At 44.1% G+C, this 67,277-nt stretch overlaps 2 protein-coding genes across 8 annotated transcripts; one reads left to right on the forward strand and one right to left on the reverse strand.

The window, feature by feature from the left end:
• Positions 1 to 18,197: 18,197 nt before the first annotated feature.
• il20ra (interleukin 20 receptor, alpha) lies at positions 18,198 to 22,832 on the reverse strand. The gene is made up of 7 exons (XM_029676879.2): positions 22,585 to 22,832; positions 21,531 to 21,663; positions 21,160 to 21,365; positions 20,858 to 21,033; positions 20,496 to 20,640; positions 20,001 to 20,140; positions 18,198 to 19,903 (listed from the first exon to the last, which is right to left on the reverse strand). Exons 1-7 carry the CDS (start codon positions 22,622 to 22,624, stop codon positions 18,989 to 18,991), a joined length of 1,755 nt encoding a protein of 584 aa, XP_029532739.1. The 5' UTR covers positions 22,625 to 22,832; the 3' UTR covers positions 18,198 to 18,988.
• A 590-nt stretch (positions 22,833 to 23,422) lies between these two features.
• med23 (mediator complex subunit 23) lies at positions 23,423 to 53,541 on the forward strand. 7 transcript variants are annotated; one of them, XM_029676876.2, is made up of 30 exons: positions 23,423 to 23,693; positions 24,257 to 24,288; positions 24,474 to 24,561; positions 24,677 to 24,801; positions 24,888 to 24,999; positions 28,350 to 28,448; positions 28,542 to 28,643; positions 28,762 to 28,831; positions 28,947 to 29,059; positions 29,174 to 29,269; positions 29,804 to 29,821; positions 32,267 to 32,467; positions 32,680 to 32,823; positions 33,294 to 33,439; positions 34,119 to 34,364; positions 35,270 to 35,412; positions 35,644 to 35,818; positions 36,581 to 36,744; positions 41,174 to 41,298; positions 41,591 to 41,808; positions 43,582 to 43,762; positions 43,985 to 44,155; positions 44,542 to 44,758; positions 44,985 to 45,221; positions 45,461 to 45,626; positions 45,943 to 46,015; positions 46,344 to 46,558; positions 49,558 to 49,678; positions 50,205 to 50,336; positions 52,845 to 53,541. In XM_029676876.2, exons 1-30 carry the CDS (start codon positions 23,643 to 23,645, stop codon positions 53,022 to 53,024), a joined length of 4,161 nt encoding a protein of 1,386 aa, XP_029532736.1. In that variant the 5' UTR covers positions 23,423 to 23,642; the 3' UTR covers positions 53,025 to 53,541. The 7 variants fall into 7 exon arrangements, with proteins under 7 accessions (XP_029532736.1, XP_029532737.1, XP_064882459.1 ...); XM_029676877.2 differs by having other exon boundaries at positions 23,424 to 23,693; positions 41,591 to 41,796; XM_065026387.1 differs by lacking the exon at positions 29,804 to 29,821 and having other exon boundaries at positions 23,424 to 23,693.
• The last annotated feature ends 13,736 nt before the right edge of the window (positions 53,542 to 67,277 follow it).

Raw genomic sequence — 67,277 nt, forward strand, 5'->3', positions numbered from 1 at the left:
CCTCTGGGAGTACCCAACCATGGACACTATGATTGTTGCCATTGTCCTCCCGGACTGGGAGATTATAGGGCGGAACCCAGAACTGAAGCCGGGATCCCCCCAGAGTCTTTGATGCAGACTTGAAAGCCACATTTGGGTCTCTCTGCTCTCTTGGCCGCCTTACCAATATAGCCATGCTGCTGCAGGCCTTCCCCCGATCTCACTATCCTGGTGAAGAGAACAAAAACAAACAGAGAAAAGGAGAGTCATACATTCCCTTTATCCCAGGGATTATCAACTAGATTCAGCCGAGTGCCTTTTGTTCTTGAGCGGAGGGCCAAATAAAACCGCCCATGGGCCAATTTCATCCCGCAAGTTGGGGGAACCCTGTTTTGTCCTCACTGTCACTCAGAAACTAATTCCAATGTCTGCCTGGTGATGGTTCTGTTCAAAACAAAACAATTGTAAAATAATTTCAGTTCCAACACCTGGTTCTAGCTCGTTTGAAGTGTAACAATGCAGCACATTAATTTATGCAAACTCTGTTCCTATATGCTCATCCGTGTTCTAGCTCTTCAAGTAAACAAATACTTCCTCTGCTTTCTCAGATGCGTTGTCCTGAATGATTAGCTAGCTACTGTTTGCTATTTTTCTGGCACGTGCAGAATCTGATTTATTGATCTACAGTAGCTAGCTAACGTTAGCAAGCGATTCGCCATTTTGCAGAAAAATATAAAATATACTGTATATATCGAACTAGCTACTATTTTTCTCTTGCCCATGTGACATGATAAAATGTATTAAGAGAACAGTAATGGGTTAGCTATAGTTAATAAACTAAATTTTATTTTTTGCAAAGTTAGCTTAGCCATATCGCGCAAGTTGACTGCTCCACTGCTCCCGTTCTTTGAATTGCATCTTCCCAGGTCCCGGTAGTGTAAGATAAACTCTGTGAGTTGTGTGTATTGTCAGTCTGCCCCAACAGTCTGTGACCTGTGGGTCAGAGCATGAAATTCACCGTCCAAGTCTGTGTGACAGCTTTCCCCTACCTATCCCTTTTATCATAGGATATTGGTCGTCCTTGTCTTGTGCTGACTTAGCCCACCAGCTAATGTGTGTGTGTGTGTGTGTGTGTTGACCACATACTCCAGTGCTGACCGTGTCAAAATATCAATCAATCAAATGTATTTATCAAGCCCTTTTTACATCAACAGAAACCCAGCCTAAAACTCCAAACAGCAAGCATTGCAGATGTAGAAGCACGTGGCTAGGAAAAACTCCCTAGAAAGGCAGGAACCTAGTGTTGTGTCTTTGGCTATGCCGGATTAAGTGATATGACATGCTATTCTATAAAATAATTTATCCGTAATTAATATCACGTGATTGAGCTAATCATGTAAATGTAATTAACTAGAGAGTCTGGCACCATGAAGGAATATTTATAGAGCTGCCCGCCTGTCCAACATCACTACTCTGGACGGCTCTGACTTAGAATACGTGGACAACTACAAATACCTAGGTGTCTGGTTAGACTGTAAACTCTCCTTCCAGACCCACATCAAACATCTCCAATCCAAAGTTAAATCTAGAATTGGCTTCCTATTTCGCAACAGAGCATCCTTCACTCATGCTGCCAAACATACCCTTGTAAAACTGACCATCCTACCAATCATCGACTTCGGCGATGTCATTTACAAAATAGCCTCCAATACCCTACTCAACAAATTGGATGCAGTCTATCACAGTGCCATCCGTTTTGTCACCAAAGCCCCATATACTACCCACCATTGCGACCTGTACGCTCTCGTTGGCTGGCCCTCGCTTCATACTCGTCACCAAATCCACTGGCTCCATGTCATCTACAAGACCCTGCTAGGTAAAGTCCCCCCTTATCTCAGCTCGCTGGTCACCATAGCATCTCCCACCTGTAGCACGCGCTCCATCAGGTATATCTCTCTGGTCACCCCCAAAACCAATTCTTTCTTTGGCCGCCTCTCCTTCCAGTTCTCTGCTGCCAATGACTGGAATGAACTACAAAAATCTCTGAAACTGGAAACACTTATCTCCCTCACTAGCTTTAAGCACCAGCTGTCAGAGCAGCTCACAGATTACATAGCCCACCTATAATTTAGCCCAAACAACTACCTCTTTCCCTACTGTATTTATTTTATTTATTTATTTATTTATTTTGCTCCTTTGCACCCCATTATTTTTATTTCTACTTTTGCACATTCTTCCTTTGCAAATCTACCATTCCGGTGTTTTACTTGCTATATTGTATTTACTTTGCCACCATGGCCTTTTTTTGCCTTTACCTCCCTTATCTCACCTCATTTCCTCACATCGTATATAGACTTGTTTCTACTGTATTATTGACTGTATGTTTGTTTTACTCCATGTGTAACTCTGTGTCGTTGTATGTGTCGAACTGCTTTGCTTTATCTTGGCCAGGTCGCAATTGTAAATGAGAACTTGTTCTCAACTTGCCTACCTGGTTAAATAAAGGTGAAATAAATAAAATAAAATAAAAATAAATAAAAAAGATCAATACCCAGATCTTTTTCCCATCTAAGTCGGGGTTTATCTAGCTCAGGCAGTGTTATTCCTGACATAAGAGCATCGTAAACACGGGAAATGGTCTTGAACAGTGGTTGGTCTGCGTGGCAGAGTTGTTCAATAGGTGACATCTTAGGTAGGTTCCATTGTCCCTTGAGAGTCACCCTAATAAAGTTTCGTAGTTGTAGGTAGCTAAAGAAGTCCCTGTTAGGGAAGTGGTATTTCTGTTTCAGCTGATCAAAAGACATAAGAACTCCCTCCTCGTAACAATGTTCCAGAAGAGTGATCCCCTTTATCAGACCGTGGTCTAAAGTTACTATTCTGGAAAAACATAGGGATTGTTCCATAAAGGGGTTTTAGGGGAAAGGAATCCCCCTCGTCTGAACAGCTCAGTCAGTTTACCATGCCAGGTCAGAATGTAAGATTAAAGGGTTGTCTGTGATGGTTTTTATAGATTTTCTGTCCCATTTGTGAAACAATTCTGCCCCAGTGTCATCATTTACCTCAAACTTTTCAATGTTCAACCATGAGGGAGAGGGACCATTGTCAAACCTCTGAGCCAGAAACCTAGACCGTGCAGCCCAGTAGTACATTCTAAAATTGGGGAGGTTTAAGCCCCCTTGACTGTAATCAAGGGTCAGTTTATCCAGGCCAACCCTAGGGGTTTTGCCGTGCCAGATAAACCGTCTGGTCAGCTTGTCGAGAGAGGAAAAAAATGCTGCGGGAACAGGGATAGGGAGAGATTGAAACAGATATAGACATTTGGGCAGGACATTCATTTTAATTACATTGATTCTACCCAGTAGAGTGAGAGGTAAGTCCATCCATTTACAAAGGTCACCCTCCACCTTTTGCAACAAACTGGCCAGATTGAGTTTATAGAGGTTGTTCAGATTACCATCCACCATTATGCCCAAATATGTGAAGCCCATAGGCGACCATCTAAAAGGAAAGAAGGTCACCTTTATTGGCATGGCTCTGAACACACACACACTATGAGAGCATGTATAACACCTCAGCGCGTGGACAGCCTTCTTCTTCTCCAAAAATTCCAGTTGAATGCGTTGAAGGTACAAATGTTACAACAACTGATGGACATGCTCGCGGCGGCCTCTGCGCTGACACCGTTAAGCCTGCTCTCTTTAAGGCCACTACAAGTGTGGTTTAACGACCTCTGCTTGGACCCCAAGCGGGACAGAAATGCCAAAATACGGGTGACAAGAGCATGCTACTCTAGTCTGTGGCCGTGGAGGAAATGCCTACCTGACTACAGGTGTCCCTCTCGGATCAATTCTGGCAAGGCGGGAAGTAGCGACGACCTAAGCTTCACTAACAGGCTGGGGAGCAGTGTGGCGACACAGATCTGTAAGGGGAGAGTGGTGCCCTCGCTGGAGGAAAGAGCACATCAACGTGCTAGAACTTCAGACAGTTTACCTAGCCCTGATATGATCAGACAATACATCGACAGTGTTCCACATCAACATCAAGTGGTAACAAGTTCTATACGGTCCCTAGAAGTGGTCCAACAACTGCTGACATGGGCCCTACCACATCTGGCCTCCCTATAAGCAATTCATCTCCCAGGCAAGGTGAACGAGGTGGTGTTCTTCTTATCATGCCAGAAGCCGCTCCTGGGGGGATAGACACTTCATCCGCAAGTAGTGAAGATGATATAGCAGCAGTTTGGACCAGCACACCTCAGAGCAAACATCACACTGCTCCCTCTGGTTCTCTCTGTCAGAGTCCAAAAGCCCCCTGGGCATGGATGCCTTAGCCCACAGAGGGCCTACTGTATGCTTTCCATCTGACCCCCCTGATCTTAGCAATGCTGCACAGGGTCTCTCAAGCTCAGCACAGGCTGCTGCTTGTAGCCCCCAGATTTCCAGCGAGACCCTGGTTTCCAACCCTCAGTCTTCCAGAGGAAGAACTTTGGCAGCTCCCTCACAGACAGGACCTGCTCTCACAGTTGGATATCAGGATATGGCATCCCAGACCAACTACAGCTATGGGTGTGGCCTCTGAAGAGCCCAACCCTCTACAGATTGGCGTGTGAGTGAGTTCCACATGCTCTCTGTGAGTCCTGTCTGCCTACGATGGAAGGCAGACGACCTAGGCGTGACCTTATGACCCAATACAGCCTTTTTACCTACGGTTTTATCATCCCTTCACATCAATCAAGCCATCGAACTGGCGGCCTACTGCCCCCTCCTTTCTAGAATGCGGAGGAGGAGCAAGCAAATGTCCTGTGTCGAGTCCGTTCCCTCAAACACTATATGCAAACCTCGGAGCACTACAGGAAGTCAGACCAGCTGTTTCTGTGGTTCGGTGGGAAGTCAAAAGGCCTTCCATTGTCCAAGCAGAGGCTTTCACACTGGGTTGTGAATATCATCGCTCAGGCCTACAAGGGTGTAGAGCTCCCTGTCCCAGAACGTGTGATATGTCGCCACATCCTGGGCTGCGCTGAGAGGCGTCCCCCTGAATGAGATATGCGCAGCTGCTGCCTGATCGTCGCCATGCATGTTTTCAAAATTAAACAAGGTTAACGTCACATCCTGCCGCACCATGGGCTCTGCGATTCTTCGAGTGGCACTGGCACATTAATCAGAGGTTAGTAGTGCTACTTCTCGCAACCTTGATGGTATGAGTCGTCCATACTTTCAACCGTACTGGCGGTCTGAAAGGTATGAAGTAGAACGGAAGTTACAAATGTAACTATGGTTCTATGAATACCTGGAAGACCGTCAGTACATTCCTGTCACTCTGGATCTTTTGGCGAAAAGATTCTCTGTACTCCATACGTTTTCCCTAAGACCCAAAAGTACTCGTTACATTTTGAATGCTTAGCAGGACAGGAAAATTGTCAAATTCACACCCTTATCAAGAGACCGTTCCTGTTTATCTCTAATGCCTCTGATCTGGCGGACTCACTAAACACAAATGTTTTGTTTGTAAAGATGTCTGAGTGTTGGAGTATACCTCTGGCTATCCGTAAAAAAAAATAAACGGTGCCGTCTGGTTTGCTTAATATAAGGAATTTGAAATTATTTATACTTTTGATACTTAAAACCAAATACTTTTAGACTTTTACTCAAGTAGTATTTTACTGGGTGACTTTCACTTTTACTTTAGTAATTTTCTATTAGGGTATTTTTTACTTTCACTTAAGTATGACAATTGGGTACTTTTTACACCACTGTATATAGCCTGCCTAAATAGCTGCATGCAGGCAAACTCCCCTCCTGAAAAAGGTACATGAAATCGCTAGACTACCTGTTCTCGTGCTTATGTTTTCTTTGATTACTGTTACAACTGAAAAAGTACTAAGTTTGTTTGAACAAGCGGTAGCAGAATCATGGAGTGAGTAGCAGCTGGAAGGCTGTAAAGTGTAAAGTACTTAATGGAAATTCTTTAAAGTACTCCTTAAGTAGTTTTTGGGGGTATCTTTACTTATTTATATTTTTGAAAACAAAGAGTCTCACACTATGTATATACTCACAGTAATTTACTGGGTAAACCACCAACGTTTCTGCATCACTGTGCCTTCTATTTGTTTTCATAGCTTACGGTTTATTCACCATTAGTCAGCACATCTACACTAAATCATTTTCTCCAGCTCATGCTTTTTGTTAGACTTTTATATTTTTTACAACTTTTACTTTTACTCCGCTACGTTCCTAAAGAAAATATGTACTTTTTAATCCCATACGTTTTCCCAGACAACCAAAAGTACTCGTTACATTTTGAATGCTCAGGCAGGACAACAATGTGGTCCAATTCACGCACCCATCAATATAACACATTTTTATCTCTACTGCTTCTGATCTGGTCGGACTCACTGAACACATAGTGGGTTTGTAAATTATGTCTGAGTGTTGGACTGCCCGTCTGTCATAAGAAAAACAAAACAAAAATTGTGCAGTCTGGTTTGCTTAATTTGACTTTTACTTGAGTCCTTTTTCATCTTTACTTTTACTCAAGTATGACAAGTGGGTACTTTTTACACCACTGCTTAGGGTCATGTAAAAAAATGCTGGGTAGGCCGTTATTTTGTGCTATTATTTTGGCTACCATGGCTATGCCCTCATAGCAGTGGCGACCCGTCATTCAGGGTTTTGAGCCCCACACTTGCCTGTGTTGTTTGATATTTTGGCATTAATACGTGTCACATATCAGTTTGCAAACAATGTAAAAAAACAACAACAACATGTAACTGAGTTAATAAAGCCACATACCAACATGGTCTCTTTTTTGCTTTCTTATGTAAGGCAGCTCCAAAATGCAGGTGTTTCAGCCTAGCTCAGTTCTTTCTGTGGTGGTGGGGCTAGCTAGCAGAAAATACAGAGCGTTGCGCCTGTTTGGCTGTTTTCTGTCATGATTGGCTCAGTTTTCTGTCACTCATGGGACAGTACGTCATCCCCAATTCTAAGGTTAGAGCTCAAAAATGTTAGCCCCTTGGGTTCTGTCAAAGAGTTATATTGGAAGTGCCCATCCAAGAAGGCTCAATGTCATTGGCCACAGATAGAATGATATCAAATCACGTTATATGTACGGTAACTTTGATTGGACTGATCATGTCAACATCATACTTTCAAAATCTAGCAAGCTAGCAGTTGTCACACATTATATAGGATGCCAGCGAGATATGTATGCTGTAGCTAAAGTAATACTAAGTGTATGTTGTGTAGTAAGCTGTTAGTAGCCCATGTACCTCACCCCAATAATTTGGGACTATTTTCACCAACGTGGTATTGTGAACACATGGTTCGTGGCCGGTGTGTGCTTGTTTGCCTATAACCGGTTTTGAAGAAATGTAATCACTGAATATTGTAAGAGCTTTCATTGTCTGTTTATATGTAAGAACGGCCCATGTTCTGAATTCTGTCGCTGTACATTTTAAAAGTGCTGAACAAAAAGTTATATTGACTACGTCCGTCGCCTCTCGCTCGTTAATGTCTTAATCAAAATTACTGATGGCCTCTTATCCGCTTGTACAAACTATGGCATAAGGGGACGACATCTCAATTGTCAGTAGAAACCACATTTGTTTAAGCAAGTCAGCCATATCAGCTATGTTTTTTTTGTAACACAGTAAATGAGGCTGAATGAACTGTAGCAGAGGTAAGGTGTTGGGACTCTGCTTTTGGGACAGCTTTATGTAGGCCCAAACAGTTTGTGGTGTCACACCTGCTCCTGCTCTCCCTCCCTGGCGCTCGAGGGCGTCAGGCTTCCCAGCATTACGCACTCCTGCCACCATCATTACGCACACCTGCTTCACTCATCACGCGCATCAATGATTCATTGGACTCACCTGGACTCAATCACCTGTGTTATTACCTCTCCTACATTGTTACGTTTCCCCGTTTCTGTGTTGTGGTTTTGTTTGTATGTGTGTGTTTCAGGATGGCTTCCTGAAATTCCCCCAAGCAGCTTATTGGTCGGCCCCCATTGATGACTGGAGCTGAACCCGCCCCCTCGTCAGAAACAGCTGTCTTCAATTACAGACTCCTTCTGAAATAATATAAACCAGTGTTCTGTTGCTCAGAAAAGAGATGATTGCTGAGAGAATAGAGCTGAGGCTTATATCATATGTTGGTTGTTGCGAAGAGAGCTGATTGTTATGTTCTGTGTTAGTTTGTTGCTCAGAGCGAGAGAGCTTCTTTAATGTCCTTAGTTTATTTTCTCAGTTTTTGTTGTGAAATAGTTTGTATTCTGTTTCATTTGTTCCTGAAGGGGAAGGCACATAGGGAGAGCTTAGGCAAGAGACCTGCGGGCATACATAACCTGTAGTATTTACTGTCTATGCACACTAGGTAAGACCTGGGCAGACCACCCCCTGTATTTTGGCTAGCACACCAGGTGGTGCTAAAATAGGTAAGGTAAGGTAGGAGAGGGGGCTTTGACATTGACTTTCTTTGCTTTGGTTCCGTCCAGCCCCTTTTCCCCAAATTAACGTGTGATAGAATAACTTCTCTGTAAACGGTACCAATCTCTGCCTTTGTCATCCTTACTCGCACCTACAGCCCCATACTACTTTCACTCCATGGGGAGTTGAGTTGTAGCAGGGTGTTGCGTTCCCTCTTCCTAGAGGCGTAGGTATCATACATCTGTCTGTTCCCAGCTTCTGCATTAATTGTCGTATGTCGTTGTGTTACCCGGTTCTGACACTGTTCCTGTCTGTGCAAAATTAAATGTAGCTGTCTATTCACCACCAACAACTGATGTTGGCACTAAGATGGCACTCAACAAGCTCTAAGGCCATAAGTAAACAAGAAAATGCTCATCCAAAGGTAGCACTCCTAGTAGCCAGGGATTTTAATGCAGGGAAATTTAAAGCTGTTTTTACCTCAGTTCTTCCAACATGAATGTGTAATCGGAGGGGGAAAAAACTCTAGACCACCTTTACTCCACACACAGACGCGTACAAAGCTCTCCCTCCATTTGGCAAATCTGACCATAACTCTATTCCCTTGAGTCCTGCTTACAAGTAAAAACTAAAGCAGGAAGTACCAGTGACTCGCTCAATACGGAAGTGGTCAGATGGTGCAGATGCTAAGCTACAGGAATATTTTGCTAGCACAGACTGGAATATGTTCTGGGATTCTCCCAATGGCATTGAGGAGTACACCACATCAGTCACTGTCTTCGATAAGTGTATCTGACGTCGTCTACACAGTGACCATATGTACATACCCCAACCAGAATCCATGGATTACAGGCAACATCTGCACTGAGCTAAAGGCTAGAGCTGCCGCTTTCAAGGAGGGGGACTCTAACCCGGACGCTTATAAAAGATCGCACTATTCCCTCTGACAAATTATCACAGGCAAGCATCAATACTGGACTAAAATGGTATTGTCCTACCCTGGCTCCAACGCTAGTCTGATGTGGCAGGGTACAGCTGCGAGCTGCCCAGTGACACGAGCCTACCAAACGAGCTAAATAACTTCTATGCTCGCTTCGAGGCACGCAACACTGAAGCATGCATGAGAGCATCAGCTGCTCCGGACAACTGTGTGATCACATTCTCCATAGCCGATGTAAGACCTTTAAACAGGTCAACATTCACAAGGTCGCGGGACCAGACGGATTACCAGGACGTGTACTCTGAACATGCACTGACCAACTGGCAAGTGTCTTCACTGACATATTTACCTGTCCCTGACCGAGTCTGTTGTACCAACATGTTTAAAGCAGACCACCATAGTCCCTGTCCCAAGAACACCAAGGTAACTTACCTAAATGACTATAGACCTGACTACAGGAAAAGGAGGACGAGCACGCCCCCATTCTCATCGATGGGGCTGTAATGGAGCAGGTTGAGAGCTACAAGTTCCTTGGTGTTCACATCACCAACAAACTATCATGGTCCACATCACCAACAAACTATCATGGTCCAAACACACCAAGACATTTGTGAAGAGGGCATGATAACCCATATTCCCCCCCAGGAGACTGAAAATATTTGGCATGGGTCCTCAGATCTTGAAAAGGTTTTACAGCTGCACCATCGAGAGCATCATCGCCTGGTGTGGCAACTGCTCGGCCTCCGACCGCATGGCACTACTGAGGGTAGTGCGTATGGCCCAGTACATCACTGGGGCCAAGCTTCCTGCCATCCAGGAACTCTATACCATTGCCAAGGACTCCAGCCATCATAGACTGTTCTCTCTGCTACTGTACGACAAGCAGTACCGGAGCACCAAAAAGCCATAAGACTCCTGAACAGCTAATCAAATGGCTCCCTGGACTATTTGCCCCCCCCATTTTTACACTGCTGCTGCTGTTTATTATCCATGCATAGTCACTGTACCTCTACCTACATGAACATATTGTCTCAATTTCCTCGATTAACTTGTGCCCCCGCACGTTGACTCTGTACTGGTACCCCCCGTATATAGTCTCGCTACTGTTCTTTTATTGTTGCTCCTTAATTTGTTTTTATTTTGTTTATTTTTTCAGTTTATTTGAGTAAATACGTAACACTTTTTTTCTTAACTGCATTGTAAGGTCTACACGTTGTATTTGGCGGATGTGACAAATACAATTTGATTTGATTTACCAGTACAATGGGGCTTCACCTTTTGAATCCGTGGCTCATGGAAAGTTAATGCTGTCTTTATGCACTGAAAGATGCCATTTACCAGATGATCAGACCAGTGGAGGCTGCTGAGGGGAGGGCGGCTCATAACAATGGCTGGAACGACACAAATGGAATGGCATCAGCGTTTGATGTATTTGATACCATTCTACCTATTTCGGTCTAGCCACTACCACGAGCCCGTTCTCCCCAATTAAGGTGCCACCAACCTTTCTGTGGATCACACAGTAAGTTTATTTTATAGCAGAAATATACAATATCGAACCCGGGCATCTATATACCCGCGTTCGATCCCAGGCTGTGTCGCAGCTGGCTACGACCGGGAGACCCATGAGACAGCAGCTGGGATGACCTTGTCCCATCGCGCTCTAGCGACTCCTTGTTGTGGGCCGGGCGCATGCACACTGACCGTTTTTCGGTGTTTCCTTCCACACGTTGGTGCCGCTGGCTTCCAGGTTAATTGAGCAGTGTGTCAAGAAGCAGTGCGGCTTGGCAGGGTTGTATTTCGGAGAACGCATGGCTCTCGACCTTTGTCTCTCCCGATTCCATACGGGAGTTGCAGCAATGGGACAAGACTGTAACAACCAATTGGATACCACAAAATTGGGGAGAAAAAGCTGTAAAAAATCTCACCTTTTGCAATATAAAATTATTCACTGTTATACCATTTGGCAGTTAACATTAAGGCAAACTTAAAGGTAATGATCAGTTCACCATCATATTTCCATTCATACAAATGGCTCTCAGAACATTAAACATGCCCTCAGGCGGGGACATTTCTATTGAAATTGTTGACGTCGCATCCTTTGATGTTCTGTTGATATGATTCTGTTGACTCCTACTGGGAATATAATATGAAGGTGTTCCAAGGTGTTATATCCAGCAATAACAGCCATGATTCAAAGCTAATGTATGACGGTCCTTGTCAGGTTGAGTCAGCTGCCATTGTCCCCATTCTGTACTCCAATACCGCACTATCCTACCGGGGACTAGGGCCTACAACCTTCTGATTTACACTAGGGAAGGTTCCAAGCTGTTTTATTGCCTAGACTGGCCTATAGATCATCTATCAGCATTAAGCCTTAAGTGCTTTGTCCATAGCTGTCTATTAACCAGTTCTGCTGTGAATATGGATTTCCTTTAAAGAAGAGCACAATGACAGACTGGGGTCATGAATCTCTGATATGATCATTCACCAACCATAAAACCTAGTTCCCTATAATGAAAGGGCTTTGGAGCGGCTGTGTGATATATTCAGCTCAGACTTGTACAGTATATTACCCCATGGGTCAGGCTGGGAGGATGACAGACTTGGAAGCTTGGACTGGTGAAGATCCGCTGCAGGCGCACGAGGCAATTGTGCAGAATTTATGTTTAGTCTCAGCACTGTGTTCAATATCACCCCACTAACCCCTCGTTTGTGCAAAATAAGCACTATGACAAACAGGAAAGTGCTCCTTAGTCTTCCTCAAAAGAGTGTGGCTGGCTGTGAGAGGAGTGTGTGATTACTTTACTTTGATGGTGTTTGCCGTGGGTGGACCAATTGGAAGCAGAGCCTACATATTTGAGCTCTGTGTAATTCTCCATATCCACATTTGCCAGGCTTATGAGATGCAGCAGAGCTTTTCTAAATCGGCTAAATAGGATCTTCCTAGGTTTTTCTTAAGAAGTATATGAATGATGTTTTCTGCATAAGTCAAATGAATGCTCAAAGAGAAACAAACCTTCTTAAATACAACCTCTGTTTGAACATTTGAAAATCAAACATTGAATGTGGACAGAGACAATGAGATAAGCTTGCCTTAAGCTATCACATTTGTACAGAAATGACACTTGCAGAGCATGAAATTGTCTCTCAGTAGTGCACCTTCCAAATCCATATCTTCCAATTCACAGTCAGTAGAGATGAAAGACTACCAGCCTGGTCTCATAGACTAGACGTAACATAGTAAATAAAATCTGGGACACTCCAAATTATTTTATTGTGTTACGTTTGGTATGGTTACATAAGACCGATTGGTTACTGAAGGCAAAAATTAAAGTAGGGTGGTTGGTCTGGCATTTAGCAACCCAAAGGTTGTGAGTTCAAATCTCGTCACGGACAATTTTAGCGAATTAGCAAGTTTTTAACTACTTAGCATGTTAGCTAACCCTTCCCCTAACCTTAACTATTCTAGCTAACCCTTCCTTTAACCATAACCCTTTAATCTAACTCCTAAATTTAACCTGACCCTTTACCCTAACCCCAAGCCTACCTAATGTTAGCCACCTAGCTAGAATTCATAACATCATTTTTGTAACATATTGTAAGTTTTGCATATTTGTAAATTCGCAGCATATAATATGAATTGTAATTTGTAACTTATCATACAAAATATAACAAACTCTGCAAAAAAGAAACATCCTCTCACTGTTAATTGCGTTTATTTTCAGCAAACTTAACATGTGTAAATATTTGTATGAACACAACAAGATTCAACAACTGAGACATATAAACTGAACAAGTCCCACAGACATATGACTAACATAAATGGAATAATGTGTCCCTGAACAAAGGGGGGTCAAAATCAAAAGTAAGTATCTGGTGTGGCCACCAGCTGCATTAAGTACTGCAGTGCATCTCCTCCTCGTGGACAGCACCAGATTTGCCAGTTATTGCTGTGAGATGCTATCCCACTCTTCCACCAAGGCACCTGCAAGTTCCCGGACATTTCTCGGGGGGAATGGCCCTAGCCCTCACCCTCCGATCCAACAGGTCACAGACATGCTCAATGGGATTGAGATCCGGGCTTTTCACTGGCCATAGCAAGACATTCCTGTTTTGCAAGAAATCACCCACAGAACGAGCAGTATGGCTGGTGGAATTGTCATGCTGGAGGGTCATGTCAGGATGAGCCTGCAGGAAGGGAGGAGGATGTCTTCCCTGTAACGCACAGCATTGAGATTGCCTGCAATGACAACCAGCTCAGTCCGATGATGCTGTGACACACTGCCCCAGTCCATGACGTACCCTCCACCTCCAAATCGATCCCGCTCCAGAGCACAAGCATCGGTGTAACGCTCATTCCTTCGACGATAAATGTGAATCTGACCATCACCCCTGGTGAGACAAAACCGCAATTCGTCAGTGAAGAGCACTTTTTGCCAGTCTTGTCTGGTCCAGCGACGGTGGGTTTGTTCCTATACGAGACATTGTTGCCGGTGATGTCTGGTGAGGACCTGCCTTACCACAGGCCTACAAGCCCCCAGTACAGCCTCTCTTGGCCTATTGAAAACAGTCTGAGCACTGATGGAGGGATTGTGCGTTCCTGGTGTAACTCAGGCAGTTGTTGTTGCCATCCTATACCTGTCCCGCAGGTGTGATGTTCGGATGTACCAATCCTGTGCAGGTGTTGTTACGCGTGGTCTGCCACTGCGAGGACGATCCGCTGTCCGTCCTGTCTCCCTGTAGCACTGTCTTAGGCGTCTCACAGTATGGACATTGCAATTTATTGCCCTGGTCACATCTGCAGTCCTCATGCCTCCTTGCAGCATTCCTAAGGCACGTTCATGCAGATGAGCAGGGACCCTGGACATCTTTCTTTTGGTGTTTTTCAGAGTCCGTAGAAAGGCCTCTTTAGTGTCCTAAGTTTTCATAACTGTGATTCAAATTGCCTACTGTCTGTTAGCTGTTAGTGTCTTAATGACTGTTCCACAGGTGCATGTTCATTAATTGTTTATGGTTCATTGAACAAGCATGGGAAACAGTGCTTAAACCCTTTACAATGAAGATCTGTGAAGTTATTTGGATTTTTACAAATTATCTTCGAATGAGTGGGTCCTGAAAAAGGGACATTTCTTTTTTACTGGGTTTATACTGAATGGAGTGTCCCAAATGTACGTACATAATGATACGAAATGCTCTGAGACCAGGTTGACTGCAGATGTGCCTTTATAGGAAAAGAGACCCATCTAGTGTACATCTATGATTCTGTTTTGATGATAGATATGAAGTTTTGGTTTCACTTGTAAGCAACAGATTGAGGGCATTGATGTGTACAGTAGCCCTGTATTAAATGCATTTATTTATTTTATATCAACACTGAGCTTGTGCTAATATTTAAAATGTCACAATTTCAAGAATGTCTGAATAATGGGGATAAAATACTAACATCCACTCAGCTCCTCTTTTCTTAATCCTGATTGGTGCATTTTGGGCGACTAAAAGGCGAGAGTAAGGCCACGCAGTGTAAACAGCACAACACAGTTAATAATTATTTAGCACCAACCAGATGATGTTAATCCTTCCTTTTTTTTCAGTTCCTCTTTTCAAAAGCTTTCATCACGAAAGAGTGTGGCTTGCTTGTGTTATACCTCACAATGAACAACCATTATGCTTCAGGTAGTATGTTCCATGTTTTTTTAATACTATAGAATATGTTGTAGGCATACATCATTTAAATATTTATTTATTGAGAACAACAATCAAGCATCGCTTTTGTGCACACAATGATTTATGATTTAAAACTCTTCTCTTGAGTCACTGCCCTTCTGATATAATGGTTGTAAACCCTTGCTTGAACACACAGATAATCACACATTCACACCATATTTCATGTCGCCTTCACAGGGCCGTAAGAAACTAAACTTTATAGCTTGGCCGTTATTTGCTCTTATCATTTTCATGGTCTTACTCAAAACAGTAACTGCACCTTCTTTACCAAAGATGACAAGATATTTCATAACCAACATGACTTCTTTAGTCTGTTTCCTCAAGTCCTATCTACTCAGTTCAATTGAAAATACATGAAGATTCCATGGTAATATGTGGATGAAGACCCCTCACCTATGGGTCAAGGCATGGACTATTATTACCAAATAGGTTAGGTTTTGCTCCGCACGGATGGTCATTTTCCTCATTGAATTACACCTAGTGTGGGTTAATCATTAATGATGCACACCACGGTGTCATATTAGTATAGTTATATCATAATATAATCATATTATAATTTACCAGAAACGAGCCTGCAGATGGAAGCGGGAGTTATCAGCGTGTACGAACATCTATCTGGCACTAACATCTGACTGGGTGCGTCACGTGAAAAGACTTCAGGAAAGTGCACATTCTGCACTATAAAGACAAATCTGTTTTTGATGTTAAATATCAAACACCCATTGATTCTCTGAGGTAAATCTTTGTTGACCTTTGTGGTTGCCTTTTGGCGACATCAACCAAATCCTTTTTAATGTGGCTTTTGGGAAGAAAAACAAACAAAAGGTCCGTCTGTTCACCTTCTAATCTGTCGACTTCTTCAAAGAGATCATGAGAATGTTCACATCCATGTGACAGTCAACTGTTCATAAAAATATATATCTAGGGGGGCATTTCATGCATGCAGGCAGTCACACAGACACCAGTAATTACGCTGAACAAAAATATAAATGCAACATGTAAAGTGCTGGTTTCATGAGCTGAAATAAAAGATTCCAGAAATGTTCCATATGCAAAAATGTGTTTACATCCCTGTTAGTGAGCATTTTGTTCTTTTAGGTGCTGAGGAGTATTTCTGTCTGTAAGAAAGCCCTTTTGTGGGGGAAAACTCATTCTGATTTGCTGGACCTGGATCCCAAATGGGTGGGCCTATGCCCTACCAGCCCCACCCATGGCTACGCCCCTGCCCAGTCATGTGAAATCCATAGACTAGACTGATTGATTTTAATTGACTAATTTCCTTATATGAACAAGTGCGGCTTGGCAGGGTCATGTTTAGGAGGACGCATGGCTCTCGACCTTCACCTCTCCCCAGTCCGTAGGGAAATTGCAGAGATGGGAAAAGACTAACTACCAATTGGATATCACAAAAAAATCAAGGCAAAGGGTGGCTATTTGAATAATCTCATATAAAATATATTTTGATTTAACACTTTTTTTTTTCCTTATGTGTTATTTCATAGTGTTGATGTCTTCACTATTATTCTACAGTGTAGAAAATAGTAAAAAATAAAGAAAAACCCTTGAATGAGTAGGTGTTCTGAAGCTTTTGACTGGTAGTGTATGTTTAAATCAGTGATTTTGTTATTTCAGAAGGAATTGGCCATATATAGACCCATAATACTGAATTAGTGTGGATCTGGTTTATATTAGTGTTGGGACTCATCAAAGGTGTAGACCTGATTTGTAGGAGTACTGGAGCTGAGGTGCAGGGATAGACCTGGTTTACAGTTTGAGTGTTCAGGCTTCAACACATTTAGACCTGGCTTAGTTGACTAATTGAGTTCAAGCATAGGTGCAGACTTTGTAGGTATGTAAATTGCATCTGAAGTACAGGTGTAGACCTGGTTTGTATGAATAGTATGTCTGAAATGCAGAAGTACACCTATTTCTATGACACATGGGGCTGACATGTAGCAGTAGACTTTTTGTTTTTCAATATTGGGTTAGACTTGCAGGTGTACACCAGGTCTGTAAAGAATATTGGGTTAGACTTGCAGGTGTACACCTGGTCTGTAAGAATATTGGGTTAGACTTGCAGGTGTATACCTGGTCTGTAAGAATATTGGGTAAGACTTGCAGGTGTACACCTGGTCTGTAAGAATATTGGGTTAGACTTGCAGGTGTACACCAGGTCTGTAAAGAATATTGGGTTAGACTTGCAGGTGTACACCTGGTCTGTAAGAATATTGGGTTAGACTTGCAGGTGTACACCTGGTCTGTAAGAATATTGGGTTAGACTTGCAGGTGTACACCTGGTCTGTAAGAATATTGGGTTAGACTTGCAGGTGTACACCTGGTCTATTAGAATATTGGAGCTGAAGTACAAGTGTCGACCAGGTTTGTATGAATGTTTGGGCACTGGGGTAGACCTGTTTTATATGAGAACCCATGTATTGATCTGGTTTATATGAGTCATGGGGTGTAGAGATACACAAGGCTCAATTCAGGTAATGGGTCTGGATGGACCTCTATTGCCCATTAAAATCCTTTCTGGCAATAATTTTGTGGTAGGAAATTATTAGCGTGTACAGGTTAAAGTCGTAGGACTAAGATATGCAAATGACAGGGTTGGGATGTACAGCGACTAGCTGGATAGGTTACTGTTGGTGACGTGGGGAATACAGGCCTAATGAAAGTGGGTAACATGGCTGAGATAGGCAAGTAACATGGATGAGGTGTATTGGCAAAGGAACTGGGGTCTATGAGTAACAAATATGGCATTTGGGGCTAGGATATGGGTACTTGATTGTATCAATATTAGGATATTTGTCACTCCCTGACCATAGTAAGCTGTTTATTCTCTGTGTTGGTTGGGGTGGGATAGTGACTTGGGAGCCTCATCTAGGTGAATTTGTATTTCTATGGTGGCCTGATATGGTTCCCAATCAGAGGCAGCTGTTTATTGTTGTCTCTGATTGGTGATCATATTTAGGTAGCCATTTCCTCATTTATGTTTGTGGGATCTTGTCTACAGTTAGTTGCCTGTGTGCACACAAGTAGCGTCACGGTTCGTTTGTGCTTTATTATTTTGTTTGGTGAGTTTCAATGTTTTAAATATGTGGAACTAAATATGTGGAACTCTACGCACGCTGCGCCTTGTTTGTTTATTTTATTATAGGCAAAGCACAGTTATAGGCAAAGCACAGTATGTTCCCATCGGTCACAATTGTGACCAAGAATAAAACAAATTTTAAAAAAAAGATACTTTTCAATAAAAACATTTTTTTTTAAACAATCTGGATTACAAGTTAGGGTTACTAGTGGTATAACATTGCATAGTGGCGTGCCTGAGAAACAATGTGGGAACAAATAGGTTAATGGTAATTGTATGACATCGAAGTGTCAAAATATTTGAGGAAAAAACTAATGCATCCTTTATTTGCATAGACAGGTCAGTCCAACGATTTCCCTGAAAAGCTTTGTCTTCATAGTCAGAGGGAAGTACATATTGTACATAATGTACTCTGCAGGTGGAGGACAGTAAGCTTTAGTGTGTTATAAAACAACATGGTTAGAGACCATTACAGCCACACTCCTTCCTGGTTGTTAATCATCATGAGGTAAAGTGACATTGCATGTGCATTCAATTAAATGTTGTATGAAGCTGTACACAAAAAAAGCTATCTGGCAATATATCAATCGTAATAAGTAAGTAGAAAAGTATGGATAAAGTACAAAGTAAAAAATAAACTCTCAAAAATATGTTAGTTACAATCACAGTACTAAAGCAGTTAAGTGTTTCAGATGAGTTTTTAAAAATTCCTTCATTTGATTTGGCAATTTTTCCACATACGGTAAACATAAACAAATTGCCATTATGAATAGCTATACCACTCTTTAGTAGTGTGTCCCCCCAAAACCCAGTGTAAATGCCCAATAGGTTATTCTTCCATGTTGATCACTAGGCTCCAGTTGTTCTGTAGTTCAGTCAGATCACTCTCACCCTCACACTCCTCTGACTGCCTCACCACCACAGAGGGTAAGATCTCCACCTGCTCTAACTCCCTGTTCATCTCCACCTCCACCTCTGGAATAGGCTTGGAGAGCAGAGGGATCTGGAGGATCCCTGTTGTAGGGCTCCAGTCAACACAGTTACCGCCAGATCCATCCTCTTCCTCAGACTCCTGTGGAAACAGCGTATGCCTCTGGGTTCTGTACAGGTTGACCTGGGATAGCCGCAGGGGCTGAGTACCCCTCCTGTTAGACTGTGTCTCGTACTCTGAGGGGTAACTTTGGGGCTCCTCAACCTTGTCTTCCCAAAAGTCCACCTCAGGGGTCTCTCTGACTGAGAAGTGCTGCGGTGCGTAGGGACCCACCCGATCAGGCTCTTTGTAACTCGTGCTCTCCTCCCCCATCTTTAGACCAGACAGCAGTGGAATTCCAAAGAGCCCTTTCTCCACAGGCCCCTGTGAACATGGCGCAGATCTCTGTGCTATGTGCGTATTGACCTGGCTGAGATGCAGCTGCAAGGTTTCCTCACTGCGAGATGCCTCACTTTCCCTCATTTCCGGAATCTTTGGGGACGCTCCAATGAAGCCGTATTCTAGGGGCTCTGGTTGGGCCTCCCTGAAGTCATCTTCCCATGATCCCTCCTGACAATCCTCTCTGCCAGGGGCTTGCTGGGCAGCGTAGGGTAGTATGGGCTTCCCTTCTGAATGTTGGATGAGGGCAAGGATAGTGTTGGGATTTATGGGCATCATCTCCATGGGCTTGGCCATGTTGACCAGTACCACGTTCACTGTCACAGCTTGCTCAGGACGGAAGGTCTGCGGTGGGTTCGGAATGTCCGATATTTCCTGAAACAGGAGAAAGGTGGACATGCATTTTAGTAAACTGCACTTCATAGCCATTGTTGAAGTATTCTATTGGTCACATAAGTCACACAATTCTTACCAGGAAAGGGGGGCTTTTCTGTTTATTACCACAGACAAAGTGGTAGGCAAGGCATCCGACCAGGATCAGCATGAAGAGGCAGATGACTGATGGGACAACGGCTCCCAGCAACATCAGTAGCAGCTGGCCATAAAAGGGATCTGTAAAGACAGTGGTGAGGTAGAGGTAAAATAAGACAGATCTATACAGTACACAGCCGTTATAGGAAAGGGAAAGCCCATAGGATAAAGCTGAGAAGACAAACCCACACTCACTCACTAGCACACGCACATACAGACACACACAAACACCCCTTGAAACATCAACATCATTCCTTCTCTAACAGGAAGAGAAAATACACCCTGGGAAAACACCTCAAGTTGTCTCATTCCTCAAGTCCTCTCGATTGTTTTGTCGTGCTGTACCAAAACCTGTTGAGTAGACTTATCCTGACAGATAGAAAAGAACAATGCACACTAGGTCATTGGAGCAAGATTAAATCGAGTCTCATCTTACCCTTTGAGGTTGTTAGGCACTGCCATTCAGATGCATGACAAGCAAAAAGAAGTGATAGGACCTGGGCTTTAGCAGAGAAACAATACTGGGTTTCAAAGGCAAGCAGCCTATATTCAAAGGATCTGTTTTCCACAGTGAAGTGTTGCTGAAAGACAAAATGTATACAGAAAGTTAAAATACACAATATAAAACTAACAATCATAATTAATCTTAGCTAAATATATAATACAAAAAAAATATAATTGTAGATCACAATCTATTAATGCAGCAACTTATTAATCACTGATTAAAGTCCCTGTAGACAGTCCTACATATTATGTAATTTAATTCTTTACACAGAGTTCCAGTAACCTAACACCAACCGTTTTGTTGCTTGTGTTGTCGTACACAGACAAGTTGTAAGTCATCTGAGGGTAGAATTTCAACAAGGAGTAGTCTTTTGTCATATTCCCAGTCTTCCATCTCATTGGACCCTTCAGCTTAACGGTAACACTATTCTCCTTCACCACAAGTTTGACAAGTGGAGGTCCAAAGGTTGCTGTTTGAGAAAGGTATAAAAAATATCCTATCATATGTGGCCTGACACATTCTCCGATTGAGTGTTTCACTTTGGCTCCTCTTTCATAGATAAGGAAAATGATCTTTGAACAGGATCTCAACTTACTGTCAGCTTTGGGTTGGAAACTCTTTTCTGTGAGTGTCCATTTGGAGGATCCGTTTTTGCCCAAAGCCTTGACTCTAGCAAAGTAGACTTCATCCAGGTCAGTTGTCTCATTGGATAGATCACACCAGGTCTGAGGGATGTCTCTGCACTTCTTCTTCACCCTCCAGCGCACCCGTCTCGCTCCACCATCCATGCGGTCACCATAGCTAGGAGACAACAAATGAACACATAATGAGATGTGTCCTTAAATCCATGGATCATGGACATTTATTTACAAGTAGTTCATGGAAAGCTCAGTCTCTCGTGACAAAACCGAGTAGCTGATTTGGTTCTGGGTGCCGAGATCGTGATAAAGGCTAAAGTGTCCTCACATTGCATATTCCACTGTGTAGTTGGTGTCATTTGGTGCGTCTTTCCCAGGATGCCACTTTACAATGTTCCTCAGGTTCATGGAGTTGAAGTGTACTCCTTCGGGACGCGCTACAGAGGTAACGTCTGAGACCACTAGGAAAGGAGAAAGAGCAGAAAGCAGATGATCAAGGTCATTTCAAAATGACTGCTGGAGCATCAGTCCTTAAACAGTTCTAAAATAATATAATTATATTATAGAGAAATAAAGAGAGCGATTTAGACCCTTCTTTTGGAGACTGAAAATATATATATTTTTTATAGAACAGGATGTTGTGATGAAATTTGAACAATAAAAGATTTCATAAACCCTCAAAAAGACACCCTGCTTTTCCTCTGACTGTACGAGACCACATCTTTGTTTCCTGTGTGATTCAGAATACCACACGATCACGTAATTCAAGGACATCTCATGATTAGATAAAAGAAAATGAACCCTGTTCAGTGCATCATAAATGTCATTGAGCGCTGTTTTTCTGTATGCATGCCAACAACCTTTTTGAAATAGCTTTGATCAATGCCTTGAGTATCAACTTGTCATGAAATGTAACACGTTTCTCTCCCATTTCAACTCACTATCTACATCTGCTGGGTATGCTGATGGTAAATACATTTAGAGTGAGGTTCCACGTCAAGCACAAGTAAAGTGAGTGAAAACAAAAGTAAACCAAAGTAAATGCCACCCACATAACGATGAACGTGTTTGGGTGAGTTCCAAAGTAACAAAAAAGTATTACATTGGTTAAACATGCTTAAAATGACTTTTTAAGGGAGAAAGGGGGAAACAAATTGAACAATGACACCTGAACAATGATAGCTGAACTATTCCTGTAGCTTGACAGTAGCAAATTATACATTGTAGTTGCAAAATATTGAGTATACTGTCTATAGGGCATAAAACCAAGCCAACGGTGTTCTCAAAAACATTGCCAGGTGATATGTGATCAACTGGACTGCACAGCAGTAGTAAACATTTTCTTAAATTGATTATGAGCTGCAAATGAAAATTAAGCCTACCTGCGGTCCATAGAGAAATAATGTAGAGATATTTGACCATTCTTTCCCGTAAAATTATTGGTAAATAGTTTATAACATTGTCATAACAAAAGTGTTGACACCTTTAAAAGGAGAATTGAGCTCATGGACATTTCAACCGATAGGCTAAAGTAAATTATTCAGTTCTAGGATCTCGTTCTTCCACATCGCTTCCATGTTGTTCACGCAGAGTGGTAATTCTTATCTGATATACCTTACACTGGCCAGGTCGCTTAGTCAAGTGACATGGGCGGAGTTATTTACTGTAAGATATTAGGAATTCGGAACACTAGCACATGTGCACATGGGGAAATAAACTAGGCCTAGACGTGAGTGTTTTTCCATACATTTTTAAACCCAGGTTATGGGATGATAACTTTTGTGATTTGATATGATTCAATGTTTTAACATTTAAAGTATGGATATGAAAAACACTTGTTCTGGTAGGGAACATCTGTCAGATTTGTGTAAAATGTTGTAATAACTTAAACATATTTGTTTGTGTTGGGTCACCATAGCATAGCACTTTTGACAGGCTCACAACATTCTTGAGATGGCAGTGCAGTGATTAATGTACTTGTATAGGCCACATTGCAAATATTTCCATGTTTGAAGACTTGTTTGACTGGTGTGAATAGTTTATTTAATTGTCATAGATCACCACCTTGTGGCATAAATGCCAACTCTCCACTTGAGGTTATTGATGACGTTGACGTTTTACATTATGATTTTGCATAAGCACGTTTACTTAGTTTAAACTGATCTAGACATATTAAATGTATCAGTATGATTAATAGTTTCATTTTAGATATGCCACAGACCATTGAAACGTAGATCGTATTGTTTTATTAAACGAAATGGCACCACAGACATGGAACAATGTACTGTGTCATATCGGTTTGTTTTTAAGGCTGCACCAACTTCCGGTTAACAAACGTTAGCCTTATAGCTGTAGAAACCATCTATAATCATTGAATGGAGCAAAGTGTCTATGTGATTTCTGACATGAATAGGTAAATTGTAGCGTTCATCGTTGAAGCATGGCGATTTCAATGGAAACCCAGCTCCAGAGTATATTCGAGGATGTAGTGGTATGTGCATTCTGTATCAGACAGCTAACTTTAGATAGCCAGCTGACGTTAGCCACTTACCTTTTGTTAGCAGCTAACGTTACTAGTTTAGCTAGCTAGCTTTTTTGCTAATTCACTTATGGCCGAATAGTTTTTGTTTAGCCACATTTTACAACAATCTCAGCATGCATTCTACTTAGCCTAATATTTGCTGCCTCATGTTGATCAAGCTAATGATACATGTTAATAGCAATGCCAAAACCCGCTAGCTAACTTTATACAACATTTCTACTTTAGCTATATAACGTTAGCCTATGACAACAGGAGTGTAATCATTATGCTGATTCTGTAGCAAAACCCGAAAACGAGAGGTTATATTTGACAGTCAGGTAGGTCCCTTCCCATTTAGTTCCGTTTGGCTCTTAAACGGCAAACGGTTTCCGTAATGAATACATCCTTAGATCGTGCACGTTTTGTCAGGTCATTAACTCTATATGTGATAGCTAGCTAATTTGTCGAGTGTAACATTCTAACCATTACTCCATTGATTGTCTATTCACTGAATGCATCATTTTCTTTTTCAGAAAACAGAAGTTATTGAGGAAGCCTTTGCAGGGTATGACTTCTGAAGCAGACTTGTTTTGTGAAGACATAGCTAGGCCAGATGTGCACTGTCTGCATCCCAGTTAAAGATTAAGTGCAGTATAAAAAACACTTCAGTGTCATACAATTTGTTGTAGTACTTGTGGAGGAGTTATGTTTTCATAGTTGTCTTTAATGACTTCGCATTTGTCTTCTCAGCATGTTTATGGACACACCTGAGGATGAGAGAACAAAACTTATCAGTTGTCTAGGTGCCTTTCGTCAGTATTGGAGCACTCTTCCTCCGGTGAGAGAGATGCCCAAGATTTGACACATGCAGCATCAAACATCATTCAAACCTTATACATTGCACTTGTTTCTGTAATTCCTCAGTAACAAGAAAGTTTGCTGCTTTTTTTCAGGATTCCCATGACCAGTGTGTGCAGTGGATTGTCCGATTCATTCATGGCCAGCACAGCCCCAAACGGATCTCTTTTCTCTACGACTGCCTCGCCATGGCAGTGGAAACCAGTCTGTTACCTCCCAGGTAAGGATGTGTTTTTCTCTGTGAGATAATGACTAGTGTTGTGTATTGTGCTGCGGACAGACAAATTAAATGTCATGTTTTCTCAGGATGGTGTGTCAGGCTCTCATAAACTCAGATAACCTGGAGTGGGAGCGGACACAGTTATGGGCCTTGACTTTTCGACTCATACGAAAGATCATCGGGGGTGTGGATTACAAGGTAAGAAACAATGCAATTGGAGAGGCGCTGTTGAAAGCCAAGGATGTACCACGTGTTTCCCTATAGCTCCTGAGTTAGTGACCAACTTTATATATTTAACCTTGCAAAATTGTATATATTTTTGTTTGGCCAGGCGTCTGAAGAGACCCGTAAACAATTCAGATCAAGTTTGAGAATTTTAAGTTTGTAATGTCGTCGACCCGGAAAAAAACGAAGTCTGCAAGAGCAGGCCACAGCAAGCCTGCGCCCTCTCCTGATTCGCCACCGGACGCTGCTAATGCCGGCCCCACGGAAACACTGACAGTGGAGATGTTACAATCCGTGATAGGCACCCTCAAAACCGATATTTTCGGCAAAATTGACTCTCTCTCTACCAATCTCAGGTCAGAGATATCAATGGTCAAAGACGAGCTTAAAAAATCTATTGAGAGTATAACGTTACAGAATAAGCTCGACGCACACGGAGTGGCTTTATCGGATTTGGAACGAGATGCTGCAGACCACAGCACTCGCATTAGCGAGTTAGAGGCTAACGTTGGCTCACTGACAACTAAGGTGGCATACCTCGACAATAGATGCAAAGATATGGAAAGTAGAATGCGGAGGAACAACATTCGTCTACTGGGAATACCGGAGGGAGTGCAGGGCCCAAGACCAACTGAGTTCATGGCCCAGCTGCTTCAGGAGCTGCTCGGTCTGGAGGAGAACTCACTGCTAGACCAGGCCCACCGCACTCTGCGTAGCCGACCACGGGATGGAGAACCCCCGCGACCATTAGTCATCAGGGTGCCTTTCTTTCACGTTCGCAATGACACACTGAGGAGATCGGGAGAAGCATCCCTTGTTGTACCGCATGGTGTGGAACAAATGGTTGGTTAGCTGATATTGTTAGCAGCCCGAATGGTTTGCTATCGAAGCCAATTTTGCTGGGTTCATCGACATTTGAATGTCATTCTCTTTTTCATTTAAAAAATGTCTAACCCAGGTTGCCGCCTCTTTCAATATCTGGCTGTTTTCATGGTTCAGTCGTAGTTTTACCATCTGTATTGCTGTTAAACCGCTCTTAACCGAGGCTAGTTTTCCTTAGACTCTGTTGGGGGCCAATCTATGTATGTTTGGCTTACTCTAGTTAAATGGTCACAAATCCCAGGTAGCACAGGGTAACAGTTATCATGCTTTGCTCAACTTTTTTCTATTTAGGGTTTTGCTTGCATCTCAGTTGGGGAGATGCTTCTGGAAGGGGTTTTAACCTCTTTATTTGTATATCGTTTTTATGTCTTTTGTGCCTTGTCGTTTGTCTTTGTTTTTTGGAATGGAAATACCTTTTTTACACTAAATAAATTCGGCTTTGGCTCCAAATTCATGGCTTGGATAAGACTTATGTACTCATCCCCTCAAGCCTCTGTCAGGACTAATAACACTCAGACTGCTTCCCTTTGCATCGCTCGACACGCCAGGGTTGCCCTTTAAGTCCCTTACCTTTTGCCCTCGCCATAGAACCACTTGCAATAACACTTCGCTCCAACCCCCTCATCAAAGGTATAGTCGGATATAGTCGGATATGGACATGAACACAAACTGTCTTTATATGCAGATTTATTATTATACACATCCAACCTTTCTGTTCCTGCTGCCCTTGCCTCTTTCGCATCCTTCGGTCACTTATCAGGGTATAAACTGAATCTCGGTAAAAGCGAGTTGATGCCGCTGAATATGGCAGAAAAAAAACCTTTACATAACTTGCCATTTAAAATTGCTCACAGTAGTTTTATTTATCTCGGGGTACATGTCACAATCAGATTTTTTTTATTTTAATCATGCCAACTTTGTTCCTCTTTTAACCCGTACGAAGGACGATTTGGAACGCTGGTCTTTGCTACAACTCTCCTTAGTCGCAATAATTAATTCTATTAAAATGAATACTCTCCCTAAATTCTTCTATCAGTTCCTTCTGATTTTTCTTCCCAATACACTTTTCAAAAAGTTTCGACGGCCTAATTACTACCATTTGATATGGGACAAAAAGGCCCCAGGATGCGATAACAGCTTTTGCAGAGGCCCAAACCAGACAACAGTCTAGCTCACCCGGATTTCAGAATCTATTATGAACCTTAGGATCATTCACTACTGGTTGCAGAGCAGAGAGATATTCCCACCCCCAATTTGGCTAGAGATGGAGGCTGCCTCGTCTATACCAGCATCATTGTCTTCCCTCGCTCACTCCTCCGTTACAGGCCTCCTCCTTCACCAAAAAAATATGTCAAAACAACATTGAAGATCTGCAATCAATTTAGGCGCCACTTTGGGTTTCAAACAACCTCTTTGGCTCCGGTAGCCTCAAACCCAGCTTTTCCTGGTGCTTTCTCAACGTGGTCTCGGCTCGGCATTAGAAGATAGAGATCTGTATATTAACAATACATTTAATACGTTTGAACAATTATCAGCTAAATTTGGTCTCCCCATACATCAATTTTTTTTTAGGTTCTTACAAGTCCGGAGTTAATCCACAGCATAGATCCAGGATTCCTCACCCTTCCTGGTGAAACCCAGTTTGACACATTTGTTATCCCACTTCCCACTCTGAAAGGCACCGTGTCAATAATCTATAGTCAAATTTTCTCTCTACAAGTTATCTCATTAAACAATATTACATCCTCATTGGAGGAGGAACTGGGTGAGGAAATATCTAATGAACTATGGGACGGGGCACTCAAAAGGGTTACATAGCTCTTTTATTTGCGCTCGACACGGCCTCATTCGATGCAAACTCATTCATAGGGCCCACTGGACCAAAGCAAGATTATCCAACATTTACACGGATGTGAACCCAAAATGTGTATGATGTAATCGGTCTCCTGCTAGTCATGTACACATGTTTTGGTGTTGCCCATCTCTTGTTGGTTTCTGGAAAGACATTTTTAACACACTCTCGGAATTAAGCGGCACACAGATCGAGCCAGACCCTTTCATTGCACTATTTGGGGTTTCCTTACCCACAATACAATTGACCAAAATGAATAAGGATGAAGTTGCCTTTGTCACTTTGTTAGCGAGACAGTTAATTTTACTTAGATGGAAATCATCTGCAGCCCCTTCTCATGCTCTTTGCATTAAATCTGTTTTGAATTGCATAAAGTTGGAAAACATTTAACACACTCCATGGGTCTATAGACACATTCTATGCAATGTGGACTCCCTTCTTATGTTAAACGAATACATTTCCCTGCAGTTCCAGAGTGATGTGTGTGTGTGTATATATACAACAGTGTAAATAGTTTTATTACATGTGTATTATAGGATATTATCTACTAAATAACATGAATGATGTGCTTCATTGTGTTCCATCACAGGGAGTTAGAGATCTACTGAAGGCTCTGCTGGATAAGATTCAGACCATCCCCAACACTGTTAGCTCAGCTGTGGTCCAGCAGCTGCTAGCTGCACGAGAGGTACGCCTCCTTTCCAGCCATAGGCTTTTTCACAAGAGTTTGGGGATTTCCTGTTGAAATAACCTGCTGAAATGTTTGTGTATCTCCTCGCAGGTGGTGGAGTACATCCTCGACAGGAACGCGTGCCTCCTGCCTGCCTACTTTGCCATTACAGAGATCAGAAAACTCTATCCCGAGGGGATGTTGTCACACTGGGTATGTTTTCAACCAGGATATATTCATGTCATTTGTGTGGATGATGAATTGATTTGAACTGAGATACATAGCATCTGAGCTGGTCAGTCTTTCACGCTATCCTTCTCTTTTATTCTAGCTTCTGGGCAGTCTCATGTCAGATTTTGTTGACAGTTTTCGACCCACTGCAAGAATTAACTCCATCTGTGGTAAGGCCACCGTTTGCACCTAACCTGCCTGGTATTGAGCAGTGAGATGCATATATTTATTTGGGACTATTGCGCAGAGACCTTTTAAGTGACCTATCATATGTTTGACCTGTAGGGAGATGCAGCCTCCTTCCAGTGGTCAACAACTCTGGAGCTATCTGCAACTCCTGGAAGCTGGACCCCACCACATTACGATTCCCTCTCAGGGGCATGCTGCCCTTCGACAAGGTACTACTCCTAAACCTATCATACCTATCACCTCCATAGAAATCTTTTACCCAGACAGTGTAAAGCCTGTTTTTCAAAGCTTTTGTCAAAGGATGTGGGTGTTTTCCCCCCCAGGACCTGTTTGAACCACAGACAGGGCTGCTGCGATATGTGCTGGAGCAGCCCTACTCTCGAGACATGGTCTGCAACATGTTAGGGCTCAACAAGCAGGTACTTCTCCTCTCCTTCCCTGTCAGCTCTCCCCTTCCTCCTCTACCTCCCCCCTTGCTCTTGGTAACACAGGTACAGTACACAAGCCAAGGACGCTCCAGATGACCAGCCTATCACGTGAGGTGTCTTGTACTGTATTTAGTGCATCTGATTACCTGTAGAATCCAGATGAAGGCAAACAACAATGGTTTGCATTGCTTTGTTTCTATAAGGCCAGCCTCCAATCTATTCCCTGCCAATTCAGTGCTCTATGTTTAGCCCCAGCCCTGCTTGGCAGCTCAAATCAACGGTGTTTCAAGTTCTGTCTGACTCTGCCCCTTTGGCCCAGGGACACACAACAACAAGTATTGGTGTAAGGGAATACACCAGCTAATATGCCCCGTCACATTCGCTTGATGTGTCTCTTAGGAGTACTCCGGCTTTACTGACTGACAGGGGAACTTGGAGCTGGCCTCCTAGTCACTGTTTTGTCTTCTCCTTTTTTCTTCCTTTCTTTTTGTTCTGTCCTGTCTTGCCCATCCTCCAATGCTCTAGACCTTGAACATTGCTCAGGTATGTTCACAATCTTCCTGTTGTATTGTGACTAACCAGTTACTGGACGCAGCTTCCTAGCTACACTGATCACGTCTAGACAACCCAAAAAATGACAAATAAAGCACAACATAGGGCTTGAAATTACCTTAGATAGAGGCCAATGTCCAAGAGCATGTGAAAGAGCTGATATGACAATGCATCACATTGACAGGATGTGCAAGGGTCTACAGTTCAGCTCCCCTTTGTTGGCCACGAAGTGTGGTCCGTAGACGTCACATCTCATTGGAGTTTTAATGCTGTGGCTGTTGCTGTCTGTCAAGACATCTCTCAAAGCTGTTTTGTAAGAACATACTTTCCCACAGATGCGTTGTGTTTGGTCTTGGGTTTCAGAATTCCATCTCCCATCCCAAGATCCTGTATACAAGTCCAGAAACACAGCAGCTTGACAATTATTTTGCTTCTCTGTCTTTCATAGATTATTCTACTTCAAATTTTCTATACATAGTTAGACACAATTGAAACACACTTTCAACTGCCTGTACACTGTGGCAAAATTAGTTAAGTGATTTACTTAGATTCTCATTTTATGGTGGCTAACTCCACTGCCCCTGTAGTCTCCCTGCATTAGACTATGAATTCATTTTGTTGAATTCATTTTGCAATTCTAAGAATGTGCAGAACAGCATTGTAAAAGCTCTCGTGAGATCTCAAGGGAAAATGATTGTAGTAAAATGTGAACAAATTGTATCAATTGCCACCAATTGATACAATTGCAAATTTGATATTATTAGAATCTACTTTGGTGTGTTATATTATTGAATACACTAGTTCCTTCCCTATTCCAATGTCCTTGGATTTAGTAGCCTATATATATTTATATATTAATTTTGAATGAAGCAAAAGCATGTTACAAATCATGAATCATTTACAATTTCAAACATGCAACATTACCAAATCAGCAAAGAGGATCGGACATTTTCTGTTTGAAACTAGAGGTGTACGTACCTGAGAATGACATGTTAATTTCAAGCCCTGATCTGCTGCATGCCGGAATGTAGTATAGTCCTGTCTGTTTTCAACTGTGGTTCAGGTGTATCTTGACGTTTGCACTGCAAGAGTTTTCCATTTGAATGTTAACACTAGATAGGCTACGTTGTTTCAAGGTACTAGATTGAAATGCACTTCGGGAATGTCCGGAATTGACCATGTCTTTGTTCCCATAGGAGCATGATCAAATGTATCTTTTGCCATTGAGGTTACATTATTGGATTTTGACACATCCACCACAACAGGGATGATTTGGTTCAAAAGCTACTATGAATCGTGCTGACTGACTAATTACTTTGCTTTCACCATGACTTTTGGCAGACAATCTCCTGATTTTGAGTTGTTTTCCTAATGCAATGGGTTGAGCTTTACTAAAATTATCCTTATGTTTCAAAAGAATGATAACTTGGACCTATCTTTGGTCCTGGCCCTCTATCGGAACATTGTGCTAAAAGGCAGCAAAAAGGCTCAAAAGAACCTACTGTATACATAATTCCATCGAAGATGGCTTTAACTCTTTAGATTCCATAAACCATTTCCATTGGTTAGACACCCATCAGACCAGCCTTAATCCAGTAAAGAAACCCCATCTCAGAAGAGCATGTGTTGTACCACTGTCCCCCCCCCCCACCCTTTGGAGATGATGCTACCCTCTGCTCACAGTGTGGTGTTGATGAATGGCAGTGTGTTCTATACCTGCATGTCACTTTCAGGGGGCAGCTGCAGTATATCAGAAAGAAAAGGTACTCTTTGTGGTGTCAGAACAGACTGGGTATATCGACGCTTGTTCTCAGTCTATCAGCATTGTTTTTCAGTAAACGTTTTGACCACAAGCCATTATTTATTCAGTGTAAGACTGATTGTAAATGTGCAGAGCACCACCTGTTGAGTAAATATTGTCTTAACAGGTGATTTACATTGGATAGATCACTGAAATTACTTTTATCAATGATGGCAAAAGTGACCAATGTGGTGATATAGTGCAGCTACTCTGGCATCTGGGCTTTCATTGGCAGTGGTGTAGTCTTCATGTCATGCTCTGTTTTGTGTGTGTTTGAGTCAGTGTGTACCCTCTGTGTGCCCGGGACAAGCTCTGTTTGTACCCAACATTTATGAGACTCCCGTTTGAGCCAAGTGTCTAGAGTGATGTTGGTGTGAGACCGTGTTTGGAGTGGAGTAAGAGGGAATGGAACTAAAATGAAGCAGTCAATGAGGCTAGTCAAGGGCACCTTTTTAAAAAAAAATATTTTTTTAACTCAACTACATCTCTGAATCCACTGTATGCTGATTTCACTTGTTTTGGTGAGGTATGGGCCAGTGCTGAATTCCCTGTGTGAGGTACATTTGACTTTTTTTTTTTTTTGTGAAAATGTTTACACACCCCTCTGACACCTGTCTCTTTGGGCTCCCCCCCAGCACAAGCAGCGCTGCCCGGTGCTCGAGGACCAGCTGGTGGACCTGGTGGTGTACGCCATGGAGCGCTCTGAGACCGAGGAGCAATTTGACGACGGCGGCACCAGCCAGCTCCTGTGGCAGCACCTCTCCAGCCAGCTCATTTTCTTTGTGCTCTTCCAGTTCGCCAGCTTCCCACACATGGTGCTCTCACTTCACCAGAAGGTGAGGTAGTGTTGATTTGAAACACACAAAACTTTCATAGAAGTGGACAGTCATTTGTCCTATTATCGTGAATGCTCTATTTTTGTTCTTGCTTCATTTTTACCATTGACAATTGAATTGGCTCTTTTGTTCCACACTGCTCGTCTGTGAGACAGAGAGACTGTTATACAGATCATGTCTAAAATGTCTGTCTTGTGTGTGTTGCTCCTCAGCTGGCCGGTCGAGGTCTGATCAAAGGCCGAGACCACCTCATGTGGGTCCTCCTCCAGTTCATATCTGGCAGCATTCAGAAGAACGCCCTGGCTGACTTTCTCCCTGTCATGAAGCTGTTCGATCTTCTCTACCCAGAGAAAGAGGTAGCCACTGTGTGTGTGTGTGTCTGTCGTTTCAGCTCCTCCATCTGTCAGAGCATCGCTGCAGGAACCAGGAGGCTCCACTCTGAACTGCATTGAGAGCTGCTGTCTCCAAGGGGACGCAATGAAGGCATCTGCAGCCCCATCTCACCCCAATTTACTTCTAGCCAAGTCTTCCATTAGCATGCAAATACTGGATCTGTTTACTAACGCTGCGCTAACACAGAATCATGGCTTTACTTGTCCCGCATAGTCCAGAGCTAAGTGGATATTTATTAGCTTTCTGACCAATGATGATACAGCCAATTGTGAATGAATGAGTGAAATATTTAGTGACAATACATTTTACTAGTCAGGTGATACAACCATTTACTTGGTGTCTACATAATTTAGAAGATATTGATATAAATTGAATGTTTATTGAAAGTTTTATTGGTATGACTGGCGACATCGTGATGTGTGTGTCTCTACAGTGCATCCCGGTGCCAGACATCAGCAAGCCCCAGTCGACCCACGCCTTCGCCATGACTTGCATCTGGATTCACTTGAACCGCAAGGCTCAGAACGACAACTCCAAGCTGCAGATTCCTATCCCCCACTCCCTCAAGCTGCACCACGAGTAAGAGAATGTCTCAGTCAATCAAGTGTATTTTATAAAGCCCTTTTTACATCCGCAGTTGTCACAAAGTGCTGTACAGAAACCCAGCCTGAAACCCCAAACAGCAAGCAATGCAGGTGTAGAAGCACGGTGGCTAGGAAAAACTTCCTAGAAAGGCAGGAACCTAGGAAGAAACCTAGAGAGGAACCAGGCTCTGAGGGGTGGCCAGTCCTCTTCTGGCTGTGCCGGTTGGAGATTATAAGAGTACATGGCCATTTAAGGCCAGATTGTTCTTGAAGACTTTCAAACGTTCATATATGACCAGCAGGGTAAAATAACAACCACAGTGGTCAACACCTCTGGAGTAAATGTCATTTGCCGAGCATTCAGTGGTCCAGGCAGCAGGTCCCACAGAAAAAGAGTGTCAAATCAGCAGTTCTACCTTTAGAGGCCAGTATGTACTTAACACCAGCTCTTGTCTGTCATGTTGTCTACTAGAACTCTCATAAGGAATCACTTAGGCAGCCAGTCTAAAAGTGTTTGTAGTCAGTGGTCACCAACTTGCAATATAACTCACAGATGCATGATTTGTGATGCCTTTGAGATAAAAGCAACATCTCAAATCTGGGGTTCGATTGCATTTAAACTGCTTGCCTCCCTCCTACCTCCTATAATATTTCACATGTCCTTGTGTGTTTAGGTTTCTCCAGCAGAGCCTGAGGAACAAGTCCCTGGGGATGACAGACTATAAGATCGCCTTGCTGTGTAATGCCTACTCCACTAACTCGGAGTGCTTCACTCTGCCCATGGGCGTGCTTGTGGAGACTATCTATGGCAACGGCAGCATGCGCATCACCCTGCCTGGCACCAACTGTACCGCATCAGGCTCCGTCACACCACTACCCATGAACCTCCTAGACTCTCTCACCGTCCACGCCAAGATGAGGTGGGCTATACTTACCACAGAGAGAGATACTGTATATCTATAGTCCCTACAACGACTACTACTGCTCCTTTCAATGGTGCTGTCAGGATATCACAGCAACATCACCAGTAATACTTAATTTAGTTAGAGCTCTTACTAGGGGTTATTGAAGTAAGAATGGAGCATCCTCAGTCTTCCGAGGCTTACATGAAAACTTGAGGATGCGTCCTATGATGTTTTTAATGAAGTAATTTTTTTTTAAACGCTTGAAATGCTGTGCTAAAAATAATCTAGACACCTGCCATGTTCTTTTTAAGGACACGCCATTATGCAATTTTATTCACATTTATACTGCCCTATTTAAAATTCAAGAAGGCTTGGATAATTTGTTTTTTTATTTAAACGTATAACATTTCAACTCTAGTCATCTTCCCTCGCTCTGGTTTAATGTAGCCCAGGGTGTATGAAATGGCTCTGTGCTAAATTACAAAGAACAGATGTGTTGAAGCGTGGTGTCTCCTCCCTCTTCTGTTGATCACTGTTTTATTCTCCCTGCTGTTAGTTGCCATTTACAATCGAAAGAATGGAGAGTGATAATGAGTTTAAACGGCATCCACCCATTTCAACCTAAAAGCTTTTTATTTTTTAAATTAATTTTTTTATACAGATGAGTGTTTTTTTTTTTTTTTGACAAGATGTTGTCGCTAATGAAAAATCATCTGCTCTAGCGGCTTTACAGTGGATTCAGTGCTTATTCATTTTACAATAAAGCCATCCGCAATTTCTGAGCCAATAATGCCTTGAACATTTGTACTTGCATAAGCAGTATTCTGACAGTTTAGTGATCAAAGCATAATATATAAGGTGAAAACTGCATACATTGGTCAAGTCTCATTCACATTTCCCCTGTCCCCTGTACTTTTAAGCCTGATCCATAGCATCGCCACTCGGGTGATCAAGTTGGCCCACGCCAAGTCCAGCATCGCCCTGGCCCCAGCCCTGGTGGAGACCTACAGCAGACTGCTGGTCTACATGGAGATAGAATCTCTGGGCATCAAAGGATTCATCAGTAAGTCCTGCAAACTCTGAATCCCCTTACAGAGCTTATCAATTCCTGCCTGCATTTTATTCCCCAAAAGAGACCTGGTTCATGTTCCGAAAGGCACACCATAACAAAACCTTTTCTCCCTGCTGAACACGCCCCTGGCCTGAGCGAGCAGCATGGCCAGATTAACTGTATTCCCAAATGCATCACAGATGTTCTAACTGCGACGACATGGTGTCTGTCTTGTTTTACCAGGCCAGCTCCTGCCCAACGTGTTCAAGTCCCACGCCTGGGGCATCCTTCACACTCTGCTGGAGATGTTCAGCTACCGTATGCACCACATCCAGCCCCACTACCGCGTCCAGCTGCTCAGCCACCTGCACTCGCTAGCCGCCGTGCCCCAGACCAACCAGAACCAGCTACACCTCTGGTCAGTAACTACAAGAGGAGGCACAGTCAGACACAATTTTTAGGGCCAGGTCCTGGTTGCATAGTAGAGTAATGGTTTTTCATCTGAAGCAATATGTTGATCCTGTTTTACTATCTCACAAAATAAATACGATTTATTTGACAAGATGATTAGTCAGTGAATCAGGCTGTCTCCGTGGTAACCAGATACTCTTCCTGCAGTACATGCTTTCAAACTACCATAAAACCCCTTGATGTGTGCCCTTACGTAAGGTAATATTTTAGGAGCTCTATGCAATACCCTATTTCCCTTAGGTAAGTGAACATTATCATTCCTTAAGGGAAACACTTAAGATGTTTTATGCAGCTGTAATCTGACCAGGAAACACTCAACACCCTAGGTGTAGTCATATACTATAACTAGAGGCCTGAATATTTCCTGGTTAGGTCATTTGACCAGTTAAAAACTCCTTCACCTACGTGGTCAGCACCACAGGGTGCTGAGGTCCTGCGCAGGCAGGGATGGCTCATTACAATCACAGATACATAAGACCAGAAAGGATTTAGTACTAGTCTATACTCTGGGGTCAAGCCAGTGCAAGCCAAGGTGTTATAAGAGGAATGATGTGCTATTGAGCGGACGTTATTCAATCATTGCCAATTTAATAAGAACGTTACATAGAAATGGGTCAGCGTTTTGCAAAGACGTAACTCTGTACATAACCACGAGCTTTCACTGAAATAAAATTAACCTTTTTTTGTATGTATGTTTCTGTGTCCTCAGTGTTGAGAGCACAGCGTTAAGGTTGATCACAGCGTTGGGGAGTTCTGAGGTTCAGCCTCAGTTCACCCGCTTCCTCAGTGACCCCAAAACGGTGCTGTCAGCTGAATCTGAGGAGCTCAACCGTGCCCTCATCCTGACTCTGGCCAGAGCCACCCACGTCACAGGTCTGCCTCTAACTTAGAGTACCAGTCAAAAGTGTGGACACACCTACTCATTCAAAGATTTTTCTTTATTTTCTACATTGTAGAATAATAGTAAAGACAACAAAACTATGAAATAACACATATAGAATCATGTAATAACCCAAAGTGTTAAACAAATCAAAATATATTTTATATTTGAGCTTCTTCAAAGTAGCCACCCTTTGCCTTCAAATCAAATTGTATTTGTCACATGCACCGAATACAACACCTTACTGTGAAATACTTACTTAGCCCTGAACCAACCGTGCCGTTCCAGAAATGGTTAAGAAAATATTTACTAAATTAAAAGTAACACAGTAGAATTACGTAACAATAACGAAGGCTATATACAGGGGGCACCGGTACCGAGTAAATGTGCTGGGGTACAGGTTAGTCGAGGTAATTTGTACATGTAGGTAGGGGTAAGGTGACTATGCATAGATGATAAACAGCGAGTAGCAGCAGTGTAAAAACAAAGGGGGGAGGGGTCAATGTTAATATACCGGGTGGCCATCTGATGATTAGTTCAGCAGTCTTATAGCTTGGGGGTAGAAGCTGCTAAGGAGCCCTTTGGACCTAGACTTGGCGCTTCAGTACCGCTTGCTGTGCGATAGCAGAGAGAACTTGGGTGACTGGAGTTTTAGACAATTTCTTGGGGCCTTCCTCTGACACTGCCTGGTATATAGGTTCTGGATGGACTACACTCTGTAGCACCTTACGGTCAGATACCGAGCAGTTGCCATAACAGGCGTTGATGCAACTGGTCAGGATGCTCTCGATGGTGCAGCTGTGGAACGTTTTGAGGATCTGGGGACCCATGCCAAATCTTTTCAGTCTCCTGAGGGGGAATAGGCTTTGTCGTGCCCGCTTCACGACTGTCTTGGTGTGTTTGGACCATGGTAGTTTGTTGGTGATGTGGACACCAAGGAACTTGAAACTCTCGACCTGCTCCACTTCAGCTCCGTCGATGTATAATGGGGGCCTGTTCGGCTCTCCTTTTCCTGTAGTCCATGATCCTTTGTCTTGCTCACATTGAGGGAGAGGTTGTTGGCCTGGCACCACACGGACAGGTCCTTGACCTCCTCCCTATAGGCTGTCTCATCGTTGTTGCTGATCAGGCCTACAGCTGTTGTCATCAGCAAACTTCATGATGGTGTTGGAGTTGTGCTTGGCCACACAGTCGTGGGTGAACAGGGAGTACAGGAGGGGACTAAGCACACACCCCTGAGGGGAACCTGTGTTGAGGATCAGAGTGGCAGATGTGTTGTTACCTACCCTTACCACCTCGGGGCTGCCCGTCAGGAAGTCCAGGATCCAGTTGCAGAGGGAGGTGTTTAGTCCCAGGGTCATTAGCTCAGTGATGAGCTTTGTGGGCACCATGGTGTTGAACGCTGAGCTGTAGTCAATGATTATCATTCTCACATAGGTGTTCCTTTTGTCCAGGTGGGAAAGGGCAGTATGGAGTGTTATTGAGATTGCGACATCTGTGGATCTGTTGGGCGGTATGCGAATTGGAGTGGGCCTAGGATTTCTGAGATGGTGGTGTTGATGTGAGGCATGACCAGCCTATCAAAGCACTTCATGTCTACTGAAGAGAGCTATGGGGCGGTAGTCATTTAGGCAGGTTACCTTCGCCTTCTTGGGCACATAGTGGTCTGCTTGAAACGTGGGTATTACAGACTCGGTCAGGAAGAGGTTGAAACTGTCTGTGAAGACACTTGCCAGTTCGTCCGCGCATGCTCTTATTACACGCTCTGGTAATCCGTCTGGCCCCGCGGCCTTGTCAATTTTGGCCTGTTTAAAGGTCTTGCTGACATTGGCTACGGAGAGCGTGATCACAAAGTCCTCCGGAACAGCTGGTGCTCTCATAAATGCTTCAGTGTTGCTTGCCTCGACGCGAGCATAAAAGGCATTTAGCTTGTCTGGTAGGCTTGCGTCACTGGGCAGCTGGCGGCTAGGTTTCCCTTTTGTAATCCGTAATAGTTTGCAAGACCTGCCACATCCGACATTGTGCAAAGTTGGCATTCTTGGCATTCTCTCAACCAGCTTCCTGAGGTAGTCACCTGGAATGCATTTCAATTAACAGGTGTGCCTTGTTAAATTCCACAAATTAACTTTTATTTCCTCGTTAATGTGTTTGTGACGAGGTAGATGTGGTATACAGAAGATAGCCCTATTTGGGAAAAGACCAAGTCCATATTATGGCAAGAACAGCTCATATAAGCAAAGAGAAACAACAGTCCATCATTACTTTTGACAAGGTCAGTCATTCCAGAAAATTTCAACTACTTTTAAAGTTTCTTCAAGTGCAGTTGCAAAAACCATCAAGCACTATGATGAAACTGGCTCTCATGAGGACCGCCAAGGGAAAGGAAGACCCAGATTTACCTCTGCTACAGAGGATACGTTCATTAGAGTTAACTGCACCTCAGATTGCAGCCCAAATAAATTCTTCAGATTTTAAGTAACGGACACATCTCAACATCAACTGCTCAGAGGAAACTGTGTGAATCAGGCCTTCATGGTCGAATTGCTGCACTTAAGGACAACTGTAAGAAGAAGAGACTTGCTTGGGCCAAGAAACATGAGCAATGGACATTACACTGGTGGAAATCTGTCCATTGGTCTGATGAGTCCAAATGTGAGTTTTTTTTGTTCCAACCACCGTGTCTTTGTGAGACGCAGAGTAGGTGAACGGATGATCTCCGCATGTGTGATTCCCACCGTGAAGCATGGAGGAGGAGGTGTGATGGTGTGGGGGTGCTTTGCGGGTGACACTGTCTGTGATTTATTTAGAATTCAAGACTCACTTAACCAGCATGGCTACCACAGCATTCTGCCACGATACGCCATCTCATCTGGTATGCTCTTAGTGGGACTGTCATTTGATTTTCAACAGAACAGTGGCCCAAAACACCCCTCCAGGCTGTGTAAGGGCTATTTCACCAAGTAGAGTGATGGAGTGCTGCATCAGATGACCTGGCCTCCATAATCACCTGACCTCAACCCAATTGAGATGGTTTGGAAGGAAAATCTACCCATGCTAGATTACGGAGATGTCATTTATAAATCAAATTTTATTGGTCACATACACATGATTAGCAGGTGTAAGAATGCTGTTCGCATTCTTACATTGGTATTATTTTTGTCCAGATGGGATAGGGCAGTGTGATGGCGATTGCAATTTATAGATCGGCAGGGTACTCTCGAGCGGCTAGGTGTTCTTTAGCATTCAGCCATCAGATATGCCACCAATGCTCCTTATAGGACACATCACTGCACTCTATACTCCCCTGTAAACTGGCCATCTCTGTATACCTGTCGCAAGACCCACTGGTTGATGCTTATTTATAAAACCCTCTTAGGCCTCACTCCCCCCTATCTGAGATATTTACTGCAGCCCTCATCCTCCACATACAACACCCGTTCTGCCAGTCACATTCTGTTAAAGGTCCCCAAAGCTCACACATCCCTGGGTCTCTCATCTTTTCAGTTCGCTGCAGCTCACGACTGGAACGAGCTGCAACACACTCAAACTGGACAGTTTTATCTCAATCTCTTAATTCAAAAACTCAAACATGGACACTCTTACTGACAGTTGTGGCTGCTTTGCGTGATGTATTGTTGTCTCTACCTTCTTGCCCTTTGTGCTGTTGTCTGTGCCCTATAATGTTTGTACCATGTTTTGTGCTGCTGCCATGTTATGCTGCTACCATGTTGTTGTCATGTGTTGCTACCATGCTGTGTTGCTGCCATGCTATGTTATCTTAGGTCTCTCTTTATGTAGTGTTGTGTGTTGTCTCATCGTGATGTATGTATGTATGTATGTATGTATGTGTGTGTGTTATATATATTTATTTATTTATTTAAATCCCAGCCGCTGTCCCCGCAGAAGGCCTTTGGTAGGCAGTCATTGTGAGTTTGTTCTTGACTGACTTGCCTAGTTAAATACAAAATAAATGTTTTTTACAAAGCACCCAACAAGTGCTCAGCATATGTGGGAACGCCTTCGAGACTGTTGGGAAAGCATTCCCCATGAAGCTGGTTAAGATAAGGTCAAGAGTGTGCAAAGCTGTCAAGGCAAAGGGTGGCTACTTTGAAGAATCTCAAATATAAAATATATATCTCAAATATAACACTTTTTTTGGTTACTACATGATACCATATGTGTTATTTCCTAGTTTTGATGTCTTCACTTATTCTACAATGCAGAACAACCCTTGAATGAGTTGGTGTGTCTAAACTTTTGACTGTCACTGTATATGTAATGTCAGTTCAACATTTAACACGTGTCTGATAATGCCTGTGAAACTCATCATAGCTCAGCGTAACGCTGACTAGTAGGTCAGCATTAACAAAACGTTCACCTAACCCAAGACTAATTTTCCTTCCACTGCTTTCTCTGGTCCAGATTTCTTCACAGGCTCCGACTCCATCCAGGGTACGTGGTGTAAGGACATCCTGCAGACCATCATGAACTTTACTCCTCACAACTGGGCCTCTCACACCCTGAGCTGTTTCCCTGCTCCTCTTCAGGTACAGAGAGAGAGCGAGTCAATTTGGGAATTTGGGCTTATTTCTACAGGGGGCAGCCATAGAGAATTATTGACTGAGAGAATCCTATTTCAAACGCAACATATCACGACGGTACCGCCCCAACCCGGCTAAAGTGAATATGTTATATTAATGGTACCTACACACAGACTGAGCCCATTCATATTTTTCAGATGACAGACGGACACAAAGTCCCAGTGGAACATATGAGTATTTATCCTTTTACACAGAAGGAAAGGAGGGAAAAAAGACATCTGTGTGCGTGTTCCCTCAGGCGTTCTTCAAGCAGAACAACGTTCCCCAGGAGAGCCGCTTCAACCTGAAGAAGAACGTGGAGGAGGAATACAGGAAGTGGAAGAGCATGACCAACGAGAACGACATCATCACCCACTTCTCCATGCAGGGATCGCCGCCCCTCTTCCTGTGTCTGCTGTGGAAGATGCTGCTGGAGACTGACAAAATCAACCAGATCGGCTTCAGGTACACCACAAAGTATTCACTTCTTTTCTATTCTACAGTTGCACAACACTTAACCATTTTATTTGTGCATTTATGAAATGTATTCGACAGGGACAGTGCACATGAATCAACGTTTCCGGTTCAACATCAGGCTATCAGTTCCTATTTTAACGGTAGCAGGGCCACGTCCTGTGCATTTGTTCTCATTATCCTGCTGATTTTACATGGTCATTAATAAATATTATACGGTAACCTGGGACTGTTTTTAAGGAGGTCAACATTCTGATTGGCTGAGCCCTGTGAATGTTAAGTGGGTGGGGAACAGAGGGGTGTGGCTTCTCTGGGGTGCAGCTGCTCCTTCTCCAGACAGAGGGCAGTTGTGTGGATGGAGATGCCTGACCCCACACACACGTCCCACTTGTCATTCTAATCACGAGTGCTGAGAGATAATGATCTTTACACTCCCCGCACGCTCCGACAGCACCAATACAGCTTCGGCTGCCGCTATCATCTCGTCTTTTAATTTATTTCTCTGAGCCCCACCCCCACCCCAGACACAGTCTGTACCAGCAAGGCAGTTTTTAAAGTGCTTTCTGAAGCAGAAGTTGTGGCGACTGCCTGACAACCTGTAGCCAGTGCCTAGCTGCTAAAGTGCTGTTGCTGATTCCATCTTGGTGTGGAAATCAGCACAGCCTCAACCCGCAATCCGGCTCAAGGGATTGGTTGTATGTGCTGAGTGCTGCTGTTCCGTAGAGGCTATGTGCTATCTGCTGTCTGCTCTCTCTGCAGGCCAGGGGTTTGAGGCGATTGGAGTGCAGAGCTCTTCTAATTATCACCAGGCGGGAGGGGTGAAATGGCTGTGAAGGGCTGCTGTTTGCGTAACCCTCTGGAGGGAGTCTCTGTAAAAGTTCTTAAACACTCAATGACTCTCTCCCAAGCACCTTCTATACCCCTCTCTCTCTCCCTCCCTGACACTTTCTTTCCAACTCTCCCTCTTTCTCTCTCCATCTCTTGTCTGTAGGAAAGAATCTATGGCCTCTCCCCAACAGAGTTTGAGTGTGAGGAATGCGAATAGCCTTGTCTACTGTAAACCTGCCTCCGGCTCTTTACGTCACGACCCAGTCGAGAGTGATGGCTCTCCTTGAGTAGGCAGTCATGCACCGCACACCACCATTTGTAATATGATTTACCGCCAGTGAAAGGTATTTTGCAACGGGGCTTTTAAGTGACTAAGGACTTTGCTTTTGCGGTAACTGGCTGCTGTTAATGACAGCCTGTTAACGCAACCGAGCCGGTACAGTAAAACTGCTCTCCTTCTGTCCTCTAAATAGGGCCTGTCTGCTAGGAAGCCAGAGTCTGGGGGATTGGGAGAGAGCAGTGGTGGTGGTTGTGGTAGGGCCAGGTGGGGTGGTAGGAAGGCTGCCACAGGGGGCCACTACCACTGGGAACGGCTACTGTGGGCCCTAGGCTTGGCTCTCAGCTTCTGGATGCTGTTGAGAGGAACACACTGAAGCAGATGGTGTCAGAAGGCTGTTTGCTGGTTGTTGTTTGTGTTGATGATTGCTGTAAAGGGTGTTGATGGTGTTTGAGAACAGCTTTGCATTGAATCATGAAGTAATTGTGTTATTGACAGATGGCCTTTTTGAATTCAGAGGAATAAATGCTCGCTCGTTATAAAGACTCATGGTAAACAAGCAATGGTACTGTACATTATGTCAATTTGACGTGTGCGTGACTGTGCAGGTGTCTGTGTGTTGTGACACAAGGCCATCCTCCTGACCAGCCGTGTGTCCTGTCTTGCCCCAGGGTTCTGGAGAGGATCGGGGCGCGGGCGCTGGTGGCCCATGTCAGGACGTTTGCAGACTTCCTGGTCTATGAGTTCTCCACGTCGGCCGGTGGCCAGCAGCTCAACAAGTGTATCGAGATCCTCAACGACATGGTGTGGAAGTACAACATTGTCACGCTGGACAGACTCATCCTGTGCCTGGTAAGGATGAGATGAAACTATGGGCCAGTCATATGGTTCACCTCAAATGAAGCCTTTGAAAGCTTCAATCACATTATGAATAATTACGTTTTAAGATCACAGACATTTAATATCTCATTGTTCAATATGAAACTGGTTGAGGTGTTCGATAACAATGTTTAGTTCCCTACTAATCTCTCGTTCCCATCGCTTCCCTCGCTCTGATCTCCCTCTCCTCTCCAGGCCATGAGGAGTCACGAGGGTAACGAGGCCCAGGTCTGCTACTTCATTATTCAGCTCCTCCTCCTCAAGCCCAACGACTTCCGCAATCGCGTCTCTGACTTCGTGAAGGAGAACGCCCCCGAGCACTGGCTGCAGAGCGACTGGCACACCAAGCACATGACCTACCACAAGGTACCGTACTGGCCCCCGACCCTGGAGCTCTGACTGACAGCTCGAGCACGGAAAGAGCAGCTCTGCCCTAAAGACAGTCTGAAAGGAACCAGAGAGGGGCTCAAGGCGATAAGAATGGAAATGTCAACGGGAGGCCACTATAGATCAGCCTGCACTGTTGCCTGTTGACATTTGGCCCTTTTTTAAATGTCACATTTACATTGGCTGGGCTGGGATCTCAACTGAGCTTTCTGTGGTGTTCGCTGTGTTAAGTCTCCATCTGTTCTGCTGTGGTGATTGACCTCCACTCACTGTTTCACGGCTCCCAAGCTTGCTCTTTCATTAAAGCTTGCAGGTGATACAGTTCCATTTGACTTGGACTCTTGTTTTCTTCCCTATTGTAACAGAAATACCCGGAGAAGCTGTACTTTGAGGGATTGGCCGAGCAGGTGAACCCGCCCATGCAGCAGCAGTCTCACTACCTGCCCATCTACTTTGGTAACGTCTGCCTGCGCTTCCTGCCCGTCTTTGACATCGTCATCCACCGCTTCCTGGAGCTGCTGCCCGTCTCCAAGTCACTGGAGACCTTACTGGACCACCTGGGAGGACTCTACAAGTTCCACGGTGAGGAGAGGGTACAAGACCACGGGGACGAGTTCTGGTCTGTTGCTTTGATTGTCCATACAGCCTGGAGGTATACGGACATCACGAAAGAGCCCCGATAGAAGACCCCCTTTGAGTCAATGTTACACTTGCACTTGAAACATTTGGAATGATGTTATGTGACGAGGTCAGTTCAGATGGACGGTCTAATTGAACTGAATTTTGTGTTTCTCTGTGTCGTCTCCAGACCGCCCGGTGACCTACCTGTACAACACGCTCCACTACTACGAGCGTCACTTGCGCGACCGCACCAACCTGAAGAGGAAGCTGGTGCACGCCATCATGAGCTCTCTGAAGGACAACCGGGCGCCAGGCTGGTGCCTGAGTGAGACCTACATCAAGTGTGGCATGAACCCCCGCGAAGACAACGTCTGGATCCCCGATGACACCTACTACTGCAAACTCATCGGACGCCTCGTCGACAATATCCTTTGCTGCAGTTTGTTCCCGAGCACATTTGACCTGTCCAAATCATTATCAGACAGTTTTCTATGTCTCTGTCCTTCTGTGGGGATGTTCAGACCGATGACAGTAGTCTCACGACATCTACGAGGGAATAGTTGACGTGCTAGGTTGCTAGAAGGTCTTTCCTAGAATTAAAGTCTATGATGTGTTCACACACTGTTGTGTAGCTGGTGTATCATCCTTGACCTGCTGTCTCACCGATGGCTGGCAAGTCCCCCGGGCCGTTCCCAAACTGTGACTGGAGGTTCAACGAGTTCCCCAACCCGGCCGCCCACGCTCTCCACGTCACCTGCGTGGAGCTGATGGCCCTGGCAGTGCCCGGCAAGGACGTGGGCAACGCCCTGCTCAGTGTCGTCCTCAAGAGGTCAGAATGGGGTCATAGATCAAACGGGGGGCAGTAAGCAGCCAATTAGAGGGGAGATTGAAAGGTCTCTATGCTATGTAAACAAGCACAGTCTTGTGTGCTCTCGTGACGCACGTGTAAATGTGTTCATTTTTATGCGGAAGTTCTTGTGCGAGGAATGGACGATGAGTCATCTCGAAGTGGTGCTGAATCAATGCAGTGTGTTAGCTTTCTGCAGAGCTCAGTTAGACCTGTGTGCCCCTCTGCATGACCGCGTCTGTATCTGTATGGTGTTGTGATTGATTGTCCTCCTGATGTCATGTGACCTCCCTCACAGCCAACCGCTGGTGCCTCGGGAGAACATCACCGCCTGGATGAACGCCATCGGCCTGGTGATCACCGCCTTGCCTGTAAGACTCCTCTCTGTTCACACACACATATCAGTTACATATCAGCAACTTATTGCGCCAGAAATCTCAAGTTCACGGCACACAGCAAACCTGTTTTTTCCATTCGCGTGGTCAAGTTTCCACTATCCATGAAAAACAAGGTTCATAAATTGTTGTTCTTACTGCTCACAGTGTAATTCTGGGCAGCCAGACAGTAGTGACAGCTTTACCCAAATAAACATCTATTTCATCCTTCAGCCGTCCTGCAGACTCCAGAGAACTGTCTGAGGTCTGACAAGTCAGCTAAACGGTATGCGTGTCTGTCTGCCTGTCTCTCTCCTCTCTCTAGGAGCCTTACTGGGTGGTCCTGCAGGACCGTATCGTGAGTGTGCTGGGCAGTCCGTGCTTCACTACAGAGACTGAGTGGGTGGGTTACCCCTTCGCGCTGCTGGACTTCACCGCCTGCCACCAGTCCTACTCTGAGATGTACTGCAGCTACGTGTTGGCCCTGGCCCACGCCGTGTGGCACCACTCCAGCATCGGACAGCTCTCCCTCATCCCCAAGTAAGAACCAACATTAGTCCCCCGATTTAGCTGTTCTCCAGCCTTCTAGTCCTGGTCCACCAGCAGTCCCCTGATGAGCTGTTCTCCAGCCTTCTAGTCCTGGTCCACCAGCAGTCCCCTGATGAGCTGTTCTCCAGCCTTCTAGTCCTGGTCCACCAGCAGTCCCCTGATGAACTGTTCTCCAGCCTTCTAGTCCTGGTCCACCAGCAGTCCCCTGATGAGCTGTTCTCCAGCCTTCTAGTCCTGGTCCACCAGCAGTCCCCTGATTAGCTGTTCTCCAGCCTTCTAGTCCTGGTCCACCAGCAGTCCCCTGATGAACTGTTCTCCAGCCTTCTAGTCCTGGTCCACCAGCAGTCCCCTGATTAGCTGTTCTCCAGCCTTCTAGTCCTGGTCCACCAGCAGTCCCCTGATGAGCTGTTCTCCAGCCTTCTAGTCCTGGTCCACCAGCAGTCCCCTGATGAGCTGTTCTCCAGCCTTCTAGTCCTGGTCCACCAGCAGTCCCCTGATGAGCTGTTCTCCAGCCTTCTAGTCCTGGTCCACCAGCAGTCCCCTGATTAGCTGTTCTCCAGCCTTCTAGTCCTGGTCCACCAGCAGTCCCCTGATTAGCTGTTCTCCAGCCTTCTGGTCCACCAGCAGTCCCCTGATTAGCTGTTCTCCAGCCGTCTGGTCCACCAGCAGTCCCCTGATTAGCTGTTCTCCAGCCTTCTAGTCCTGGTCCACCGGCATCTCCCTGTGGTAGAGTGGTCGAGGAAAGTGTTAATTCAGTAGTAGGTGAACGGAAGAGTGTTCTCCCCTCAATAGCCACCTTTCAGCGAGGATACTCATGTATATCCTACCGCGAGAATATTTTTTAAATTTGCCACACCCACTTTGAATCAGCTTTTGTTTTGTCAGAGGAGAAAACATGCCCTCTTTAAAATAAAATAAAACAATAAGTAGCATATCCTTTCTATCTATAAAATATCTGGAACAACTAACCTCATTTGTTTCCATCACTTTCCACATTTATATTGGGATCAGCCCTGTAAACGTAATTTTCCTAACGACGCGGAGAAGGACCCATCTCACTTCAAGCAAGCGTATTTTTGTCCATGTTCACTCTCAGCGACTCTTCTCGATTAACTTTGACCTTCAAAGGAAGGGATAGAGGACGCAGGAGGTGAGCAAATCTAATTGACAAAAGGCCATTTACTTTCAAATGACTGAAGGGAAGTGAACAAGTGTACAATTTGGGAGGAAAGAGCCCCTCTAGCCTGCTCCCTCTTGCCTCCCTCCATCCCCACCATCTTGTCTCCTCCCTCGGCCCAAGCTGCTCACTCCTGACTTATATCAGATGGGGTTTTGTTAAGAATTTGTCTGCTTCACGCCTACCCTGTGTTTTCTCTGGACACAGTGGGATAGTCCTGCTGCCTCCCAGCTCAGGCTTAGTTTAGCAGGCCTTCTCATCTAGCCTGGGAGTATCTTCCCCTATAACACTGTGTTCAGGCTTTGCTGGACTTCAAGCCCAAATAGTTATGCTCCCTGATGTGTCAGCAAGTGCCCTTGTGCTCCTGTGTGTCTGCTGGACTGTCATGTGAAATGACAGCAGAGCCCTGGCCTGCTGGGATTACATTACAATGAAGCAGATGGAAATGCCTTGGGATGAGACCGAGAAGTACAGTACACTATGTACTGGGCTGGCTACAGCTTTCTGACATTATTTGATGCTACTGTTTAAGATTAGTAATGTGCCCGTAAATTGGACTGGGCGCGGGGATTCTAATTTCAGGAATTGGTGCATATATGCCTTCATACTCTTTGGGCCAATAAAATGTCTGTACATGTTCTACTTGCATACTATCTCAGATTTCACTGATGATTAAATATTGTAACCTTTTATCCCCAATTTTGTAATATCCAATTGGCAGTTAGTCTTTTCCCATCACCTCGCGGGAGAAGTGAAAGTTGCGAGCCACATGTCCTCCGAAACGCGACCCTGCCAAGCCACACCCGCTCTACCCGGAAAGCCAGCCGCACCAATGTGTCGGAGGATACACCGTCCAGCTGGCGACTGGTGTCAGCTTGCAGGCGCCCAGCCCGCCACAAGGAGTCGCTAGAGCGCAATCGGACAAGGATATCCATTGGCCAGCCGAACCCTCCCCTAACCCGGATGACGCTGGGCCAAATGTGCGCCGCCTCATGGGTCTAACGGTCATGGCCGGCTGTGACACAGTCTGGGATCGAACCCGGGGCTGTAGTGACCCCCTAGAGCGCTGCGCCACTCGGGAGGCCCAATATTGTTTATCTTTGAGATTGAATTTGAAAAGCAACCAGAAATACTACGAAAGCAATTTATATTCAAAAGCTCATCAGTATGAGTGGGCAAGATATATACGATGACCTCTCCTTGCCAGACAGTCATTACCTTTGTGATGGCTCTCAGCCTGTGTTTGTGTTAGTGTGGAAGCGCTATCACATTATTGTGACGGGCAGGTTGCTGCTATCCCCAAGCTGTCTTCGTCAGTGTGGACCGTGACGCGTGGGAGATCTCAGCAGGCATCACGGCGTTCTGACAACCGAGCCCGGTGACGAGACTCACCGCCTGTGGCTCGGGCAGCCGAGTGGGTACGCCTCACGCTGAAGCTTCTGGAACACAGATCACACATGACAAGATCCCAGTGGGATCCATCTTGTCGTCTACAAACACAGAGGCTTTGGTCCTGCTGTACCTGGTTTATATTCCACTGTCTGTTCATTCAGAAAAGCCCTGTCAATTATCATTCAAGTTCAGTGCCTCCACTGTCTTCCCTCCATTTGCATACAGCTCTCACAGTTAGAGCCTTAGTCACTTTTGAACATCGGGTGCTTGGCTTTACAAATCACTTTATTTCATTTCTGGGGAGATTTTTCAGTCCTTTTCTCCTCCATCCCAGCATGTCTTTGAACGAGCGCAGTCAGTCTTCTCCTATTCAGTCTGTCTCTTTACGAGAAGTGTAACATTCTCTCCCCTCCCTCCCCAGGTTCCTGTCTGAGGTGCTGAAGCCCATAGTAAAGACAGAGTTCCAGCTCCTCTATGTGTACCACCTAGTGGGGCCCTTCCTCCAACGCTTCCAACAGGAGAGGACCCGCTGCATGCTGGAGGTACTGACTACTCCTGTCAATATATACCCCCCTCCTCTCCTCCTCCATCTCCCAGTACAACCCTATTACACCATACAATCCCACACAAAAGGCCTGTCAATTAAATTCCCTTTCACACTCCCTTGACCATTAAAGAGGATAGAACTGATTGTGTGTGTGTGTGTGAAAATGGACAATAGCTGGTTAGGTGGCTCACTGAGAAATCCTGTTATTTGTGGAGAGGGAGAGTGAAGGTCCTTGGTCTCCTCTCCCAAGAGGCAGTGGCTCTGTGCTGGGGTTGTGCTGTGGCTTCCCATGGACAGCTCTTATGAATCTGCAGTTCTGCTGTTGATCAGCCTGCCACCCCCCTGGAGCGGCTCTGACCAAAAATATCCGTTCTGAAATAGCCATTCATTCTGTTTTTCAGTCTGGCTTTGTGTTAATCAGATGTGTGACCCACCATTCACCATTAATCAATGACTGATTTTTGTCTGTGCCTTTTCTTAACGATCTACGCATTTATGTGTGTGTGTGTCGTGAACTGCAGATTGGAGTGGCGTTCTATGAGATGCTACAGGCTGTGGACCAGCACAGTCAACACCTGTCCTACATGGATCCTATCTGTGACTTCCTCTACCACATCAAGTACATGTTCACCGGGGACAGCGTCAAAGACCAGGTTCGAGAAATACTCAGGGGTTAATGTTCTTCGCCACTGGTGTTCAGATGAAGGGATTGAAATAGTCTGTAATGCGCACCACTGCAGCGCTTAAGTCAGTCCGCTGTGTGTAGCTTACTTTAGCTGCCGGCAAAGTTATTCAAAGCGTATACTCTTATCACTCAGGATGTAACTTTCCACTTCAACCATTTTTTCCATGTAATGTTATTTAAACCAAAATCGGACAACCCCATAGTAGAATAGTTCACCTATTTACCTAGTCAGCTTGTGTGTTCTATGCCAGATAAATATTCCTCTTGAGGCGCATTCAAGTTGCGAGGGCAATAGGAGGGATTCGTGTATTCTAGTAAGCAGTCGACGCACAGCAATTCTTTATGCAATCATGGGGAAACACTTTTGAAAGCAGTTTTGGCAAATATGTTTTGAAAGCAGTTTTGACCTTTTTAAGAAAGGGTGGGCTCCCAGTTTTCCATTGCTGCCACGTTTATTTCTCTACTCCTTCTTTTGAGCGTGTGGCGTCGTTTACAAATGCAGTTTTTACAACCAGAGTCTAAAACATGGTTTAGGCGCAGCTGCGCTACAGAGCTTTTAAAGGTGCAGTGTCGTCTTAAAAGAACAATTACATACTTTGTAATAGAAACCTATTTTTCGAGTGAGTAATAAATCATAATGATTTATGTATTTATAATAAAATATTAATTATTATTATTAATAATAATAATAGCAACAACAATCAGGATGTTGTTCTGTGGGGTAAATGCAGATGGACATTCTTCATGTGCCTTCAGAAAGTATTCCTACCCCTTGACTTATTCCACATTTTCTTGTGTTACAGCCTGAATTCAAAATGGATTCAATTGATAACAGAGAGAACATGTTTTTGAAATGTTTGCACATTCTTTTTAAAATTATTTTTAAATTCTTCAAGCTCTGTCAAGTTGGTTGTTGTTCAAAAAGAGCCAAGTCTTGCCATAGATTTTCAAGGAGACATAAGTCAAACTGTAACTCTGCCACTCGGGAACATTCAATGTCGTCTTGGTAAGCAACTCCAGTGTATATTTGGCCTTGTGTTTCCTGCTGAAAAGTGAATTTGTCTCCCAGCGTCTGCCGGAAAGCAGACTGAACCAGGTTTTCCTCCAGAAAAGATAAAGCATTGGATTTGCTCCAAACAACGCTTTGTGTTCAGGACATAAATTTCATTTCTTTGCCACATTTTTTGCAGATTTACTTTAGTGTCTTTTTGCAATCAGAAAGCATGTTTTGGAATATATTTTTTTCTCTTTCCCAATAGATGCCCTTCTTTGTGAGGCATTGGAAAACCGCCCTGGTCTTTGTGGTTGAATCTGTGTTTGAAATTCACTGCTCGACTGAGGGACCTTTACAGATAGTGTGTGGGGGTACAGAGATGGGGGCTGTCATGTTAAGCATTATTATTGCACACGAGTCCATGCAACGTATTATGTGACTTGTTAAGCACATTTTTAGTCCTGAACTTATATAGACTTGCCATAACAAAGGGTTGAACTACTTATTGACTCAAGACATTTCACATTTTCGTTTTTTATGAATTTGTAAACATTTCTTAAAACATAATTCCACTTTGACATTATTGGGGTACTGCGTGTAGGCCAGTGACACAATCTCAATCATCTACCTGAAATTCGGGCTGTACCACAACAAAAAGTCAAGGGGTGTGAATACTTTCTGAAGGCACTGTACATTTTATAGTCACTATGCTTCATCAGTTGGGCTACAGGCGATAATGTTTATTGCTAATAGCACATCCTGATAATATAGACCGTGCTTAGGCTATAAGATTGTTCCAATGTGTTAATATTTTTTTCTGAATTATTACAAATATGTTACTGGGCCCATTTCTGGAGGTGGACATTATATTTAAGATGGTGTCAGCAGCATTTTATTTTCCTGTCCTTTTAAAAGGTCACCAGAACTGAGCTTCTCAGTCTTTCTCCAATAAAAGGACCCCGGACCCCATAAGCCATGCGGCTGGAATTGTTCAAATCGCAGTTTAATACATGTACAAAATGATCCTCTTTCCCTAAAAGCATGTTGGTCGTGACTTTCCTACATGAAAAGGGGAGGTTAACTTGGCCCCAGACAATCGATCTGAGATTGACATAAATTTCAGTTGTGGGATTTTTTGTTGTTGCTTTAGCCCCTAAATAATGTGTACTTTATGCCTTTCCTTGACCTCAATGTTTGCTCACTTGGTTTTCTGTCATGTCCTGCATTGGTATTCTGCCTCTCCTCTCCTCCTCTAATTATATCAACACACCCTGAATTTGAAATTCTAATTAGTTTGTCCTCCAAACATTCCCACTTTTACTTTTGAAGTCACTTGCTGCACGTCCCGCTTCATTTCAGGGTCTGAGGCTGAAGTTGGCTTCTCTCCTCAGTAGTAGTACAGAAGAGATTAGTTGAATTCTCCTCCCAGCTTATCCCTTGTCTCCCCGAGTGTTGTCTAATGGTGTGTGTGTGTATTCCCAGGTGGAGAAAATCATCCTGACCCTGCGTCCGGCCATGAAGCTCCGTCTGCGTTTCATCACCCACACTAGCAAGATGGAGCCTGCAGCCGCCAGCGTTCCCCAGCCCTCGTCCTCTGTGTCCTCACCCGCCCCACAGAGCAACCCTGGCCCCTCCAACCTCCCCCTGTCTGGGGCCCAGTAAAACACACACACCAAGGAAGGAGTCTGTCAGCCCCATGGCTGTGGTCCCACTGTCACCAGCTGGAGTATTGAGATGGACACATTCCACGAATGTTTAGGTCGGGGTCGAGACAGACAAGATGACCCTGAGAGTCTGGTCTCTTGAGGCTGACATTGCAACGCCCCAATGCTGTGGTGTGTTCCAAAGCTTTAAACAGCCATTCAGTCCCGAAAAGCAGCATAGAAGAAAACAGACATGAACTGTTACACAACAGACATTACCTTTTTATAACCTTTAGCTTTGTAGTGCTTTTTATTGTTGAGTGTATTGGAAAAAGACAAGTGTTTCTGCAATCATTGGTCTGCTGGATATGATGATGTATATAAAAGGAGTTGGTGGCGGCTCATTCTGTTGTTGCTCTCCCTTTGTCATAACATGAGATGGTCCAGTGCCTTGCGACTCCCCACTTAATCATGAGAGGCGATTTATGTTGTGTTTTTCACACAAAGTAAAGAAACAATAAAAAACGTCTTTAGTATTCTGTGTTGGTTTGTCGTCTTGTCTGATCCCCTGCTATTCTGCTCTGTCGAGAGGACCTGTATTCTGTCAGCTCAGGACCTCCGCCAGGTTTCTGAATGTTGTTATGGCTGCACAAACACTAAGGTCAGAACAGGGTCAACAACTCCCAACTCTTTAAACACAAACTGGACTGGAGCTGCGTACGGTGCTTAAAACACTATCTCTACATGGTGTGAAAACATGAGCATGGATTTTTAATGAGGACGGGTTGACAGGCTCAGAGGAGCGTTTCCTAACCCCCCCCTTCCCATTTAGTTTTTTTTTTGCCCTAGCACTACACTGCTGATTCAAATAAGCAAAGCTTGATGAGTTTGTAATTTGAATCAGCTGTGTAGTGCAAGGGGAAGGGGCAGGACTGAGTTTGGGCACAGAGGACCCTCTAGAACTCCTCAAGCAGAATAAGAACCACTGAAGTGGATATGAATGAATTCTTATGTTTACCCTCTTGTGGATTCCCTTCTCTTGTCCTTAGTATTCTCCCTTATGAATATAAAACGTACTGTATTGTTGTTAGGGGATGACTGCCAATGTTTTTATTTACCTGTTATGATAAGTGGCTAAATCAGAGTCCTTTAGTTATGTAATTTGTGTTATTATGCAAAGCACATGCCTTCACATCTCCCATAAATTCAAGTATAATTTGGCTATAAAGGACTGAGTCAATCATGCCTTCAATATCAAATATTCCCTGCTGCCTTCAGTGCCGGCAGCTTTCAACTATTTTTCAGATATCAACAGTAAATTAGGTGTTGCTGCTAAAGCAGTCTCTTAAGACATTACCAAGTTGTAGAGTAGTCTCTGGCAAACAGCATGACAGCACTAGTAGTCAGTGTGGGAATAGGTGATGCAAGCCCTGTGCTAACTGGCAGTGGTGTAACGTAAAAATACTTTAAAGTACTACTTAAGTTGTTGTTCTTTGGGCTATCTGTACTTTAGTATTTCTATTTTTGACTACTTTTACTTCACTACATTCCAAAAGAAAATATTGTAGTTTTTACTCCATACATTTTCCCTGACAACCAAAAGTACTTGTTACATTTTGAATGTAATGAGCAGGACAGGAAAATTGTTAAATTCAAGAGAACACGTGGTCGTCCCTACTGCCTCTGGCCTGGCGGACTCCATAAACAATATTGCTAGAGGTATGATAGCAAATACACCCCCCCACAGTTTTTCATCAAGCACATTTCTGAATTAGCGTCTCATTGCATGCGTACTGCACCATAATTACAATTACTGTACATTATAAACTGGGTGGTTCAAGTCCTGAATGAGAATTGGCTGATGACAAAACATGTATTTTTACTGCTCTATTTACGTTGGTAAGGGCTGTATCCAGGCACTCCGTGTTGCGTTGTGCAGAGGAACAGCCCTTTGCTATGGTATATTGGCCATATACCACACCCCCTCGGGCCTTAATGCTATTATAAACTGGTTACCAATGTAATTAAAGCAGTAAAATGTTTTGTCATCAGCCAATCAGCATTCAGGGCTCGAACCACCCAGTTTATAATGTACAGTAATTGGAGTGTGCAGGCAATGACACGCTAATTCAGTGTGCCTGATGGAAAAACTGGGGCAGTGTATTTGCTGTCTAGCAATATTGTTGGTATAGATTTAGCTGAACTTATACGTTAGAATTTTTTCTCTCCCATCTATTCATTTTTTTCACTGGAGAATTACATTAGCCTAGACCATGTGGACTTTTCAGACTGGAAGATAGGGGCCAGAGAGGTGATTCTATTTGACAGTTGGGCTGCTGCTCAGCTCCAGACATTGGGGCAGCTGTGTCTTCATCTGTCATAGATTTAGGAAATGTGGGAAATTGACTCAATAACACTTGAAATGAATCAAGTAGTTGCTGAAGCTCAGTAAGATGAATCTGCTGGGTGACATTGATAGGAGGTATTCTCAGTATGATAAAATACAATGCAGAAATACATGGTAAAGGCAACACAGGCCGTGGATCAAATAGAATGAGAATAGATTTTATGTTCGGTTCAGAATTCTACTTTATGGGTTATTGTAAAGAGTGTCACTTGTCTAATAAAGAATTACACAAAGGCTTCCAGTAGCAGTCCTTACTCTCCGACACAACCAGGTCTCCAGAACAAATCTATTACTTTACAGAGAGTCATGAGTTTGTTACTGTGGAGAGACAGGGCCATGTCTTCATCTCCCACTGCAATGTTTTGAGAAACCCACCTCACCTCTACTTCCTGTTAACAGTCCCAAGGACCTGCATTCTGTGGTCTGCTGATGATGCGGTTGCCATGGTCACTGTGACCAGCCAGACCTCTCAGACCAGACCAGAGATAGCATGTGACTCCAGGGGACCTGGGGGAGTGGGCAGGGGAAAGGCAAAGATAGGGATGGAGGGGGAAGAGAGGGAGGGGGTGTGGACTGTCTGGGTAAGGCGCTTTGCTGATTCCTGTGTCCAGAGGATCAGGCCCTCTCAGTAGGGTTGCATGGCCGCTACATTAAGCATGATTGCTTTCAGTAAGCCCTGGCTCAAGTCGAGACATTCCATTAAAACAAATGATGCTCCTTGTACAAGGGTTGAACCTTTCTGCTCTGTTGAAGGGAACAGGCTGAACATATAGGAGAGTTATTTGAAATGTTTTAATCCAAAATGCAATAGGATCATTTGCGTTTCTGGAAATGCATGCTGTGTCTGGTGTTTGATTGTAGGCTGCACTGTAATTGCTGCTATTCCACCCACCTATTCAGTTTCTGTTAACAGCTACATTATTTCCCTTGCGATATGCCACTTTTATTCTCTCAAGTGGGTTTATTTGTTCACTGCTCTGAAAATGCCATGCGTTCTCAGTCCTTGATGTTCTCCCAGCAGGGTACAACAAGCCCTCTCTCGAAATGCCACACTCACTGGTCTAAGAATGAATTATACAGACCTGTTGGTAATCTGCTCAGATGGTCAGGTGGGGCAACTGTGACAGACTGACTTGTCTGTCTCTTCCCAGCCCCCCAGAACGTCCACGCCAGCTCCCCTGTCTCTCAGTCCCTCGGCCTCTCTGTTCCTCCAACCCCTCAGCCCCCAGCCTTCCTCATCCTCTGTGCCTAGCGTTCTGCCCCTGGGACTCCTAATGAAGAGTAATCAAGCCAGAGCTGTCATTAAGACTGAAGAGACAGACAGCCCTGCTCCGGATGACAGGGGAGCAGCCATGAACTATGTGACAAGGAAAACCTCAGCACCACAGTCATGAACGGCACAAGTCAATGAGCTTTTTTTCCCGACCATACCAATCTCGCTGAATGTAATAGGCGCATGCATTTAACAAGTTGACTTGATACAAATAGTTGATATGCAGTCGCTACTTGGAATAGAGACTTGATTAAATTATTAAGCCTCTGCGAGAGAGGCACAGTTGTCACATTTTAAACTGATGTCTTATCTCCCCTGATGACATTACAATTGCAGAAAGAGACACATCTGATGTGAACAATTGAATTTTTTTGGACAGACTGAGATGAATAGTGTCTGAGCGCGTGATGTCACAAGATTCTGCTCTCTGAGGCTACAGTTTGTCTCAGTGATTCAGGGGTGCCTGCCTCGTCGTTGCACATTAGTCGGTCATCTCAGATTGCTGTTCCTGTGTTACCTGGCAACGTAAATGTAGACTGCACCCTGAAAAGCCAGATTCTGCCTTTGTCAGAGACTTCATGCCCTCACAATTCAATAGTAACTATATTTCCATTTTAGGATCATGTAAGTTCATGAAAGTTCACACACTGAGTCGTAGTTGTATACATTTTTATGATGGTCTTAAAAGTAGCCTTAAGTAGCCTTTTGCATCAAAGCAGGGACCGAGAGACTGAAAAACAGCTTCTATCTGAAGGCCATCAGACTGTTATACAGCCACCACTAACATTGAGTGGCTGCTGCCAACACACTGACTCAACTCCAGCCACTTTAATAATGGGAATTGATGGAAATTGATGTAAAATATATCACTAGCCACTTTAAACAATGCTACTTAATATAATGTTTACATACCCTACATTACTCATCTCATATGTATATACTGTACTCGATACCATCTACTGCATCTTGCCTATGCCGTTCTGTACCATCCCTCATTCATATATCTTTATGTAAATATTCTTTATCCCTTTACACTTGTGTGTATAAGGTAGTAGTTTTGGAATTGTTAGGTTAGATTACTCGTTGGTTATTACTGCGTTGTCGACACTAGAAGCACAAGCATTTCGCTACACTCGCATTAACATCTGCTAACCATGTGTATGTGACAAATACGATTTGATTTGATTTGACACTGTCGCAACCTCAAGGTTTCATGATCATCTCTGTCTCAGAAAAAAAAGAGTCGATTTGTATTCTGTCTGAATAGCTTTAGCCATAATGACCGAGCCGTTGACCTGATTCCATCTCCCTGCCTGCCCTTGTGACTGTACTGTATAAACACTTAGGGAGTAGGAACTGCATACCTATTAAAGCAAACCCACAACTCATTCACTTTGGTCTCTTTTTGATAATGTGAACTGAGGTAACCAATTTCTACTTAACCTGATGGAACATTTGCCTCTCCCCAGGAACAGATTTGCCTTCCCCGCCATCCAGTGCCTGGATACAGTTCGCTATTTTATTGAGAAAGGTGAATACTTATCTAATCAAGATATAGTAGTGTTTTATTTTGTCATTCATTTGTAATAAACGTAAGAATTGTAACATTACTGAGTATTTTGTGTAGATCGTTTACCAAAAATGAAGTAGAACCAGTTCAGAAACTAAACCCAAATGCCCCGCCTCAGGCAGACGCATCAGCTGAGATGGCATCAATTAGAGGCTAATATCAATCACGCCTACCTTATTTGGTGGTCTATTTAAGCTGAGTGGGTCTGCTCACTCATCCTGCTGCCTCTTGCTGCTACGATGAGTTCTTGCTTCAACCACTACCCGTAGGAGCAGAGCCTATAGCGCCAAGACTTGCATTAATTATTGCTTAATTAATGGTTAAACGTACTGTATTTCCCCATGGCGTTTTCTTTCTGAAATGACAGTTAAATCCATTTTTATCCTACTTTGTAACACAACAAAATGTGCAAAAAGTCAAGGGGTGTGAATACTTTCTGAAGGCACTGTAAATCCATCCACATATGTCTTTGGCCTTTAGTCAACTCCAGTCATGTGCAGTTGAATAGGAAACTGCATATTTATGCCGACATCCTTAGTGCTCTATTTTCTCACCGCCAGCCAGGGTTTCCATGGTAACGGGGTGCATCGAGGGGGATCGGTGTCTACCTGTTGTTTGTCTGTCTATCATTGCCCCTCCCCCCCGCCAGCCTAATCTGCCCCTACCGTGTGTCTTGTTAAACTGCCTCATTCGCTTTTCATTACTTCTGCAACAAGCACTCACATCAGCCTCCTGAGGACGAGAAGGAGACAGACGAGACCCCTCACACCAACCACAGGCTTCTTCAGTCCAGCGACAAGAGCCTTTATCTCTCCCAGCCTCCCTCACTCTCTCCCCAAAGAGCAGCCTTGGCCTGGAGATGTGGGCTGCTGTCCAGAGATATTGTGTTTTGGGGGAGTGTGTATTTGTCCACGTGTGAGTGCTTGTGTGTGTCGAAGAGAGAAAGATAAGAGAGAGCGAGATAATGCGGTATCTCATGAACAACGACATAGTTCAATCCACAGTGGGGACAGTGTAATGTGGACAAGAGATAGAAACAAAGCCAGAGCAAACTGAGTTCATGCTTTCAGAATGGTCACACCAAAGTCAGAAGGTCAAAGCTACCTGGTCACAAAGCAGTGTTACAGGGATTTAATAGACATGCCCCACCGGGCACACCACGTCAATTCAACGTGGATAAGTTGGTAATAATTGGTTGAGATGTTGATCAATGACATGAACCTATATTCACCCACTCAAAAAGACAGCAAAAAGTTTGTGATAGCTGGATTTCCAATGTGTTATCACTATCAGATCACGTCTCTCTGTTCCTTCAAGCAGCAACTCAAGAGGAAGCCACCAACACAATGAGGCCTGGACAAAGGAGACAGACTCAATGCTGCAGGAATTTTGAGAATACTGATTGCATTATGTTCAAAGAATCGTCCACCCAGGACTCCTCCATCAACATCGACAAATATATATCGTCAGTCAGGCTTCATTTGGAAATGTGTTGATTTTATACCCACAATAACAATCCGAACAAAGCCCAACCAAAAACCCTGGATGAACAGATATCCATACCATGCTGATAGGCTGTACTGCAGTATTCAATGTCAGCAGAGCGAATCCCGATGACTCGGTGGCACAACAGCTGGCGGGCATCATCAAAGCTGTCATCGAGGCAAAGGGTGTCTACTTTGAAGAATCTCACATATATTTTGATTTGTTTAACACTTTTTTGGTTACTAAATGATTCCATATGTGTTATTTCATAGTTTTGATGTTTTCGCTATTATTCTACATGTCAAAAATAGTACAAAAATTAAGAAAAACCCTTGAATGAGTAGGTGTCTCCAAACATTTGACTGGTACAGGATATATAATTTATATTCAGATCCCCATTATCAATCAAATGCATTTATAAAGCCAATTTTACATCAACCGATGTCACAAAGTGCTATACAGAAACCCAGCCTAAAACCCCAAACTGCAAGCAATGCATATGTAGGATAAACTCCCTAGAAAATCATGAACCTAGGAAGAAACCTTGAGAGGAACGAGGCTCTGAGGGGTGGCCAGTCCTCTTCTGGCTGTGCCGGGTGGAGATTAGAACAGTACATGGCCAAGATGTTCAAACGTTCATAGATGACCAGCTGGGTCAAATAATAATAATAATCACAGTGGTTGTAGAGGGTGCAACAGGTCAGCACCTCAGGAGGAAATGTCAGTTGGCTTTTCATGGCCGCGCATTCAGAGTTCGAGACAGCAGGTGCGGTAGAGAGAGAGTCGAAAACACCAGGTCCGTGACAAGGTCTTATTCTCCTCAATTAGGTTGGAAAATAGGATGATTAAGCAGCAGTGAGGGCTCTTCGATATTACACGGTACTGTCTTCCCAGGCTAGTCGGAAGACTTCCAGTTTGGTGGAGCGTCATTTCCGTCCCAATTTTCTGGAAGCTTGCTAGGCGGAGCGACACAGGGGAATCCAAGCGACACAGGGGAACCCAAGAGCAGACTCAGGTGAGGAAACAGGGATGAATGAACCAAGATATTTAGTGTAACACAGGGAGATATGGAGTGCAGATCCGGGGAAGCTCGGATGAGTTGTAGAAAAACGGATGTGGAGACTGAGGTTGGAGTGAGCTGGGTAGAACCGGGTAAACAGGTCCGGAGGGGGATCCAAGGTAGTGGTGGTGAGCTAAATCCAGAACAGGGTAGTAAGGGTGGTGAGATGTGGAACGGGAGACAGAGATAGAGCGGTAAACTGCAATGAGAGGATAAACAAGTGTCAGGCAGAGAAACAGGCACAGCAGAGTATCAGGATCTTGAATACTCATAAATAGCTAGAACCATGAACTGACTGAGCAGAGATTAGGATCTGGCAGAGTGGAAGTGGCAGGACTGAGTATTTGTAGAGGTCTTGATTATGGAACGAGTTGCAGCTGGTAGGGTTCTGCTCTGACTCCAGCACACCTGTCTCCAAACACACAATCACACAGAGAGGGCGAGGGAGAGAGAGAGTGTACTGGGGGAGTAACTGCAGGTCAAGAAGGCACCGGATGAACACGAGGGTGAAGCGGGAGCAGATGTGACAGCTTCAGGGTTTGGGTATTTTCTGTATACCAGGGAGCTAGTTTCTTGTGACAAATGTTTTTTGTTTTTCAGGGGTGAGAATGCATCTAGGGTATTATGCAAGGTTAAATTGAGCTCCTCGGTTAGGTGGGTAACCGATTTTTGTACTCCGATGTCCTTGGGTAGATGGAGGGAGTCTGGAAGGGCATCTAAGAATCTTTGGGTTGTCCGAGAATTTATAGCATGACATTTGATGATCCTTGGTTGGGGTCTAAGCAGATTATTTGTTGCGATTGCAAATGTAATAAAATGGTGGTCCGATAGTCCAGGATTATGAAGAAAAACATTAAGATACACAATATTTATTCCACAGGTGTCACGGTTTTCTGTATGTGAAGGAGAGTCAGACCAAAATGCGGCGTGGCTATTTACATTTACATTTAAGTCATTTAGCAGACGCTCTTATCCAGAGTGGCTATTGCGATCCATGTTTAATGAAACAAAGTAAACACGAATCAAATACAAAAACAATAAACGTAACACGAAAACCGAAACAGCCTAATACTGGTGCAAAGTAACACAGAGACAGTAACAAGGACAATCACCCACAAAACCCAACACCAAACAGGCTACCTAAATATGGTTCCCAATCAGAGATAATGACGAACACCTGCCTCTGATTGAGAACCATATCAGGCCAAACATAGAACTAGACAAACTAGATATGTAACATAGAATGCCCACTCAGCTCACACCCTGACCAACCAAAACATAGAAACATACAAAGCAAACTATGGTCAGGGTGTGACAACAGGACAAAACTAGGTCCAGGGTATGACTGTGACAGTGAGTAGGTACGGAGACATGTTGGACAAAACCCACTGTGTCGATGAGGGCTCTGAAAGACTTTTGGAGTGGGTCTGTGGACTTTTACATGTGAATATTAAAGTCACCAAAAATGTGAATATTATCATGACTACAAGGTCTGGGAACTCAGTGGGAACTCAGTGGATATAAAAAGTGATTGAGTAGGCTGCATAGATTTCATGACTAGAAGATCAAAAGACGAAAACGCAGTCATTAAAAATGTTTTTATTTGCTATCGGAAATGTTAGCAAAACCTCTGCATTTGCGGGATGCGCGAGAGATATGGTCACTAGTGTAACCAGGAGGAGAGGCCTCATTTAACACAGTAAATTCATCAGGCTTAAGCCATGTTTCAGTCAGGCCAATCACATCAAGATTATGATCAGTGGTTAGTTCATTGACTAGAACTGCCTTGGAAGTGAGGGATCTAACATTAAGTAGCCCTATTTTGAGATGTGAGATATCACAATCTCTTTCAATAATGACAGGAATGGAAGAGGTCTTTATTCCAGTAAGATTGCTAAAGCGAACACCACCATGTTTAGTTTTGCCAAACCTAGATCAAAGCACAGACACTGTCTCAATGGGGATAGCTAAACTGACTACACTGACCATGATAGTGGCAGACTCCACTAAGCTGGCAGGCTGGCTGACAGCCTGCTGCCTGGCCTGCACCCTATTTCATTGTGCAGCTAGAGGAGTTAGAGCTCTGTTTATGTTGATAGACAAAGGGTAGAGCTGCCGCGTTCAAGGAGCGGGACTCTAATCCGGAAGTTTATAAGAAATCCCTCTATGCCCTCTGACGAACCATCAAACAGGCAAAGCGTCAATACAGGACTAAGATCAAATTGTACTACACCGGCATCCGACGCTCGGATGTGGCAGGGCTTGCAAACTATTACGGACTACGAAGGGAAGCACAGCCGAGAGCTGCCCAGTGACACGAGCCTATCAGACTAGCTAAATAACTTCTGTGTTCGCTTTGAGGCAAGTAACACTGAAACATACATGAGAGCATCAGCTTTTCCGGACGACTGTGTGATCATGCTCTCCGCAGCTGATGTAAGACCTTTAAACAGGTCAACATTCACAAGGCCGCAGGGCCAGACGGATTACCAGGACGTGTACTCAGAGCATGCGCTGACCAACTGGCAACCTCTTTCTGTCTGAGTCTGTAATACCAACATGTTTCAAGCAGACCACCATAGTCCCTGTGCCCAAGAACACTAAGGTAACCTGCCTAAATGACTACAGACCCATAGCACTCATGTCTGTAGCCATGAAATGCTTTGAAAGGCTGGCATGGCTCACATCAACACCATTATCCCAGAAACCCTAGACCCACTCCAATTCGCATACCGCACGAACAGATCCACAGATGATGCAATCTCTATTGCACTGCACACTGCCCTTTCACACCTGGACAAAAGGAACACCTATGTGAGAATGTTATTCATTGACCACACCTCAGTGTTCAACATCATAGTGCCCTCAAAGCTCATCAATAAGCTAAGGACCCTGTGACTAAACACCTCCCTCTGCAACTGGATCCTGGACTTCCTGACGGGCCGCCCCAGGTGGTAAGGGTAGCTAACAACACATCCGCAAAGCTGATCCTCAACACGGGGCCCCCTCAGGGGTGCGTGCTCAGTCCCCTCCTGTACATTAAATGTACTCCCTGTTCACTCATGACTGCACGGCCAAGCACGACTCCAACACCATCATTAAGTTTACTGATGACACAGCAGTGGTAGGCCTGATCAGCAACAACGATGAGACAGCCTATAGGGAGGAGGTCAGAGACCTGACTGTGTGATGCAAGGACAACAACCTCTCCCTCAACGTGATCAAGACAAAGGAGATGATTGTGGACTACAGACAAAGGAGGACCGAGCACGCTCCAATTCAGGTTGAGAGCATCAAGTTCCTTGGCATCCTCATCACCAACAAACTAACATGGTCCAAGCCCACCAAGACAGTCAAAAGAGGGCACGACAAAACCTATTCCTTCTCAGGAGACTGAAAATATTTGGCATTGGTCCTCAGAGGTTTTACAGTGCACCATTGAGAGCATCCTGACGGGTTGCATCACTGCCTGGTATGGCAACTGCTCGGCCTCCGACTGCAAGGCACTACAGAGGGTAGTGCTGACGGCCCAGTACATCACTGGGGCCAAGCTCCCTGCCATCCAAGATCTCTATACCAGGTGGTGTCAGAGGAAGACCCTAAAACTTGTCAAAGACTCCATTCACCCAAGTTATAGACTGTTCTCTCTGCTACCGCACGGCAAGCGGGAACCGGAGCATCAAGTCTAGGCCCAAGAGGTTTCTGAACAGCTTTTACCCCCAAGCCATAAGACTCCTGAACAGCTAATCAAATGGCTATCCCCCTCTACGCTGCTGCTACTCTCTGTTATTATCTATGCATAGTCACTTTAATAACTCTACCTAAACTCAGCAAAAAAAGAATTGTCCTCTCACTGTCAACTGCCTTTATTTTCAACAAACTTAACATGTGTAAATATTTGTATGAACATAAGATGATAATATAAATGGGTGAGGATATACAACAGGCCTACAAGTCCAGAATCTCTCAGCCTATTTCGGACAGTCTGAGCACTGATGGAGGGATTGTGCGTTCCTGGTGTAACTCGGGCAGTTGTTGTTGCCATCCTGTACCTGTCCCGCAGGTGTGATGTTCGGATGTACTGACCCTGTGCAGGTGTTGTTACACGTGGTCTGCCACTGCGAGGACGATCGCCTGTCCGTCCTGTCTCCCTGTAATGCTGTCTTAGGTGTCTCACAGTACAAACATTGCAATTTATTGCCCTGGCCACATCTGCAGTCCTCATGTCTCCTTGCAGCATGCCTAAGGCACGTGCATGCAGATGAGCAGGGACCCTGGGCATCTTTCTTTTGGTGTTTTTCAGAGTAAGTAGAAAGGTCTCTTTAGTGTCCTACGTTTTCATAACTGTGACCTTAATTTCCTACCGTCTGTAAGCTGTTTGTGTCTAAACAACCGTTCCACTGGTGCATGTCCATTCATTGTTTATGGTTCATTGAACAAGCATGGGAAACAGTGTTTAAACCCTTTACAATGAAGATCTGTGGAGTTATTTTGGATTTTTACGAATTATCAAAATCAAATCCAATTTTATTTGTCACATACACATGGTTAGCAGATGTTAATGCGAGTGTAGCGAAATGCTTGTGCTTCTAGTTCCGACAATGCAGTAATAACCAACAAGTAATCTAACTAACAATTCCAAAACTACTGTCTTGTACACACAAGTGTAAGGGGATAAAGAATATGTACATAAAGATATATGAATGAGTGATGGTACAGAGCGGCATAGGCAAGATACAGTAGATGGTATCGAGTACAGTATATACATATGAGATGAGTATGTAAACAAAGTGGCATAGTTAAAGTGGCTAGTGATACATGTATTACATAAAGATGCAGTAGATGATATAGAGTACAGTATATACGTATACATATGAGATGAATAATGTAGGGTATGTAAACATTATATTAGGTAGCATTGTTTAAAGTGGCTAGTGATATATTTTACATCATTTCCCATCAATTCCCATTATTAAAGTGGCTGGAGTTGAGTCAGTGTGTTGGCAGCAGCCACTCAATGTTAGTGGTGGCTGTTTAACAGTCTGATGGCCTTGAGATAGAAGCTGTTTTTCAGTCTCTCGGTCCCAGCTTTGATGCACCTGCACTGACCTCGCCTTCTGGATGATAGCGGGGTGAACAGGCAGTGGCTCGGGTGGTTGTTGTCCTTGATGATCTTTATGGCCTTCCTGTAACATCGGGTGGTGTAGGTGTCCTGGAGGGCAGGTATTTTCCCCCCGGTGATGCGTTGTGCAGACCTCACTACCCTCTGGAGAGCCTTACGGTTGTGGGCGGAGCAGTTGCCGTACCAGGCGGTGATACAGCCTGCCAGGATGCTCTCGATTGTGCATCTGTAGAAGTTTGTGAGTGCTTTTGGTGACAAGCCGAATTTCTTCAGCCTCCTGAGGTTGAAGAGGTGCTGCTGCGCCTTCTTCACGATGCTGTCTGTGTGGGTGGACCAATTCAGTTTGTCTGTGATGTGTATGCCGAGGAACTTAAAATTTGCTACCCTCTCCACTACTGTTCCATCGATGTGGATAGGGGGGTGTTCCCTCTGCTGTTTCCTGAAGTCCACAATCATCTCCTTAGTTTTGTTGACGTTGAGTCTGAGGTTATTTTCCTGACACCACACTCTGAGGGCCCTCACCTCCTCCCTGTAGGCCGTCTCGTTGTTGTTGGTAATCAAGCCTACCACTGTTGTGTCGTCCGCAAACTTGATGATTGAGTTGGAGGTGTGCGTGGCCACGCAGTCGTGGGTGAACAGGGAGTACAGGAGAGGGCTCAGAACGCACCCTTGTGGGGCCCCAGTGTTGAGGATCAGCGGGTTGGAGATGTTGTTGCCTACCCTCACATATCTTTGCAAGACAGGGTCCTGAAAAATGGATGTTTCTTTTTTTTCCAGAGTTTACATGTACATATTACCTAAATTACCTCGACACCGGTGCCCCCGCACACTGACTCTGTACCGGTACCCCCTGTATATAGCCCCACTATTGTCATTTACTGCTGCTCTTTAATTATTTGTTATTCTTATCTCTTACATTTTTTTTAAAACTGCGTTGTTGGTTAAGGGCTTGTACGTAAGCATTTCACTGTAACACCTACACATGATGACAAACAAAATTATACGATTATACGATACGATGAGTCCATCACTCCTCAGCAGGCCAGGCTTGGTCCTGTTTGTGGATGAGTCCCTGAAAGAGGGCCAATTATCTATAAATTATATATTTTGGGAGGGGCAGAAAACAGTTTTCAACAATCGATTGAGTTGTGAGATTCTGCCTGTCAAGCTCATCACTCCCCCTAACAGAGACAATTAGCTGTTGAAGAAGTTGTTGAAGATACAGCTGCTATTCTTCCTGGGATCCATGCAAAACATAGAACATGACAAAATACAGAATACAAATTCAAACTAAGAACACCACGACCAAAAACCTACAGGACTACTTAAAAAAATAACAACAACAAGAAAGAGAA

Source organism: Oncorhynchus nerka, linkage group LG13, assembly GCF_034236695.1.
Source record: "Oncorhynchus nerka isolate Pitt River linkage group LG13, Oner_Uvic_2.0, whole genome shotgun sequence".
Lineage (NCBI taxonomy): Eukaryota > Metazoa > Chordata > Actinopteri > Salmoniformes > Salmonidae > Oncorhynchus > Oncorhynchus nerka.

What these genes read in the sequence shown, in the direction of transcription:
- il20ra (XM_029676879.2), bottom strand. Translation starts at nt 22,624, where the DNA reads ATGGTCAAATATCTCTACATTATTTCTCTATGGACCGCAG. An exon ending in TACACAGTGGAATATGCAAT is followed by an intron (nt 21,366 to 21,530) that starts GTGAGGACACTT and finishes GTTGTCTCCTAG; the next exon opens with CTATGGTGACCGCATGGATG. An exon ending in AGAAAAGCCCCCCTTTCCTG is followed by an intron (nt 19,904 to 20,000) that starts GTAAGAATTGTG and finishes CTCCTGTTTCAG; the next exon opens with GAAATATCGGACATTCCGAA.
- med23 (XM_029676872.2), top strand. Translation starts at nt 25,189, where the DNA reads ATGTCGTCGACCCGGAAAAAAACGAAGTCTGCAAGAGCAGGCCACAGC. An exon ending in CAGAACCAGCTACACCTCTG is followed by an intron (nt 35,819 to 36,580) that starts GTCAGTAACTAC and finishes CTGTGTCCTCAG; the next exon opens with TGTTGAGAGCACAGCGTTAA. An exon ending in TGGTGATCACCGCCTTGCCT is followed by an intron (nt 46,016 to 46,343) that starts GTAAGACTCCTC and finishes TCCTCTCTCTAG; the next exon opens with GAGCCTTACTGGGTGGTCCT.